Source organism: Anoplopoma fimbria, chromosome 16 (assembly GCF_027596085.1).
Source record: "Anoplopoma fimbria isolate UVic2021 breed Golden Eagle Sablefish chromosome 16, Afim_UVic_2022, whole genome shotgun sequence".
NCBI classification, from domain to species: Eukaryota; Metazoa; Chordata; class Actinopteri; order Perciformes; family Anoplopomatidae; genus Anoplopoma; species Anoplopoma fimbria.
This window is the reverse complement of record NC_072464.1, coordinates 22,498,792-22,570,880: the sequence shown is the minus strand read 5'-3', so window position 1 is coordinate 22,570,880 and position 72,089 is coordinate 22,498,792. Positions and strand designations below refer to the sequence as shown.

Sequence of the window (72,089 nt, the reverse complement as noted above, 5' to 3'; positions counted from 1 at the left end):
AGCAAAAGAGAAACAAAAGAATACAAAACAAAACTAATACGAATACAATAAGTGCAACAAACTAATATGAATACAATAAGTGCAACAAACTAATAAGAATACAATAAGTGCAACAAACTAATATGAATACAATAAGTGCTAAGTGAAGTAAACTGATGTATCATTTGGTTTTTGTAATCAAATACTTGTGTGATGTCACTATAATAATTCTTGTGAGTGTTTTAATTGTGATCATAGCCTCAGCTCTTACTCTTAATCTTTTCATATCTCCTTTAGGGTCCCAGGAGTACAACTACAGTAGCCATTAGTACTCCATCCATGCCTGGTGTATCTCTGTGTTTTCACCAGCAGATGGAAGTATTCCTTTATTTTAAAAAGGATCGTGTCACGGCTGATGTCAGTAAATGCCACACCTGTCTACTCATAAAACAATGTTTTTAATTTAACAGATATCGTGGTCTTCTGGCCCGTTTGGGACTTCTTTGCTGTCCTTTGCTAGTCGTAGTGCCTCTTATGGAACACCTTTACACCAGCTTACCCGCATCAGGACAGATCTTTGTGTTTATGTTTATTCTAACGATAACCTGCAGGATTTATTTGGTTTCTCCATGTTTTATATTTTTGTATTATTTGGTTGTGAACTGGTTCTCAGGCTTCTTCCTAATCAGCTGAAATCTGGTGAATCAGTATCACTTACTTTGCAGATTCAAAGTATTAATACAAAATATATAAATGAATTATGATTTTTTTGATTGAACTACACAAAAGTATCTAAAGTAGTTTAAATTAGCTCCGCCTTTACCATCTGCAACACTAATAATCTGCAATAATTGATCATTTGTAAACACATTAATGCATCAGAAATTATAATACAACTTTTAAAGACAGTCTTTCTGCAGAATGAGTAATCTTATTTTTGGAACTTTATGTATATTTTGATGCTGATATGCAGCATCAAATTAACAAACTTGTTCAATTTAAAATAACTTATAACTTGGCTGCCTTAAATGTTGAGTTAGGCAAGCTAAGAAACTTAAGTTCATTAGACTTAAAATAAATAGTTGAGTTGACAAATGAGAGCTGACAAAATAGGTAAATCAACTTTATAGTTTAAGTTTAATCAACAAGTTTTTTTGTGATATCAACAATACATTTCAAGTTGTACAAACCTTAATCCTAGTTGAGGCAACATAGAATAACTAGTTAAACTAACAAACTGATTTCTTGAGTTGTACAAACATGAGAATAAAAGTTGTTTAAACTAAGCATCTTGTTGAATCAATTTATACATTTTGGTTATGCAAACTATAATACAAATTGGATCAACTTAGCATCTTGTTGAATTAACTTAACTTTTTAAGGCGGTTCTGGAACCTTTTTTAGGAATAGTTCAACTAAGTTGCAATGTTAAGTCAATCTAAAAAATGTATTTGTGTAATTTGCCCACACAACTTAAGCTTCTATTTGTTAAGATTTCTACATGAAACGATTCATGGACATCAAAGAGCCTTTAGAATGCTACTTTATTCACTTTCAAAACATACATTGGACATTTTGTTATGGATCTACTTATAGTATATTTATTATATTTGTCTAGCTATTAACATAAAACTCTATGCATAATAAATATTTCTACATTGTGGTATCGCTACTTTTACTTTATTCAAAGAGTTCTTCTTCCACCACAGATGCAAATCGGCCCCTGTATTGGCCGGCCCTTCGGTTTTCATCCCCATGAAACAGCTTAATGTCAGATCTCTGTCTCTGACCAGGCTCATGAGACAGATGGGATAAATAACTTAGCCTGGTCTACTTTCCCACAAGAAATGTAAACGGTCGTAACGCTACACAGACCGGCTGAAAATGTATCTGAGGTTTTGTAATGCGATGGTGTGAACAGCAGGATTTAAACCATATTACCCTCCCAAAGAAACACAGAAACAGAAACTCATGACCCCCTTTGTGGAGCCTGAAGCAACATGAGCTCAGTTTTTATTTATTTTTAAAATCTTTTGTCACTTGAATTCACATGAAAAGGGAAGAAAAAAAAAACCCTGAGATGTCCAGTAAGAAATTATACAAATGTTTCTTGTTTGGCATGAACACATGTTTTTAATCATCATGATCCGGACTGGAATCGACATGATGTGGGTGTAAACCATCTTTCTTTGAAGTACGGTGGTGACTCAACAATGAGGCAGGTGTAGTGTGATGGTGATACTGTTGATTAACGTCTAACGATACTCCAACAAATGATCAGAACTAATTGTCTTTCTTTCACAGTGATAATAACTACACACATATAATCACTGTGTTATTTAGTTTGGCTCCTCTCTTCATGCAGGTTCCCTTCCTTGCAGCCATACCAGCTATGTACGTCCACACCTGAACCCTCCATGCTTTTACATAACACCTCCAGTCTGTCAGCATTCAAGTGTGACTCACTGGCTCTTTCCTCCGTCGGCTAGGAAACCACCAATGTAAACACGGCCTCATGTTTCATGAGCCAGTCAGTATTGGGATCTAGTGTTCCAGCTTTTCACAGTGAACTCTGCTCATATGAAAAAAAACCCTCTGGCAGATCTAAATGAAATGAATCTGGACACGACACCAACAACAGACATCCACTTTAAGCATCTCTTTCTGTTTCCTATCACTTTTTTTCTCTTCTTCTTCCTCCATAGATTTTGTCAAACAAACCCCTGAGATTAGAATCATGTTCTAGTTGCAAAAACATAGCATTATTTAGATAAAACATTCTCAAAATGAAGGCTAATTGTTTCTGACAACTAGAAGCTTAAAGTGCCCCCTAGAGGCTATTATGTATATTACTCCTCATAACATAACAGCATTATTTATTTATTCAGTGTTGATATAAGTTGAGTTTAACATTTGTTTGGAAGAAAGAGGAAGAGAAAAGGTCATGGGACAACCCTGTTTACTAAAATACAATTACAAGTTTGTTTTTTATAAAAAAATGATCTGCAAAAGTTGCATTGGGTTAATACTGATTTTATCAACAAAGCGTTTAGTTAACCCACAATATAGGCGACACTTGTGGGAACTAAAGCATGATGTATTTTTAATAAGGTAAGAAAACTCAAAGCATTGATGTTGAATTCAACATTCCGAGCAAAGGGAGAGTGACTTGATTCTCTGCAAATGTTTTGTTTGCTGCTGTATTAAAGCATTGAATTTCAAATCCAGCGCCTTTGAAGTTTTGGGAAAGTTTGTGGTCTTTGTTGGACACAAAACAGGACGTGTTTCTTTTTCAATATTTAACCAAAATCGTGATACTTCGCCAACGTTTAAGTGTCCTGTACTTTGTAACAACCGCCTCTCTCTGACTTATCTGTGGTAGAAGAAAATAGCAGGGTGTGTACTGGAAAAACTTTCCACAAAAGGAATTACACTTTCTCCCAAGCATAATCAATAAAACGACTTGGTGGTACATAGTCGTGAATCTAAGGAGACGGGGTTGCACTGGGTTACGTTATAAAGAAAATGATTTTTTAAGGAAGTAAAACATTTCATGGATTGAGATATATTTTGTGTCAGCAGAACTTGCAACCTGCTGTTGACATAACAGGAAAGGTCGGGGAGTTCACCATGAACTCTGGGCCTTTTTCCTCCAAAGAGGGTTTCCTAACCAAGTGAAAAGACCCGGATATAGCAGCCATGATTAGAGCTGGTCCAGTTCTCTAAATGCTGAGGAAATGTGCTTCAATGCTTCCTTTCTTATCTCCTTTCTGGACCATCTTTTAGGAAAAGAAAGGAAATAATAAAACAATTCTTGGCTGCAGCAACATTTAAAGAGGCCTATATCAATGGAATCCACTGTCGCTATGACGAACGAGCCTTAGTTACTTGCAGTCTGTTTCACTTAGCACTGCGGTCGTCATTATGAATCATCCTTCACATTGTTCCTAATAACGTTTAATATCGAGTTCTAGGGAAATGTTTTGTAAAGGACACATATTTTTGACTGTTTGACCACAGCCTGGGATGCTAAATGACTAATCCTTAAATGATTAAAAGGCCTGAGCCGCCCTACTAATACCTGAGTAAGAATATCAGAGTGAGTCAGTCGGAGGAGGAGTACGACATGTCCAGTCGAGGTTTATATTGTTTTGAACTGACGGATTGTTTGATTTTTATTTTAAATTTCACTGATGGAAAAAAAGAAAAGGTCACAAAAGAGTTTATTTTAATAGATGACTCAGCAAATGTGAGTAAGCAATATATGTTTGCAGCCAACGTTGAGAGGTGAACACAGTTGCGGTACAGTACATACCCCCCCCCCCCCCCACAAACACACAAACACACACACACACACACACACACACACACACACACACACACACACACACACACACACACACACACACACACACACAGCCAGGAACCAGCGTAATTAGTCAACAGTGAAACAACAATACTCCACATTCAGGTCTCACGGCTGGGAGGCCGGCTGAGGGGTTTTGGTAAATCCATCTCTGCCAGATTTCCGTTGGTTTTACTGCAGGTTTTATTTCACTCTTCTGCAGTTTGGACCGGCGTTAACGGTGCCAGCAGGGAGGAGGCTGGCCTGCATTGTTTATCACTAAAAACAACTCAAAGGCATGGCAACCAGAAAAAAAGTAGCTTACTTTTCTGCTCCACTCCACACCTGCCTTAAACCATACATGGAAACCTCGACTGCAGCAGTGTTGAGCTTCAACTTGACTATAAAAAAAAGACTAATTGACATAAAATTTGTGCTCGAAGTGGAAAGAAATAGGTATCAGTACCCCCCTTATTCATATGTTGGTTTGTTAGTCTCTTTCTTCTTATTCCGATTAATAGATTTATTCCTGAAGCATGCTAAACTGCATTGGTTGTGATCTTATTGTAAGATTAGTATACCTGAGATATGAATCTTCTATAGGAACCTATAATAAACCAGTAATATTCAAAATGACCAGACCAGTATCATGGTAAGACGTGAACTAATCAGGAAGTACAATCTGTTGGTTTTATGTACATGGATACAAACGGTCTGTTTTGTCCGGTCGCTAAGCACAAAACGATTAAAATAGAAACTAGATTATGATCCTTCTACACATTAAACGGAAGTATCAAATATCTACAACAATATTTAGTCTGAACGTTTAATTCTTCTGTAAAATCATATCCTGTAAAACAAGAGAGCGGATTCAGAAAACTTTTAAGTAAAAAAAAGAATGCTTTATTGATTATATATGAAGAACAGTTCACTTATAAGTACTCAAATCTGCTTTACAGCTTGACAGACACTTGCTCACACCTCGAATCGTTTCCTGTTGGAGTCATCTCTGATGAAGTAGTGAGCTGACAATGTCAGAACATGTGTTGTTACAAAAGGTCTTTGTGTGGAAGTTACGACACAGCAGGGTGCTCAATATGAAATCATTTTGCAGAGTTGTGAAATATACCTTCTACCTTGTTTTTTACAAAGGGGCCTTTGATTTGTGTTATTTCTGACAAGGGCTGAAACAACTGGGCGTGTAATCTATTAGTTCACCAAGAGATGATAATTCATACCTGTTTTATTCATTTATTGACTCATTTATGGAGCAAAAATGTTAAACAATCCTCCAGTTCAGATCTCCAATTTTACAGATTTTTCTTTGTTTTTCATTGTCTTTACAGAAAACTGAATATTTTCAGGTTTGACATCTTCTTGGGTGTTATAATTTGGTATTTAATAGACCAAAAAATCAGTTGATTAATCAAGAAAATAATCCACAGAATAATCAGTTATCAAAATAAGTTAACTGCAGTCCCAGTATTTACCCTAATGACCAAAATACGCATTTCATACATAAAATATACAACTAACTTCATAAAACTGTAATGCAGAATTGATCACAATGACACACCTATATGTCACTGTAATCACTGCCAATTCCAAAAAGTCATTGAAGATAACTGTGAATGTCTTTCAGTTGTTTTTCCCATCATATCCACTCCTGGCTGCTGACTCATGATGGTGTTTTTGGTGCACGATGGTATTTAAAAAGTGCTTTTTTCCAGCACTGACCCAGATCCATGAACTTCTCTTAACATAAACTTAGAGCAGAGTTTAAGTTGCCTGAGCTTAACCACAAACGGTTCACAGGATGAAAACTCACAACTACTGTGCTGTGTGTACTTCCTGTAAAGAATACACCCTCAGAGATGAAAAATCTACTCCAAAAAAATACTTTTCTGCTCTACTTCCAATCTGACAGTGAGGTCTCTGTAAGTCTGGGCTGCCAACCAGCAGAACAGCAGCGACTTCCATCCCCGAACTAATAACACCACACATGAAACTAATTGACAAGTGCAAATGAACAGAAATCATGACACCCACTGGATGCTTTATACGGCCTTCTGTTCAGCTTTAACGGCGCTGTGGTGGAGGGTGTAATGGATCTCAGTTGCATCTCGCTGTGTTAAAAACTGCCCTCCCGTCCTTCACACGCGATCCTTCCCTTCCCAGAGGGCAGCAGTCCTCCTGCTTCTTGTCAAGCCTCCGCCTGTTTGAAAGGAAGGATTCTGCAGTTCACGGAATCCAATGGTGGATGTTTCCATCCGTTACTGCAGCCACAGTCACCAAAATCTACTGGGAACACATTCCCACCATCCAAACCAATACTCACAGTAACGTTTGAAAAGGCGAGACACCTGGGTCGGTGTGCATAAAGTATAAAAGTAGGCCTTTGTTGGCAGATCTCCTCTCATCTGACAGATATGGAAGCGCGTTGTCGCATTGTGATGAAAAAATAAAGATACTGTAAGTTAAAATAATGAGAAAATATGACAAAATAATGACACAGTATAACAAAATAATGAGTTAGCATTAGAATATAATGACATATTATTTCAAAATAATAAGGTACTTTCTCAAAATAATGAATTAGTTTCTCAAAATAATGAATTAGTTTCTCAAGATAATGATTTACTATCTCAACATTTTGAGAAACTGATAGAAATTGACATAGTTTCTCATTATTTTGAGTTAATTAATCATTATTTTGAGACACTTCATAATTATTTTAAGATAGTTTATCATTATAACGACTTCCAGGATCACTATTCTATGAAATCATTTTGACTTTGATATTTGTTTTTGTGGGGGGAAAATGTATTTTTTTTATTGCGTGTATCTACCTGGTGGTAATGCGCTTCCATAAATCTTGCTCAGCGCAGAGGAACGAATTAATCCCAGAAAATTGCCTCAGCTTTAAATACTTTGTCTCTGAGCGAAACAGACCCCAGGACAAGACTGAACTGTTCAAATGGTGAAATCCCAAAAAAACAAAACGGTGTTGTAATAAGTTTGAGGGAAGTTATGCAGTGGGTGGAGAACAATAAAAGGCAGTGAGGTGGCTGGCCTTCCTGAATGGAAACCACTGCTGGGCTGATATAAAACCCTGCTCTAAAGTTAGTGTGAAATAAAGACATGGAGCACCGGTGTTGACGGCCGTGCACCGGTGGCCGTCACACAGGAATGCACCGGGGCCAAATAAACAAGCACGGAGCCGATTAAACGCATGGGAATGGTTGAGTGGGGCGAAACCGGCAACCACACGGCAGATTCTGTGGCACGGCAGCTGCCATGTTCACTTTTACCATTTCTTCCTCTGAGCTTCGATGCTGCTGAAAAAAAAACCCTCAGCTATTTAATTAGATTTAATGTCAGAAAATAGGATATTTCAGAAAATGCAACCATGTTATTTATTACTCCGTTACCGTTGTAAAGTCAACACTGTGTTGTTCAGAATTTTCTTAAAAGCTGATGAAGACATTTTCTGCAGAATCCTGCCCGACTTTTCTCATTTCTCCCAGTGTTACTGCTGCACAGCCCCTGAAATATTTCAGCTTCTTCAGTATTAATTATCAGCAGCTGGTTTCACAAACAAACATTTTGACTATGACATCAAACTAACAGTCACACTTTACATCTATGTCTAAAATCATCATTTGCACGAAGCTGTCTAGTCCTTAAAGATCTTTAGTAGGATTTATTTGCTATGAATTCTGGGTAAATTAAGACTTTTTTTCAAATACAATATTTTGTTTTATTCTTTTTTATTTGTATATTATAAATTCTGCACTATTTAATGTCTTGTGTCTTGGATTCTCATTTAAAGCGTGTGTTTAAATCGTGGTTTGCCTGTGGGGAGATCATGCGTCGTTTTGTGCGTGTGTGTGTCTGTATGTCCGTCCACGGCTAATCTCACCTACTATTTGACCCATCAGCCTAATATTTTGTATGCTTATTAATGACTGTATGCTCTTGGACATCTCCTGGTTGCGGCGGATGTTTTATACCGTCATTTACGGTTTACTCCTCCCTCCTCTTAACCGGCCGTGAGTGATAACCAATGCTTCGGGGGGAGAAAAAAAGCATTTCTGGCAATACAAGCCTTTCCTAGTCTGTTGCAAAACACATTTCGTCCTTTGACGTGGCTCAAAAACTGATATCCATAGAAAGGTTTTGTCTCATTTTGAACCTGAGCATCTGCAGATTAATTCCATACTCGTTATGTTATGATCCACTAAAGTAGAAGATATGAATAAATCCAAGCTTTTTTTATCTTCTCTGCCATCTTGACTGAAGGGAGCCTTGAGGCCCAACTGAGTGAGATTCAACTCTTCTTTGTTCAGGGTGGAGAGAGGAAGCTTCTCGTCTTTTTATACGTCTATACGTACTGGCGTGGTTGGAGGGAAGTCTGAGAACAAGAACGTCCTCGCCAAACGACAACAGAGACTTGAAACTTTAAACAAAAAAACGACCCACGTCGTCTTCACTGCTGCTGTATATTTCCAACAAGTTACTGCGGTCTCTAAAAAAACTCTCTCCCTTCCATTTGCTCGCAACCACAACATTGTTACTTAACCACAAATTATGAGCCATGTTTTACTGTTTGTCATTTGGTGCCACTGATCGTTACCATGGAAACATGGCCCTTAGTTCTGAGTAATCCTGTGGGTAGTATGGCAAACTTTCTTAAGGCTTAAAAAAGAAGCGAGTCTATATTTTTGTGAAACTTGCATTAGACTGATCTGAGAGCGACGTGTAGACCGGCCAAAGGTCTAGAATATCTTTGTGAACTGGCCTCGGGGGGATTTCGCCATTATACAAGCAGGAAGTGGTTGTTTTTACACCACCTTGTCGGTAGAATGGTTTCAGATCACAAGCTGATTGTTTGTGGATTTTGCAGCCATGAGCAGTGGTGTTTAATAATAATATATTAATTATTGTATGCTGGTATCTTTAAGTTAATTTAAATTCAATATAACGATTTTTACAACTGTTTTGTACTTAAATTATTACATTTTATTAAACCTTCTTTCTGTGGTGCAGAGGCTGTTGCACACTGTGGTCTAAGCAAGAAAAAAAAATAAAGTATTACATAGTAAAGGCAGTAAATTTAGCACCATTACATCACTGAGAGAAGGTGATATAATATAATATGAACAAGATATGTATTCAATTATGACATATGTATCAAATCAACCATGAAACATATGTTAAAAAGGAAAATGTGTTTTTCAGCTCGGGTTCTACTTTTACGTTTTGTTCTCAGTGGATTCACAAGTTTCAGTGCAGATGTGTTGGAGTTCAAAACTATTTGTTGAAAGAGTTTAACCAAACAAAAAACAATTCCTTCATATTTTCATTGTTTGCCCACTGTTTGTTAAAAATGTAATATTTAGTTTTGTCCAGACCTAAAAGTCAGGATGTTACTGTGACTCTGAACATGTCCTCCACCTGTTGCCGGGTAAAGAGTTATCCTTCCTCAGACATGGCAAAGGCTGACCCTCAGGCGTCTGTCTGTCATCCAGCTTTCAAAAACTGTCAAACTGGAAACAAGTTCCTAATGAAAGCCTGACATGTCTGCTCTCCTCTTCTTTCCTTTATTCTGTTGTTCTTTTTTTAGGATGTTTTGCTCTTTGATGTTTGTCGCTCTGTGTTTGTGTTACAGCTTTTTTTTTTTCTCAGTCAGATGCAGTTCAGGAAAAAACAGTGCATGTTTTGACAATAGTGACACAAACGATGAAAACTGCATCTGTAAAAACAGTAAACACTTAGACTCACTGCAGACAGAAACACATGAAACAACCCTCCCATCAAATCCGGCATTTAAAGGGCGACATCATTTAGTTGTGACACTAAGTGAAGCTAAAAATGCATGTTGTCATTGTGGAGAAAATTGTGTTTGTAGGGTTGTTGCAAAATACCGGAAATACTGGAAACTTTGCATGGGAATAAACGGGAATTTATGGGAAGTATGTGTTATTCGCTAAGGCTGTCATATGCAGATAGAAACTAACCTTTTACCAAATCATAAGCAGACATCATGCATGAATTTGCCAAATATATCCATTCATTTTAGACTTAAATGACCTCTGCTGGCCTCATCAAGACCTGGACCCCCACCCAGAGACTCTGAACGTCACATTAATGTCTTCACATCTGTTTATATGCGTTTCATTAAAGCACATCTGTGGGACAATATCTTTGTGCATTGCATATTCTTTGTGTACTTTGAGAAACTTGGAGCATTCCTTTGTCAGTTTTGCACGTTTCTGCACAAAACTACAATATCTAAAAACGGCACCGCTATTTCATTTTTAATTCATATATTGTATTTTTTAAAGTATATTTCCACATTTTTTATAGATATTTTTTATGCTATTCTAAATGTATGTTTCTTTGCCTTTATTTTATTTCACTGTACTATGTATATGTTAAGGGCTGGTGACTATTACTGTCACCTCACAACAAGAGGGGCTCGGGTTCAATTCCCGGGCTTGACAGGCATGTTCTCACCTTGTCAGCATGGGTTCTCTCTGGGTTCTCTCTGGGTTCTCTCTGGGTTCTCTCTGGGTTCTCCTGGTTCCTCAAACAGTCCAAACACATGCAGCTTTGAATTGATTAAAAGTGTTTAAAGATGATGGATGGATGTTTATGTTATGCGCCAAAACACCAAAGAAAATGTCTTATGTGAAAACCTACTGGGCAATAAACTGGATTCTGATTTGTCAAAACCATACAATGTGAAATGAGACATGTGGTGAGTTAACTAGCATGTCTAATGGGTAAAAGTACTTTATAAATCCGTGCTGACAATGTGGGCTGTGTGCAAACTCAGGGTTTTAAGTAAGCAACTAATTTGTAAAATATATGTTTTACTATGAAGAATGAATGAAAATAGATGAATTAAAACTCTCTATAAAGTTACATCCCACATGGTAACAGCTAGCTAGCAAAAAACTGCCAAAAGATGTTAACAAATTGTGAAATATGTACTTTGCTCCAGGCCACTATCTGCCGGTTAACTGATAAAATATATCCCTACCAGTAATACAATCAAAAGTTACATAAAAGCATGTAGTCTTTTGGCTCAGTGTGTGCTGCACAGTGATATAGGAACATGAACTTTGCATTCAGAGAGTTGATTCCTATCTACTAGGATGCTTGCCAGTGATCTGTACATGTGATGAGTGTGCTGCTGGATGCATCGCAAGGTTACAATTCAATCAAATGGGAATATTTTTAACCAAAACATGCCCTAGTACTGTTTTTTTAAGTGTATTTACCACCAAAATGAATGTAATACATATTGAAATTGTGCAAAAATGTCCTAGCTAAAAGCTGAACTTCTGTGTGTGTGTGTGTGTGTGTGTGTGTGTGTGTGTGTGTGTGTGTGTGTGTGTGTGTGTGTGTGTGTGTGTGTGTGTGTGTGTGTGTGTGTGTGTGTGTTTGTGAAAAGTCAGGATTTTCTACAATGTCTGCCAGTCAAAAGGTGCTTTCTTTTGTGCCATTACGGAAACAGAGCGTAGTATTTGAATCAGAGACAAACTTCCAACATGGAATGTGAACATGACAGACGGCTGTTATGAGGAAGTACAGTTTGCCCAAGATAAACACTGCTGTTTACAGAGGAACCACGGGGAGATGCCTGATTTATACAACTGTTCTGGACGTCGGGAGTATCTAGTTATGTGTGGTGTGTGATTTATTTTTGATATGGACCCGAATGTCCGGCGGCCTTTGATTTATTTGATAGTTGTGGGATTCAGTAGTTCGATATAAGTTTGGCCCAACACTAGTAACATACTCCATGGCTGGATAGAAATGATGGAAGAGTTGGACGATGAAATAAGAATTAATAACGTTGTTTTTCCTGTTGTTGTTCCACCTCCAGCTCAAATGTCCAATCAAACTTCTTGGCGGATTATGAGAAGATGGGCCCCTGAGCACAGACATGAAATAGGGCCAAACACGTCACAGTGTGAAGAGTGTAGACTATTTTTGTTGTTGTCATGTTTCCATTTTTTTTGTCGTTTCACATCGCTCAGTGTTTTAGATTTTTTAATCTTTGTGGTCATTTTGTGTCAGTTGGTAATTGTTTTGTTGTTGTTGTTGTTGTTGTTATTTTTGTCTGTGGCTGTTCTGACCCTCTTTGTAGTCATTTTGATTCTCTTTGTAGTTGTTTACTTTCTCTTTGTGGTTATTTTGTTTCCCACTGTTGTAATGTTGTGTCTCTTTGTAGTTGTTTTGGTCTCTTTGTCAGTTTTTTGTGTCTCCTCGTAGTCGTTCTATGTCTCTTTGTGGTCATTTTCTGTCTCTTTGTAGTTGTTTTGTGTCAGTTGGTTAATGGTTTGGTCTTTCTGTGGATATTTTGCCCCTTTTTGTAGTTGTTTGGTGTCTCTTTGAGGTCATTTTGTTGCCCCCTGTTGTAATATTGAGTCTCTTTATAGTTCTTTTGGTTTCTTTGTAGTTGTTTTATGTTTCTTTGTGGTCAATTTGTGTCTCTTTGTAGCTACTTTGTGTCTCTTTGTGGTCATTTTGTTTCCACCTGTTGTAATTTTGAATCCCTTTATAGTTATTTTGGTCTCTTTGTCTGCTTTTAGTGGATCTTTGTAGTTGTTTTATGTTTCTTTGTGGTCATTTTGTGTCTCTTTGTAGCTACTTTGTGACTCTTTACTGTCATTTTATGCCTCTCTGTGGTTGTTTTGCTACTTTTCATAGTCGTTGAGAGTCTCCTTTGTGTTTTGTGTCTCTTTGCAGCTGTTTTGCATGTATTTGTAGTTATTTTAGTCACTTTGTTATCTTTTTGTGTCTCTTTGTAGTCGTTTTATGTTACTGTGAGTTAATTTTGAGTCTCTTATTTGTTGGTACAGGGGCCCAGGGAGGCCCCTGTCCCTTTAGGCCCCTGGGCCTGTGCCCTGTAGTCCCATTCAGTAATACAGCCGTGTGCGTAGCTGCATTTTTCAGGAGGCGTGCGCTCTGTAAGCTTCCAGTTGTTTCGGAAGCTCTTTGCAAGCTTATCCGCAGAGGTGTAAATTAAGGTGTGAATGGTCTCCACGGCAACAGTCAACCTGTCATTAGCTGTCACTGACGTGTAGTGAGGTGAGGAGAAAGTTAAGGAATTCAAAACATCAAACATTTATACAGTGAGGCATATCTGTATTTAGTCTGCCCTCAGAGATAGAAATGGGGTGGACAGAATAGTAGAAACACCTGTCGATATACAATACATTTAAACTGCAGCCTCGAAAATGATCATGAAGTTGAATCAACACATCTCTAAAAACTTATATAATAAGAATTATATATATATATTTATTTTTTTACAGCTGTCCCCCGAATTATCATGTATAAGCAGCATAAACAGTCAATAAATGCTTTTATAACACACCATGATGTAGTTGTAAGCAGATGTTTATGAATATTAATGTGTTTGTTAACAACTATAACTCCTGCAGACAGCCCTAAGTGGAGGCTGCTGTACAAACAGATCATAAATTATGAATTAAAGTAAAAAAAACAGTTGTACAAAATATGTCTGATTAAATTAAATATTGAAATACTGCTTAAAAATGACAAATAGGAGGACTTAAAGTAGAGGATTCATCCATAAACAGCACATTAATGAATCAGAATGTTTTATATGCATACTGCCTTTTTTTTTTACCACTTTGCCAGTGTGAATACATGACATACTGTACTCAAAACCTACTTTGAAAAAGCATGACATGGCCAAATGTTTGTGGACACATCTGTGAGTACTTTTGGTTTGGGGCTCTTTAGTGTCAAGAAATTTGAGAAGGAAGTCTTAATGCTTCAGCATACACTGATAGCTTCCAATGTTGTGGCAGCAGTTTGGGGAAGGCCCTTTCCTGTTTCAACATGACAATGCCCCTGTGCACAAAGCCAGGTCCATAAAGAACGGTTTTTATTTGTTCTAGTTTGGCATGGAAGTGCTTTAAACCCATTGGGGGAGGAAGCATCGCCCAACATCAGTGGTGAATCCCTCTATGACTAATGATCGTGCCTCTGAATGGGGTCCAAAATCATCTGGAAGGCCTTTACAGAAGAGTGGAGGCTGATATGAGCATATTAATGCCCTTTGTTTTGGAATGGCATGCTAAATCACATATGGGTGTATGTGTTTGGGTGTACACATAGTTTGTTTGGGTGTTAACATTGATGGCCATGTAATAAAGTTTGTAGAATAGAATAAGGATATAGTTAACACAATAAAAGCCCCTATTTACATGTAGCAACAAACTAATATGAATACAATAAGTGCAACAAACTAATACGAATACAATAAATGCAACAAACTAATACGAATACAATAAGTGTAACAAACTAATATGAATACAATAAGTGTAACAAACTAATATAATACAATAAGTGCAACAGACTAATATGAATACAATAAGTGCAACAGACTAATATGAATACAATAAATGTTTAAACAATATAATGGAATACAATAAAGTGTAACAAACTTATATGAATACAATAAGTGCAACAAACTAATATGGAAAAACAATAAGTGTCAAAAACTAAAAGAAAACAATAATTTTATCAAAAACTAATAAATACAATAAATATAACAAACTAACTAATATGAATACAATAAGTGCAACAAACTAATACTAATACAATAAGTGCAACAGACTAATATGAATACAATATGCATCAGATATCTTGCAACAAACTAATATGAATACAATAAATGCAACAAACTAATATGAATACAATAAGTATAACAAACTTAATACGAATACAATAAGTGCAACAAACTAATACAAATACAATAAGTGCAATGTAAGACTAATATGAATACAATAAGTGCAATAAACTAATATATAATGGAAAACCAGGCTACAATATGAAGTGCAACAAATAAGTGCATACAATATATAATATGAATACAATAATATATATATATGAATATATTATGGAAAACATTTCCTACTGTGGTCAAAAAACTCAAAAGCAAAGAACATATTTTATCAAAACTAAGAAATCACAGCACTCTGAATATAACAAACTAACTAATAGTGAATACAATAAGTGCAACAAACTAATATGAATACAATAAGTGCAACAAACTAATATGAATACAATAAGTGCAATGTAAAGATTAAATCATATAATGGGTTTAATCAGTGATATAATACAATAATAACAAACTAATATGAATACAATAAGTGCAATAAACTAATACAATAATACAATAAGTGCAAAAACTAATACAATAAGTGCAACAAACCAATACAATATGAAGTGCAATAAATAAGTGCAACAAACTATGAATACAATAAGTGCAACAAACTAATATGAATAAGTGCAACAAACAATAAGTGCAATAAACTAATATAATGCAAAGTGCAACAAACTAATATATATATATATATATATATATATTATGGAAAACATTTCCTGCTGTGGTCAGAAAAACTCAAAAGCAAAGAACATATTTTATCAAAACTAAGAAATCACAGCACTCTGAATATAACAAAAGCAAAACAAACCCAAAACAACAGAGACTCCAGTCCACCTTAAAAACTCAGCTCTGACACACATTTCCTGAAAACGCCCCATGGAGAGAGAGAGAGACATAGAGACACACAGAGAGAGAGAGAGAGAGAAAGGAAACTCTTGAATACTAATAATAATAATCATCATAAGGCTGTTGTTTATCCAAAGAAAGGAGGGGTTGGACTTCTGGTTGACTTCTGCAGCCAAAGTTTTTCTAAACTTCCCCTTTTACTTATTCAAAACTTCACCAGTTTAGATTTCAACCACTGGCTCAGTGTCACCTCAAACGCACCACCGACAAGGTCATTGTCGGTGTCCGCCCTCGGGTACTGGCGACGCGGCTGCAGAGCTCCACGGACCCCCGGTACCTTTGCTCCTGGAGCCTGAACGCACCACGGGAGTCAAACTGGATGGAGAGGAAAAACCAAGTAAAGTAGAGTAATTACACACAGAGTGACACCATGTTGGGAAACCCGGGGTCATATGCCAACAAGAAGAGGAAGAAGCCTGTCCTAAAACAGTAAGAGAAGTCTGCCAAATGCTTTGTGTGTTTATGAGTTTATTTGTTTAGTTTTAGGGTATTTTTTTTGACGCTCTGCAGCGAGTTTGCGAAATTAGGAGGGGGAAGTTCGGTACCTGAACGCACCACGTGATTGGCTTTAAAGTGCTTTTTAAGTGTTTAAAATACTTTATTTTATATTTTTTATATGATATGCATATACTGTGTGATGCTATAATGAAATACAGAGTGTTAAATGGGGTTATGCATTGTTTAAAAGCTATAATAAAACACTTTTAACTCCCCATTCAGCGAGTTATGAAATCAGACATGTTTGCAGGAATCAGGATGCACCGATTTAAGGTGGACTTCCTCCTCCTGTTAACTTTTATCTTTGTGAAATAAATTATATTCTCATAACTTTGAAGCAGCAGTGCGTCAACAAAGCTCCTAAGAACACATCAGTGTAGTTTCGTGGTTTTTAGTCCGTGATAATGATGTTTTTTTGGGGGGGGTTTGTTTGGAGACTCCCTCGGACGACCTTAAGAATGCGGAGTTCTGGATCTGGCATGGATCTCTGGGCCCTCGCGCATTAATCACAATCAAGCTGGAGCCGCGCTGCTCTCACGCGAGGCTCGGGGGGGAGGGGCGTGTTGTTGTAACCTGATACGTGTGTGTGTGTGTGTGTGTGTGTGTGTGTGTGTGTGTGTGTGTGTGTGTGTGTGTGTGTGTGTGTGTGTGTGTGTGTGTGTGTGCGTGTGTGCGTGCGTGTGTGTGCGTGTTTCTTAAAGGTGTATTACACAGCAAATCAAGACAGTACACTTAGTTAAGTACACAAATACTGTATTTATAGATTAATGTTAACAATCACTTAGTTAGAAGTACACAAATACTGTATTTATAGATTAATGTTAACAATCACTGAGTTAGAAGTACACAAATACTGTATTTAAAAGTACTTAAAGTATAAATAAATGCAGTTATAAAAGAGAAGTAAAAGTGTTCTGTATTTAAAAGTATAAATACAGTTATAGAGAAGTACTCGTTACAAGTAAAATTGTCTATTGTAACTCTCCTTTTAGCTTTATTTTGGTCTCCACCTACTCCTAAGATAAATAAAAGCTTTTTTTGATGGATTTATCATAATTTGACATAATTTGACTTAACAATCAGTTAGTTAGAAGTACACAAATACTGTATTTAAAGTATAAATGTTAACAATCACTTAGTTAGAAGTACACAAATACTGTATTTAAAGCATAAATGTTAACAATCAGTTAGTTAAAAGTACACAAATACTGTATTTAAAGTATAAATACAGTTATTAAAGTTATAAATGTTAACAATCACTTAGTTAGTAACTCTCACTTTTACTTTATTTATAGATTAATAAGTAAATAAATAGCTTTTTGTATGATGGATTTATCATAATTTGACATAATTTGACTTAATCAGTTAGTTAGAAGTACACAAATACTGTATTTATAGATTAATGTTAACAATCAGTTAGTTAAAAGTACACAAATACTGTATTTAAAGTATAAATGTTAACAATCACTTAGTTAAAAGTACACAAATACTGTATTTAAAGTATAAATGTTAACAATCATTTAGTTAGAAGTACACAAATACTGTATTTAAAGTATAAATGTTATCAATCAGTTAGTTAGAAGTACACAAATACTGTATTTAAAAGTACTTAAAGTATAAATGCAGTTTTAGCTTTATTTTGGTCTCCACCTACTCCTAAGAGAAATAAATAGCTTTTTGTATGATGGATTTATCATAATTTGACTTAATCAGTTAGTTAGAAGTACACAAATACTGTATTTATAGATTAATGTTAACAATCACTTAGTTAGAAGTACACAAATACTGTATTTAAAAGTATAAATGCAGTTATAGAGAAGTATTGCTTTACAAGTAAAAGTGTTCTAGGTCGTCCTATTGTCACTCTCCTTTTAGCTTTATTTTGGTCTCCACCTACTCCTAAGAGAAATAAATAGCTTTTTGTATGATGGATTTATCATAATTTGACTTCATCAGTTAGTTAGAAGTACACAAATACTGTATTTATAGATTAATGTTAACAATCACTTAGTTAGAAGTACACAAATACTGTATTTATAGATTAATGTTAACAATCAGTTAGTTAGAAGTACACAAATACTGTATTTAAAGATAAATGTTAACAATCACTTAGTTAGAAGTACACAATACTGTATAAAGTATTTAAAGTATAAATGTTAACAATCACTTAGTTAGAAGTACACAAATACTGTATTTAAAGTATAAATGTTAACAATGACTTAGTTAAAAGTACACAACTACTGTATTTAAAAGTACTTAAAGTATAAATGTTAACAATCACTTAGTTAGAAGTACACAAATACTGTATTTAAAAGTACTTAAAGTATAAATGTTAACAATCAGTTAGTTAAAAGTACACAAATACTGTATTTAAAAGTACTTAAAGTATAAATGTTAACAATCACTTAGTTAAAAGTACACAAATACTGTATTTAAAGTATAAATGTTAACAATCACTTAGTTAAAAGTACACAAATACTGTATTTATAGATTAATGTTAACAATCAGTTAGTTAAAAGTACACAAATACTGTATTTAAAGTATAAATGTTAACAATCACTTAGTTAAAAGTACACAAATACTGTATTTAAAAGTACTTAAAGTATGAATGTTAACAATCAGTTAGTTAAAATCACTTAGTTACACACACAAATACTGTATTTATAGATTAATGTTAACAATCACTTAGTTAGAAGTACACAAATACTGTATTTATAGATTAATGTTAACAATCACTTAGTTAGAAGTACACAAATACTGTATTTAAAAGTACTTAAAGTATAAATGTTAACAATCAGTTAGTTAAAAGTACACAAATACTGTATTTAAAAGTACTTAAAGTATAAATGTTAACAATCACTTAGTTAAAAGTACACAAATACTGTAAAGTATAAATGTTAACAATCACTTAGTTAAAAGTACACAAATACTGTATTTATAGATTAATGTTAACAATCACTTAGTTAGAAGTACACAAATACTGTATTTAAAGTATAAATGTTAACAATCATTTAGTTAGAAGTACACAAATACTGTATTTTACAAATTCTGTATTTATAGATTAATGTTAACAATCAGTTAGTTAGAAGTACACAAATACTGTATTTAAAAGTACTTAAAGTATAAATGCAGTTATAGAGAAGTACACGTTACAAGTAGGTCGTCCTATTGTCACTCTCCTTTTAGCTTTATTTTGGTCTCCACCTACTCCTAAGAGAAATAAATAGCTTTTTGTATGATGGATTTATCATAATTTGACATAATTTGACTTAATCAGTTAGTTAGAAGTACACAAATACTGTATTTAAAGTATAAATGTTAACAATCACTTAGTTAAAAGTACACAAATACTGTATTTAAAGTATAAATGTTAACAATCACTTAGTTAAAAGTACACAAATACTGTATTTAAAGTATAAATGTTAACAATCACTTAGTTAAAAGTACACAAATACTGTATTTAAAAGTACTTAAAGTATAAATGTTAACAATCACTTAGTTAGAAGTACACAAATACTGTATTTAAAAGTACTTAAAGTATAAATACAGTTATAGAGAAGTACAGCGTTACAAGTAGGTCGTCCTATTGTCACTCTCCTTTTAGCTTTATTTTGGTCTCCACCTACTCCTAAGAGAAATAAATAGCTTTTTGTATGATGGATTTATCATAATTTGACATAATTTGACTTAATCACTTAGTTAGAAGAACACAAATACTGTATTCAAAAGTACTTAAAGTATAAATACAGTTATAGAGAAGTACTGCGTTACAAGTAGGTCGTCCTATTGTCACTCTCCTTTTAGCTTTATTTTGGTCTCCACCTACTCCTAAGAGAAATAAATAGCTTTTTGTACGATGGATTTATCATAATTTGACATTTTTCCTCTATTTTTGGACTTTTTATACGCCACAAAGTAACCTGTAGATTAATGTTAACAATCACTTAGTTAGAAGAACACAAATACTATATTTAAAGGTACTAAAAGTATAAATACAGTTATAGAGAAGAAAATAGAAAAAGTTGTTTTTTTTCTAAGATAAAATAAGATAATCCTTTATTAGTCCCGCAGCGGGGAAATTTACAGGATTACAGCAGCATAGAGGATAGAATGATCAACAGGTTACCTATGTGGCTTATGAAATGTCCAAAAATAGAGGAAAAATGTCAAATAATGATAAATCCACCGTACAAAAAGCTGTGTTTTTCTCTTAGGAGTGGGTGGAGACCAAAATAAAGCTAAAAGGAGAGTGAATATTGGACGTCAGTTGATTCAAAGTTTCAAACGTTAAAATGAACCATACTTCTTTTCATCAAAGGCGTGTTTTTGGGGGTCTAAATGTAAACTAAAGGCCTTTTGCCCTCCATCACTATTTAAATATTAATTAAACTGATAGGCAGCTCTCATAACAAAGGGATCAACAATAGACAACAAACTAAATCCAAGTACAAGGTTGTTTACATAAGTAATGTTTGTAAAAAAAATGCAGCGGAGCTTTTGAAATGTAATCGCAGTACCTTCTGTTATTTTTTATTATTATTATTATTATTATTATCATTAATAATTGTCTATCTGGGCCATTCACTTTTTTTTATTGGTGAAGCAATGTGACAAAAACAAATACATAAAGTGACATAAACATGGATGACAGACGTAAAAACAGACAAAGAAACAATAACTTAAAGCAGTTATGATGACGTAAATAATGAAATGATAAGAGATGCACAATTAGATATGATTATATTGTTAAACCCAGACTAAGTATAGTTTAGATATGTGATGATGTGACTCGGTTTTAGGCCGTTCCCAGTGTAAAAGATCCCAAAATACAAAGGTGGGCCCGTGTGCAGACGCCTGTGTTTATCTGAAGACGTGGGGCTGTGCAGTGAGGACTGAGGTTTCCTGGACAGCCAGCTGGGCTCGGCTGCACAAAGGCACCATTGAGCCTGCCCGTAAAACAACCCGTCTGTGGTCACTACACAGGGGCATTCCACGGCACATCGGCCCGTCCAAAAATTCTCCCTTTTATTACCGATCCGCCTTTTTCGCATATGTTGCCAGTCTCCTTTCGCCATGCATCCTGTTGCATTATTAAGTAAATACACCCATGTCGTTTATTCTACCTACCACCAGAGGAAAAAAAAAAAATACAGCTGCCATTTTTAGTCAGTTTGCACGCAACATTGTTCTCGTGCATTTGACTATTTAAACACTCCGTCGTGTGCTTAATTTCCTATGTGAAATATGCAAACTCACACTTCCATATTGTCGTCATAAATGCCCACTTTTCTCCCTTAATTCTCCTAAATAAACAAGTTGAGGACGACTGTTGACGATGATTTATTGCATTGCTTTTGCTGCATTGTCTTTATGTAGATGAAGTGCAGCACTGCCAGGGATCAAAGCTATCTTTTAAAAGTGGTTGCCAGGTTGGCAAGTCGGCATCAGTTTTCGGTTGCCTAAACAGAAATATGGTGCCATTTTTTAGTTGCCTTATACTTTGAATAGTGAAGAAATTAAGCAGTTACATGTCGCCTTAATAATGAAAACATGTTTACATGTCGCGTGCATGTTGCTTTGCGGTATCGTTTCCCATCCAGACTTCACAAATGTCTCTTTATGTTTTTTCCTTTATCAAGTTATTTTCCAGTCGAAGCCATTTGCACATTTGCTGGTGATGTTGGCGTGTTGCTTGAACTTTCCCCCCCAAAGTCAAACAACTTAATTTGTTATTGTCTCTAAAACAGATGCACACAAGTAAACGCAGCAACCCACGTGTGGCCAGCGTTCTTTCTGGTTCTCGTTCTGACTAGAACAGCAGTATTTCTATTCATCACTAATGCAACACATGCTCATTGTGCTGTTTGCTGCCACTGATAGCAACCAAAGGCTAATAATTGGTCACCAATTTCTCAAGTTGGTTGCCAATTGCCACCTGGCAGCCCTCGATGTTGAAGCCCTGAATCCACACTGACATCTCATAAAGTCCATTCTGAATCTGCCTCGTCATTCTCTCAGCCCTGTGCAGTTTTGTTTTTCAGCAGTCGCAGCACTCCGACTGGTTGCCGTGGAAATATGAGTTAATTATAGAGTATAGAGCTCATTAAAGCTCTATACCCCCCCCCCCCTCAGAGAGCACAGCAGTAAAGTGTACTTAACACTTAGTGAGCGGATTATGAGTTATATGCTTTATAGCGACTAAGCATTTATTTTAGCAAACAATGGTATCCTTAATAAGACGGGATAATGTCCTTCATCAGTGCAAATGTGATTTACACAGTAATCTTAAGGGATTGTGTGAGAAACACACACACACACACACACACACACACACACACACATATACACACTCTCACAAAGGCAGACATGCTGATAAGAGGTTTGGCGTAATGCCAAAACACTCCCGGTGAAAAGCAACAAAGTTGCTCTTTGTTCTTTGCCCTTTGTGTTGGATTTCAAAGAGGAGTCTTCACAAACAGCGGTTGCATACTTCTGCTTTTATCAACATGCTTACCGGACAAAATGTCTCAGTTTATGAGTATTAAACACAAGCTGTGTGAGCGATAACAATAGAATCATATCGTTTAGTGTGTATGTTTAAGCTTGTTTAGAGTACAAAACCTCATCATGATAATATGTGATATTATTGATATGAATCTATGTGTGGCCGGCCATTAACAGCAGTGCAGGTGGTTCGATCCCTGGCTATTGTTGTCCACATGTTGACGTTCCCCCAAAGGAACACACAGAACCCGTAATAGTAGTCCTGATGTGTGTCAGCGTAAGGAAGAAAAAAAACCTGTTCAAGAGAGTCTGACAAATGAGCGTAATCTAAACAATGGCTCATGCTGGGAACGTGATCGGATTTTTCCAGACACGAGTGCTATCCCAGCAGCATCCCTAAAAAGTCAAAAAACAAACCCAAAAAAACAACGTTGCATGCGTGACAGTAAAGAGCACGCCTCCCTCCATTCCCCATTGGACAAAAAGAAACCCGGCTCCTTCCCAGAGTGCTTTACTCCGGCCAGAAAGTTCCGCCCAAACCAGTTCCAGCCCAAGAGCTTTAAAAAAAAAAAAAACGTTTGGTGCAAAACCTGACCTGCAGCCAGTGTTTTTGAAAGTTGTTTCTGAAGAGATTGTGGCTTTCTCGCTCCCTCCCAGAGGATGGTAGTTTTTCAAAGGACTTCCAACAATCCCCCCCAGAGTCACGACAAAACAACAAACATGTGAAACATCTATAGAAACTTCTGCATCCAATTTCTCCATTGTCTCACTTCAAACACTCCCACATTCATAACTGAATACGTTGCGCTGGACGCATTGAATTTAGTGACTTAAGTGGTCTTTGATTTTTATATGCTGCTTCTTAAATTTGTTTTGTGTTGTATAATGCAACTGGATTGTAGCATTTACCACTTTTTTTCTGGGCAGTTAACAAGAGTTTTATTTTTTTTGTTTGCAGAAAACCTAAAGTTTGATTGATTGCAGGACATTGTTAGATATAACTGCTTTTATTCTAACCCCTTAATCATCTTCATTCTTGTACAGCATATGTCATTTTTTTTTTTTTGGGTGAGCTCACGTTTCTATTTTTTCCACCCCTCCGTCTGGAAAGCTCTTTGTAGGCCGACGTCCTGCTATTGTAAACTATCCTTCTCCCAGATTTGGAGTCTGTGTTTTCCAGCAGCCAAACGTGTACAGAAAGCAAAGTATGCTTCTTCTTTTTTTCCTTTTTTCTTTCTGAGCCGCTGAGTCACCCCTCTGGATCGGGCAGACGCTCCGCCTCGCTTTTGTGCAGACGAATGTGTGTCAGTGTCATTACAGCAACACTGGCTGCCTTGACTCTGAGACGGAGGTGACCGGGTTCAGACCTCGACTCTCCTGCTCTTAAGATAAGCAAAGCAAATAGACGAGCTGAGTGACGAGGTAAAACGTCGGCCTCTTCCTCTTACAATGGACGTCTTGATGTCTGCTGCTCAACCCCGTGATCCATAGCAAATCAAGGTGGAGAAAGAAGAAGAAGAAAAAAAAAAAGAAGAAAGAATTTGGTTCTGAATGCTGGCTTTTGTCTCCGTTAGGCATTTCTTGAGCGTGAGATCAGCCCTGCTCCATTTCTTAGGAGAAAGGTAGAGGCTCAGGTCTGAAGCCAGCAATCAAGTTTCAGGCTGCATTTCCTGCAGACTGTTTCGGTGGCAGAGGAGGACATTTTATAGCCTATCATTAAACCAAAGTTTCGGTAAAGAGAGGGAAATTTAGGGAGGAATTCTGGTAGTTAGCTCACATGCTGAGACTGCAGATATGCTTCGGTAGAAAAAGACTGAGGTTGAAGTTGATGACGAGGATGCTTTAAAGAGCAGAAACCAACTGATTTAAACTTGATTAGATTGGGCCCGTCTGATACAGATCACTAATTGGTTCCTATTGATACGTCTTCACAGAGAGAACTCCTGCTTATTAAGGACGTCTGAAAGAGCCTCATGTCTGAAAGTTACCCATAAAGCCTCGGTTATACTCCCAAACAGACACGTACACCATGGACGCGTTTGTAGTTCTGTTTATAGAGGGTTGCCAGGTTGCCATTGGCCACCAATTTGAGAAATTAGCAACCAATTTGGTGCATTGTGGTTGTCGTCAGTGGCAACAACATTTAACATGCATAACAAATAAGGACAGCAAAACGTGCACCCCAAAATAAATACATTTAGATATGCATATTGGTTAAATGTAATTGCTGTCACAGTTAGAACAGGAAACAGACAACTGCATGCAAGCATGATAGCAATCATATCTCATCCTAAAATGTAATGACAGCATGGATATCTTTTTGTATTTTTTTTATTTCTATGCAGCCCAGTAAGGACACTTACTTACAAGTTTACAACCAGCTGCATAAATCCAATACCATCAATAATAATATTACAGCTCAAGCATCTTTTAATGTAAACATAGCAAATCAAAAATGATACAGATTAATTCTTGCTGGGTCTTGATCCCTTATTGTTGCTGCTTTTAGGGCAGCCAGGTTGGCATTGATTGGCGGTCTGTGCCATGAACATGTATGTGATCAGACAGCAACAGTCTTCCGTCAGCCTGCTGCTGTCAGTTTAAACAGCTGTAGACTCAGGATGTGAACTGTGGCCTCGTAAATGTTTAGTCCGACCATAAAATGACAACAACAGTTTCCAATTATGTCAATTAACCTTGATAATTTATCAACGGCGCACACAGAGAAGCTTTTGTGCATTTAAGACACGTTTATGGCCGAGGGGTTTGGCTCTCGTCGGGATTTGTTCATTAAACGTGGTTAAAAACCAAGCAACAGATTGGCTCTTGCTTATTAACATCACATTCGTCTCATTTGGTAAATAACCTCGTTACCCCGTCTGACTCCTCTCTCCTTCTGCTAAGTGCCACTGCTCTCTCTATAAAAGCTGGTCTGGCAGAGGAGAGTAGACTGCAACCCAGTTTTGCAGAGAAGTTTGAATTTTCCCACCAGTTTGAGGATATAAGCATTTTGACATCCAGCCACTGAACTTGGCTACCAAATGAATGCATAAAAAAGTTAAAAAAAAACGATACGAATTTGACTTGTAGGCCGTAAATGTCCGTTGCTACTCATCAGACTTATCACATCTTTACCTTTTTCTTTTCCCGGCGGGATTTGAGCTTCCATGTCCATAAGCTTTAAGTGTTTTTCTCAGCAGGTGTGTGTGTGGTGGAGGAATGGCGTCCCCATTGCACCCTTTCACTCACACTTGGTTTCACTCCCGGTGCAGCATGTGTGTCTGATTTGAGAGTAATGACATGTATCTCCAGCCAGCATTGGGTGGTCTCACAAAAGTGAAAGTGAAGCAGAGCAAAAAAATAAAGCTGCTGACAACGGTGAAAGAAGTTTTTTTTAGTTGGTTTTTTTTTTGTCCAAAGGACCAACGCAGACAACAGGATGGCTTGTGGTAACGTTTCTCTATTTTGCATGTTTGTGTCTGTTTTATTTATTCTGAGCTGCAGATTGTTTCCTGTTGTTTTGTGTGGAGTGGATGTGTTCGCTGGTGGCATTATTTCATTTTCAGACAGCTGGCGAGTAGACAAGCAGCAGATAATCCACCAGTTGAACATTTAAGCGGCAGGTTTCATTGTTTTATGCTTAAAGGGCACTTAGTTGAGACTTAAAGGATTCAGGCTGTCAGGAGAGGTTTAAAAAATGATTAATTGAGTGTAGACGAAAACAATATTATGCTTTGTGATACTGTATTGATTCTCAAAACCACTGTCAATTTTAATTAGTAGTTAAGACATCTCTCATATAGCTTAGGTTGCACAAAAAGTATTGCTATGATGTTTGATGTTACCTGGACTGTGATTAATGCAAATGCAGGTTTTTATTGTTCTTATCGATTGCATAGATAACTCACCTTAGCGGGTAAAGCCTGTCGTCCTTTAACGATAAGGTCAGGGTTTGATCCTACAATCTGCATGTCTGGGTGACCTTTAACAAGGCACTGAACCCAAAGTTGCTTCTTCGTATGCTGAGGTAAAATGTCATCTATGTATATGACTATTGAAAGATAGTTTAAGTTAAAAAAGTTAACTATTTTTTTAACTCAGATTTAATGCATATGGTGGTGTGTTCTTAAAACAGTCTTAAAATAGACAAAGTTAACATGAAGTTAACTTTTCTGGTGTAAAAAAAGGAACCCTCTTAGGACTTTGTCAACATCAAGTTTTCTTTTTTTTTTTAATATAACTTATCATATTAATAAGATAAGTTTGGGATGTTCGGTTCAGTTTTCTGTTGCTCAATGTCCAAAGACTAAAGGCCTGAACAAAAAAAGGTATTTTTTGTTTTCTTGCGATTCATCGATTTTTAAAAAACCCCAGACTTTTCTGAGCTTTCACACCGTGCTTAAAGCCGTCAACCAATCAAATTGTGTGGAACAGAAAGGCCTGAAATCAAATTGAACCTTTTTATTGCCTTAAGTGTCACAACAGTCTCAATTTTCACATCGCTGCCGGTAGGAATAGTTATGAAATATACACAGGCTAGTATTTTTAATTTTCGTATTGTTTATTTGTCATGCCCACGGCGTTGTGTAAACTCCTAAATAGTAAGGGTGTGCTGCACGGTGCTGTTCTTCCAGCTTGGTGGTGCATTCAGTGGCCCTGGGGAAAAGAAGAAAAAGCTTCAGCTTCCCATAAAGTTGATCCCGTCAAAACCTTTTCTTTCAGCAGAGTTCTTTATGATCTGTCAATCCAACACTTAGCAATTTCCTGTTCCCAGACGGGTTTCCACCTGTTCTTGTAAAGAGAGCCAAGCTAATTTGAAAAGACGAAACATGATACTGTTGTATTCCAAGCTAAATTAGGATATAATTAAATAACGCTGATTTTGTTCTGTTTTGATCTACAACTAAAGCTCTAATGAGGCTTTGACAGCATTGCTGTGTCCGACGCTCATCATGGCAGCCGCTGTCCCGTTGACTCACCTGGTCAGCAGTGTGTGTTAGTCACAATCATGGCTGCCTTTTTATAGTGGGTTCAAAGCTGACTGCTCAACGTTCAAATGGCTCATGTCTGATTGTGCATGTGTCACAACAGATGGCGTGCTCTGGCAGAGCCGGTTAGCCAACCCTGAGCCGAATCACTCCTGTTTCACAGTCTTAATCACGGGCTTTTCTGATTCATCATATGTCGCACTTCAATAACCAACTATGTTGTTTTTCTTCCCACTTTACAGAAAGAAGGCCTCTGATGGCAATGAGGTCGTCAAATCGAACCCTTCAAAGCGCCACCGGGATCGGCTGAATGGCGAGCTGGACCGGCTCACCGACCTCCTGCCCTTCTCCGGGGAGGTCCGCTCTCGGCTGGACAAACTGTCGGTGCTTCGCCTCAGCGTGGGTTACCTGAGGGTCAAGAGCTACTTCAAAGGTGAGGATGGGTTGAAACTGGAAGTGACTCTCTGCAAACACACCGGCGCTGCATTTTGACAGCCAAGGCAGGAATGTGAAGCATGCTGGAATCTGGTTTTAGGAAACAACACATCCTCGATACTTGTAACCTTACTCCACCCTCTCTGTTAGCAACGACTCTTACAATAGCCACTATTAAAACAAATATTTCTTTTGTTTGCCTTTTAGGATTCAAGTCTACACTGTAGGTTCATTAAACTTGCATGCATCCGGGCTTTGAATGAGGAGTCAATTATGTGTGAGTCACGCATATAATATTTCCGACACCCGCAGATGATAGTTTTCTTTGGTTTTAAACAGACACACGTTGGCCGAGGTGTTGGCAGACGGGCTACTGAGTTAGTTGCCTAGTTGCCTCGGGGCTCCGCTGATGTTGTGGTTTATCTCGGTTGCTTTTCTGGTCCATTTCCTGTGTGTTGTTTGGCCTGTGCTATCTTGTAGTTGAACATGTCTGAATCTGTGCGTGCAACCAAAACCCTACTGAATCTTGGATGGATACGTTTCTAGCTTGTTGGCCAGTGAAGTAGTGGTAGGGCCGGGTGTCGTTTAAAACATTACGGTATTCGTCATTCAATACCCAGGATGTGAAAAGAAGCTGTATGTCCCAATGGATAGCTAATTGGTACAGTACTCAGTGGTCAAAGTGTTTACCGCCGGGTTCCCCAAAAGTAATTTAGCACGGTTGTCGCTGTTAGCGCTTTTAGCACCGTTAGCTGCCGGCTCAGACATCTCAGAGTTCATAGGCCTGAGCAGGCAGGTAATCGTGGTTGCATAGGTTGAAGCTGCTGAGGCAGTGGGCCAATCACACGCCGCATTAAATCGAAGAACGCTTGCTGTGATTGGCTGCAACCAAAACAGTCTTTTTTTTGTAAATGTAGGCACAAAATCGATGGAGTTATGGCACTGCTGGGTTAATGTATCAGACCTAGAAGGGGACTACATGTGCTCAGAATGTTTTTCGTCTCCATGATATTATCAGGATTAGACATCTTATCTCTCTCTTTACATCTTTGGCGTCTTATTCGTTTTCCTTTTTCATAAACTTGCTCTTATTTTTGTGCTTGTACATTCTAGCAGTCATCTTCTTATGGTGTATTTTGTGTAACCTGATATAACAAGTGTTGTTGAACCAGTGAAATGATGAACGTAACATAAAGAAAACCTAAAACAGCCTAAATACATGTAAAACGCTGTAATTAAGTCGTTTGCCGTGTGAACATCCAGTATGAATGGACGTGCAGTCTGAGGAGTTGTGACATTCCAGCTCTGCTTGTTCTCACAACCTCTTGCCTACATTTTTCTTTTTGCTATGCGGGCTAGATGAGCTGAAGTGCTGTAGTTGCGTAATCACGTAGTCATTTCAGACAGTAGGTTCAACTGACAGCTTGACATTTCCAACCAATGATAAACTCTCCCTCTGCTTTGATCACCTGCTTTAAGTCATTTTGCATATCTGATTTTCTGTTTGATAGACAGTTCATTTTAATTAACATCCAGCTGACTGAAACCAAGGAACATTACTCGAACATAGTTGGGATTTCTACAGTTTTATTGATCCAAGTGCAGTATGTGTTGATCCAAGTCAGTCAGCATTCAAATAAATGTTTTCCACGCAGGGCAGGTTCTACATGGTTTCCCTCGCCTGTATTAAAAAATAGAAAGACGGCACATGTGGAGTCGTGTCAAACCCCCATCAAACACCTGGGCCAGATGTTCTGTTGATGAGTAAACGCTCAAACTATGCACATGCAATTTCTCACACCTAACTTTGTGTTGATAAATGAGGAACTTTGCAAGAGACTGTGTGCACCTCATGCATATTTCAGAACATTCAAAACACGTTTTTTTTTACAGTGCCAGACAGTAAAAAGAAGTGAAAATTTAAATGAGAGATTTTAGATGTGACTCTTATATCTACAGTTGAGTCCAGTGCATGTGGCAGTTTGCACCCTTTATCAATTTAAATGATGCCAGTGTAAAAGAGAAAAATGTGGCCATGCATTTTTCTGGTTTTATGAATCATATCCTGTTTTAAAGGAAAGTTTGACAGCTTCCTCCTCTCCTGAGCTCCTCTTGGCAATTTTGCAGTCGTCAACCAATCACAGCATGCTGCCCTCCTCATTTAACCACCACAACCATTCTTCTCCAACTGTCTTCATTTTCACCCGCCACGCTCTTGGCAAATGTCAACCAAAAACTTCCCTACACTAGGGTGGAATTAGCCGCCACACACAGAAAAGAGAAATGAAACTGTTCCCCTTTTGCAGCGCTGGGTGAACAAACTTTCCATTATTAGGCAGCCTTTCCAGGATGTTTCTTTGCAATTTGCAATGGAAAAACATGAACTATTGAATGTGTGTGTGTGTGTGTGCTGATTTAAAAGTCTGCAGTAATGGTGCATTCATGTGCATGTTCAGAAAGTACAGCTGATTTGAGTTTGACCACAAATCAATGAGTGTTTTTGTACATTGAACGTTTCAAATTCAAACTTTAAAAAACGTAGCTGTCCTCATTTCCTTCAGACAGTCATGAATGAAATTGATAGTCTGTCACTTTTTGTAGTTCTTCTTTTCTGCAGCTATCTGCATTGCAATCATCTTCCTGCAGTTTGTTGGTTTATGCCTCTGCTCGTGTCCCTGATGCTGCTTTACTCTTCACCCGTCTCCTTCACTTCATTTTGACATAAGATAAGATAAGATAAGATAATCCTTTATTAGTCCTGCAGCGGGGAAATTTGCTGTATGATGTGACATGGGATCAGAATCACATGTCACATCATACAGCCCATGTGCTACCCATCACCCCCTATAAATACTGCTGCTTTGTCACCATAGACAGGAACTCACTGTCTTCCGTTTCACAAGATTTGCAGGTAAAAATAAATCATCTTCCAACGAAGATTGATTAAATAGTATGTTACTCACTGGTTTGTGTAAATAAACATGAACTAATCCAGTTATTGGTAATAACCAGACAGCATAACTGTTGGTAAAATACGTTGCTTACAGGAATGGTTCATCAGCATTATGTCTCAGTGCTTTATCGGCCTCTTCTTCAAGATGTTCATTGTTCTCTGAGAGGAGAGATACGAGTAAATAGCTGGTAGCTGGTAGAACAGGAAAGTGTGTCGTCGCCTCGAGAGTGTTTTTAAAAACTGAGAAAACAACAGATGAGACGAGTTTGAAGCATGTCAGAAACAGAACATCCATGGTATGTGTACATTACCTGTGTGAAAGCTTAAAGACAGACCTCACAAGAACGTCTGAGTTCTGCACATTATGCAGTTTGTCAGGTTTAATAAAATGATCTCGGCTTTAACAGGACGTTGCAGTTACCTCCAGGAACATGGAGTTAAAAAAAGCTGTTGCAGTTTTAGCTTAAATTTTGAACCACACACGTCGCCAGAATGGCAGGATACACCAGCTTCTGCTGCTTTAGTTTTTACCATTCTGTCTTCAATCTGTGTCATGTGACCCCCGTAACTTCAAGGAAATCAATGGACCACATCTTTAGTTGCATTATGATTGATGTGGAGGTAAAGGTTGCTACTGATCACTGATGTGTTTAAAGCCTCAAGTTTGGCTGAAACCGAGAACCAATCTTTAATTCATAAGCTGTGTGTGTGTCACTGTGTGAAGCCACTGGGATCATTCTTTACATGTGAGGCAACATTAGGCTTGACTTAAACGTTGCTCTTCTAATTTTGTAAAACAAAATGTAACAAATAAATGAATTCATATAAATTTAAAGAAGTGTAATTTATTATTAAAATAATTAAAATAATAAATCGGACACCAGCAACATGGCAAAACAAATGTGTGCAAACCTTTTTTTAATGCAAAACTTAAATAGCATTTCAAATAACAGTATACAATGTATAAAGTAAAACATAAAATCAGTAAACGTAGCATTAAATTGAAGTCACGCTCTTCCCGGTGGACCGCGGTGAGACCTTTTTTATATACAATGGTTTCCATGGAGACACTGGAAGGGGAGGGACTTTGCCTCTCTATACATCGGCCCCCATTGGCACAGATATTTGATCCAGCCTTCAAGAAAATCAGAGAGAGAAGCAGAGTCCATGTGTGGTGGAGAAAGGAGAATGAAAACTTACCTTGTAATTGTGCATAATTCTATGGTTTAGCAGTAAATTGCAGTTGGCTAACTCCACTGCAGACTGGAGTCTCTACTGACAGCAACAACCACAGATTAACCCGCAATAGTCGTCCCGTATGAAAAGGTCCAACACAGGTGAGACGCCTGGGTGTGGATTTAAACCAGAACAGCCCCTGAACTCTTAAACAGGCGTCAAACGTGTTCTTATGGCCGGCCTGTCTCACCCTCTACCTGTCGGCACCGGCGCATAGATGTGACATGTGATACGTCTCCAGCAGGTATGCGGAGACGTATCACATGTCACTGTCTCCTTGTGTGTTTGTGCGTGACACGGCTGTTTGACAAGCGCACAGTGGAAGCCAAAAAAGAAAAGGTGTTGTTCATTATCAGTGGGGATATTGGGTTACAGCGTCATGTATGTCAGAGTTTTGTTTGTCTGCTCTCAATGAAGTCATCAAACAGCTTTGATATCATGTTTAGTAAACCAGGTCACAGACTGTTTATTCCAACCAGGGTGTCGATTCTTTTAGATACTCGATCAGAGTTAGTTTGTAAATCAAGTCTGTGACGTCAGATTATTAACATAGAGGTCATTTGATGCTATTAGTGTTGTGCAAATAAGCTTAAAAGTCCTTATATGTTTAAAAAAATGTTTTTTTTGGACTTCATTTGTCCCTATGTTGGTAAAAAAAATAGGAAGTCTGTTGCAGAAATGATTAATTAGAGCTCTAAAACAAGTTAGGCACAAACCGCTCCTTCGTATGGAGACCCATTGTAACAGGTTTAAATGAATCCAAAGAGTGCAATGAATGAATGGTGGCATGTGGTGTGTAAAATGTTATCTGCTGGTGGTGCAGATGGCCCAATACATACATGTGTGCTATGACATGGGATATATACCATTTGTTCCATAATAGAGTGGATTTTAATTGTACATAACAGAAAGTGCACTGTAAGCTGGAGTAACAGCTCACGGCATGTTTACCTGCCAGGGAGTCCGTCCCTTTTACGGGGAAACTAACCAACGCTCAACCGGAGACTGAAGACCATCTCCCCTGGTTCCATTGCAAAAAAACAGGGTGAAAACAATTATAGAAAATAAAAAGAATATATATATATCCCTGCAAAGCAGAAGCAATCAATAGTCTGCGGGTGGCCCTTCATGAGGCGTGTGCCTGTAAACACTGTCGTAGCAGAAACACGTGCTAACAGGGACAACACACACTGCTGCTGGTAAAAGTTTAAAGAACAAAATGATCTTGTTAGCTCTCCTCCCGCCAGTAAACAGCTCCAGAATGTGAGTGGAGGACAGCTGTATTTAATTCAAGTTTCCCACCCAGAACTTAACTCTACAAGAAAACATTTGATACACATGATAGCGTTATTATTTACCTTGGTCCGATAATGTGATCGATGCATAGATTTGCGTAGTTGCAGATACCCGATCCATCATTTTAGGCTGTATCTGAAGCATTTTCCAACGGGTATCGCTATAGGAACGACTCTAATTAAAGCATGTCAACATGTTCTTGTAGGAACCCAAAATACCAGTTGTGTTCCCTTTTTTAAACTCTGCTCTAGTTTCAGTTGTATCAAGTTGGACAAGATGAATTTGCATAACATTTCGACAGATGACAGCTGTATTCCCAAACACAGACTCTATACGTCTGCTATACGTGTAAACAAGATCGCCGAGGGTTTGCCTCTTTGGGGTTATCCCAGTCGAAACCAAAGCCTGTGATGGGCGTTCAAGTGTGGACATGCCTAAACGTTAAGATAAGGATCTCATAAATCGCTAAGGTAGAAAGAAAAGGCTTAAGATAAAAAGAATACGAGTGAGATTTAAAGACCTGATAATGAAACAAGCTATTTATGGCTTGTCTTGAAATGGCAGATCTTTTTCTTTTTTTTCAGTTTCTTTTCGAGAAAGCTGGACCGTTCGGCCTCATAGCGTGACTTTATGAGGCAGCGCTGGATATTTTGAACGGCTTGTGGCTCGCTGCTGCCGAAAAATGTGGATCTGCTCTCCACGTTCCATTGAAAACATCCAGGGCCTGTTAGCAATCAGAGTTGATGTGGTCACCCCCGTATCATGTGCTATAATTTGATGTAATTCGGTATTTGGGATATCTGAACCATGTACGCACAAACCCCTGTCCGCATGACAAGTGTAACGGAAGGAATAAAGGACGTTTGCAGCTCGTAGGAGAGAGTATCTGAACGGGGGGAAGGCCGGTCTCGTTGGTTGTTGAATCCCAGCGGGCTCAAAGACGTGTGCTTTACTTGTACATACGATTTAAAAACCTCGACACGCTTCACCTGTCAGCGCAGGGTCTTAATATGTGAGGAGGAGGACGTCTCGCTGGGGTGACTGAGTCGCCTGTTGGCTCTTGATTCATGACTCGCCTTTCAGTATATCGTGAGAATGCAAGCAACCGCCGGGAGACAGATTTAATCATGTTTTCATTTTTATCCCCAATTTCCATTCTCTGGAAGGTTTGTTCTCCCGTCTCTCCAGCTTTTTAAAAACCACAGCGCTACATCTCTCTTCCTATCCAAACTCTTTTTTTTCTTCTTCTCCTAGTTTCGCTGTCGGTCGGAGCCAAGTTCGCCCACCAAGGCTTTCTTTGACATTTAGAGTCTTCCAAAAATGCTTGTGTTTGTTTATGTGCCGAAACAGAATCAGCTGTCTTCCGCACTCAAAGTTTGGTCGGGGGGGATCAGAAACACAGAAGATGTATTATTTCATTTCAGGCTCTTGATTACAATCTGTCAGGGTTTGGGAAGTAATTTGAAAATATGCTTTTATCCAGGATTGTAAATAAACTTTTAGTTATTGTTGTAATTTGCTTATATTTCCAACAGCCTCCAACATCCAAGATCTCTGTATCTGTTGGCTAAATTTAGACATCTTGTCGTAGGTACACTTGGTATTTCTACCTCAAACTGTTGCCCTTAATGCCTCCTCCCCTCAGAGAGCTTTGATGACCGCCTGCACACTGATACAAATCATTTTAGCGTTGTGATACGCGAGGCACGCCTATCGCAGCAACCTGAATTTTTCTTTGTTTTTCTTTTCTGCGTCTGTGCCCAGTGCAAAAACCCCCAAAAAACCATGACATTACTTTTTCAAGCCGAGAACATTGAGCCCAGACAGCCCTGAAATGGCGTAGTGTGTGTTGATTTAAAAAAACAGATGCCCTCAGAGTCCCCCACCGCCACCAGCAAAACACACTGTGTCCTGAATGGTTTCTAATCAGTTTGTTTTTATCGTCAATCTCCACTTGTGGGCTCTGCGCTGCAGCAAACAAACCTTTTCAAAGGCAGAGTTTGGAGGCCCAAAACAACACCAATCAAAAGGGGCAATGTGTAAGATGTGGCCACCTGCTCCAAACAAATAGGGGGCAGCATTTCACCTCGACAAGTGGGTCCATACGGCCTAAACTCAGCGCCAAAATACAAACTAACAGCGGGGCAAGAAGACACAAAAGTCAACCAAACTGCTGAAACCTGAGCCGGTCAAAATAACACTCCTATCTCATCATCATGAGTGGCGTCGGCCTGACTGTACCATCCGTGAACGTTTTACTAGTTTGGTTTATTGGATTAAATCCAAAATGGCCGAAACAAGGCGGACCTTCGGTTAGCGGTTAGCTGTATAGCATCTTGAATTCAGCCAGCGCGCCAAACTTTCTGTTGCCGTCGTTGCGCAGGTTTGATCCATCGCTAGCCCGGGATTCGCTGGCAGAATGCTAGTTGCTACAGCTAACGGCTAACGGCTAAACCGTAAGTCCGTCTCCCTGAGCGGCTACATGCTCCACTCTTGGCGAAGTAGTCTCCTGGTGGCTTTAAACTTTATTTGATCTAATGGACAAACTTATCAAAATGCTGCCGCTGGTCAGCATGCTAATTTCAGTCGATATCTCTGCAACACAATACATAACGTCAACACTATAACCACACCTTCTGATGACAATGTAAGCTCATTATGACAGTAAGTTTGAATGTTTTAAACCAAAACCTTTTTTAAAATACATCCCACAATTTAGTCATAACCATTTGCTATTTAAATTCCAGTTTTTTTTTAATTACAACCATTATCCATAGCTATAATAAGCTTGTGCAAAACTCTGTTTTCCACCCAAAGCTGCTCTTTCCTTCTTTTCCTTGACATGCCTAGATGACACTCTTGTCTGATCATGAAAAAAGTGGAGCCGGTTTCCTTCCCTTAAAGTCATTGTTGTAAACAGGGACATTAATCAAAAGGCTAATGGGGGGGGGGCTGAACCTACGGACTGTGACCCGGCTCATTGGCTCTTATTTGTTGCGAGCGCCGCCCTTTCCTGCACATCCGCGTGAGAACAGCGATCTCTGTACAGGATCTGCTGGAACTAAATGTTTTCAAATCAAGATAATATTCCCCTATGCATTGCCGGCATGCTTTATACTCTCTCTGGATCTGGCAGACTTCCAACCCGTGACAACATTTCCCCTTTTCTCTCCACGGTTTCAACAGTGGCCCGACTCGACAACACATGCTAACACTTTACAGTAGACCCTGTCTGTGTACGTTGTTGTTTTCTTTTTTTAAGTTCAATTTAGAGCATTTCAGTTTTATTATTTATAGTTTACTGCTGATTACTGTCCAAAATATATGAATAAATCCAGTTATGTCTGTGTTTTATCCTCACTATTCAGTGTTCCAGGCCTCACTGTCACTACTTTATACTCTGACTTGTTTTCCTCTGCTTTAACTTGTTTCCCAGAGTATTTAGACTAGATCACATCTAGAAAAAAAAAAAAAAAAAAACTCCTCCTCCTCGGCTCCTCACAGTTCTTTGCATTTCACTTAATTACCCCCATGATGAAAGAGGACGTCAAATCCTTTTTAAAGGCCGCCTCGCTCCCTGAGTGACAGGGATGTTTGCCTGGAGTGAATCCGGGCATCAAAGGCATGCTCTGCACTTCACCAATCCTATAATGGCTGGCTCTCTGAAACAGGAAGCTACAGTTTGATGCTGAAAGGTGACCTCTCATGGTGTCAAATTACACTATTTGAAAGTATTGGAAGAAGCTTTTAGGGCATCTGTGAAATGTTTGGCATGAGAGTGTGTCATTACTGTTTAATATGGCATAGGGGCTTTTTTAGCCAAGAGCTATAAATTGTGCATTTCGCAATGTGAAGTTGTTTTTTTTTTTTACTGGTTTTATTTTTAGTTAGCAGATATCAAAGACTTACTGCTGTCAAGGTTGTTTGTGGGTGTTGCAGGATTAAATCCCACCACAGAGACCTGGAAAGGAAAGAGAATGTTTTGACATTTTTTAATCATAAATAACTTTAAAACGATTTATGCATATCGAAAATTGTTGTCAATGTTCTGTTGATCTACTTATCCTTTTTAATTAGCACTACAATTATCTTTTTAGTGTTGCAGAAGTGCAGGAAATCCCAGTCCGAACTGTAAATCAGCTCTTAAGCCGTCAACAGCGAGACCACTGCAGCAGCTCAGTGAAGAAGAATACATCTGGCTTTGGTGTCTTTTCACATGTAAATACCATCAGATATATAAAAAATGATCTAAATCAACACTATCGAATAGATTATGTGAACACCCCACTGTGAAGGGAAGTTTTTTCTTTTCCTTAACTGCCTCCCAGAAACTTCCAGGAATGTCTTTCCAACTTCTGACACTACAGGCAGAAACATTTTGAGATTTTGTCTTCCATAACATGTCATAATTCAGTCTAGTGCAAGAAAAACATCCATAATACACATTCAGATGTTTATTTTACTAATTTGTCTATTTGCCTCTGAAGATTTCTCTTAAATTCACTAAAACGTACCATTAGATATGCCTCATTTGCATATTTAAACATACTCATTTCCAGAAAACATGTATTACAAAAAAATATTGTGTTAATGTCAGTAATCAACTGGTGAAGTTTCATGGTGATATCTATTAGTTAAATTGTTTACCCTATTCACCAAAATGTATTTTTACATCACGTTCTTTTCCTCCTTACTTACTCCAACCTTTCCATTTCATTCCTCTCTATATTCTGAATGTTTTAACAGAGGGCTTTGCTTCATATGTATTATTCATAGCCTGATTTATACAACATTCTATTACTAAAAACAGGGCAAAAGGGATTATTTATGGCTGTTGACAGCATTTTCTGATTTATGGTGTGATTCAAAGAGCTATCAAAAATTCCCTCTGTGAAAACTTTTGACTCTAATATATCAACAGAATGAAACAAGAATTTTTGAACCTGGCTTTTTTCCCAATGTTCAGATTACTTTATCATTTACGTATATCACCTGTAGTGTCTCCCCTTAAACATGCCTCCCCTGTAGCTGCATTGAGAGAACTGTAAGTGCACTTGAACAACTCTGCAGCTCCCCCAAAAAAAGAAAGTGTTGAGTTGTTAGCAGTGGAAAAAAGGGCGATGCGGAGTCCACCACTGGGGAAAAAAACAACTGGAATGAAAACAAGCAGACGGCCATAAAGAGGCCCACTTACTCACGCAATCATTGAACAGAGAAAAAAGGTGGCATGGTCTGCTTTTGACTGAGTGTTTGGCCGAAGCTCTAATAATTTACTGTATGTGTGTGTGTGTGTGTGTGTGTGTGTGTGTGTGTGTGTGTGTGTGTGTGATGGAGTTATTCCTATGATTTCTGCACATGTAACTCTCATTTCATGCCGACAGTGGTGGTATGCGTGCACGGCATTGTGTTTCAGACCTGCAGCTCTGTGTGTTGTGTGATTGTCGGGGCTTGTGCAGGTCTGGGTGTTTGTGCAAAAAAAAAAAAAAAAAACGCTGTAAGGTGTGTGAGTGTTTGTGTGTTTTGTGTGTGAGCGTTCAGAGACCCCGTTCCTCCTTAAAAGAAGTTTGCGTGAGAGGACTGGACGGACGGGTTGGGAGAGGCCATATCCTTAGATTTTTTTGATTTTTTTGTTTTTTTCCCTGTAGTGGCGGTCCTGATAAGGGGGGAAGCGCTCTTGTCGGCTATCGCTTACAAACCCCCCCCCCAAGAGGGCCCGAGTGTGTTTGTTTGTGTGTGTGTGTGCAGATATGCAGGCTGCCAGATCAGTTCTCCAGCAATGAGAAAACCTGTCTTCTGGCTCTTTCTTTCTTTCTTTCTTTCTTTTTTTTTTTTTGCTGCTGCTGCTGCTGCACACTCTTGATCTTACATTCTGATTATTTATCGATCCAATCAACAAAATAATCTTAATCACAGTGCCGCCACGTGGATGTTAAAGCGAAAGGCATCACATGAGAAAAACGGAAGAGCATTTTGTGTGGATTTACCCTTTTTTAAAATCATAATAACTCAGGATAAATATGTTTTTCAGGCTTTTTATAACCAGTTTCAGAGTGCGACTAAGACCAGTTCTTGGAGATTTTCTTAATTCAATTTTTATTGTTTTTTACATATATTTTTGTTACTACTGTGCCGGATCACATGGAAGGTCTTTTTTATATTACGGAGGCAGACTCCAGTACCCATAAAAAATAAACAAATCAATGAATAAATGAATTCAATTTACCTTTTAAAAATCATAATAACTTAGGATAAATATGTTTTTCAGGCTCATGATAACTGGTTTCAGAGTGTGACTAAGTGCAGTAACAGCTAACATACTTTTACTTTAGTTTTCAGTGTTTTTTTAAAGGCTTTGTACATATATTTTTGTTTCCAAGGTGCCAGATCACAAAGGTTTTTTTTTATATATGATGGAGGCAGACTCCAGTACCCATAAAAATTAAACAAATGAATGAATAAATGACTCACACCATGCCTAAATCAAGCGTCCTACTACAGGATCCCATTCACACAGCTAACTTTTTATTTGTGTATTATTTGCATCGTATTGTGTATTATTTGCATCGCAGAAGCACGCTCCACAATTAACATGGCAAAAAAAATGCCATCCCATGCCCATCTCCTCCGAACAATAGCATGACTCTTCTGAATTTTTTAGCATTTCAAACATGACTCGACACGGTGAGGCCGCCACGGAGAACAAAGATGAGCAGTGAGAAGGCTCCACCGAGATGCCGGGACAAAGCCAAGTCAAACAGAGGAGCGGAGGAGCTGTTACAGGCTGCTCTAGTTCCAAAGTGATGCAACTTTCTGCATGATCTCTTGTTTGCAGCAAAAGGCACTTCACTCATCTCCCTAATATAGAAACAAAACGGAGACGATGCCAACGTTCTCATAATCCCTTACCAGGAAACGGCTGTTTAAACTGGCTCACATAAATGCCAATCAAGTCCTGTTACTTCAGGTTCTTTCAGTCACATGAACTCTAAAAATGGCTCAGGTGAAGACCGGGTTTTCAGGACTGGTGGTGTGATTGGTGGACGGACCTCTCTAGTGGCTTTATCGTGTGTGTGTGTGTGTGTGTGTGTGTGTGTGTGTGTTTAGCCTTAAAGTACTTTTTCATTAATCGAGCATGCTCCATGCGGTGAATCTTGAGACTACGTACGGTGTCCTCAGGCAAGATGCAAGGTTTGTTGTAGCTTCCATGTGATAATGTTTTTTAAGTAAACCGTATAAAAGAAGCATTATCTGTTCCTCTGCACTACATATACATATACATATACATATACAGTGACGTTTAAAACCCAGACTCCTGCAGTTTATTACAACCAGCTAAACTTGCTTGTATACTTGGTTTGTATCCGTCTACTAGAACATCCATTACTTTGCAGCAGTAGTTTACAACAGTCTCTTAAACTTTTAACTTTATTTTTTTCTCGTCTCAAATCTTTCTCGTTTGTATTTAAATTTTTCTATCTTAGTTCATTTTAACTTTATTAATTAACTGTACTCTTATTGTGTTTTAGTTTGCAATGATGTTGGTATTATTTATTTTACACTTAATAATAGTTATTCTATTGTTTTTTCCTATTTTTCTGTTGTAATCTTTAATGAAACTCTGGCACCAGAATTTCCTTTTGGATTAATAAAGTTCTATATTATCTTATCTTGTCGGACATAACATGTAATTTATTTCCGTGAAACTGCTATAAAGCCACATTTGAGACATTAATGTTTATCTTTAACAACGTCTGAATGTTTCTATAGCTCTCTACTTTATTTGAGTCTGTGATTAAATGATGAGAAGCAGCTCTAAGAACACTGATAAAGAGTAATTATTTAAAGTATTTATTTAAACTGAACAGTCTCTTTTAAATCAGCAGTTTTTAATAGTGTTGTAGAAAATATCTGTAGTGACCTGCCATCCATCTGATTTTTTTCTTTATTATTATTAATAATAATAAAGACTAAACTGCAGGTTTGTGAACTGACCCTTTTTCAACCTGTCAACGTTCACATGTCTCCCTTTCCTTCGGGATCATTTAAAGGTCAGGATGTAGTGTAGGATTGTTAAGAAGTAGGCCGGCGGGACAAGGAGACAGACAGACGAACCAGTGTAACTCTCTAAATCACATTATTTAAACCAAGTGAAAGGGAATCTGAAGCTGTCTGTTGTAATTGTCAATTAGATTTGGCACAGCTGATCCATTTATTGTTGAAATTTGGATTTGTGAACAAGCCGTCTCAGTTCGGGGTGACGTTGATTAATGCAACTTGGTGGGAAAAAAAAAATATGTATAACTAAAGCGTTACTGATTAAAAAAAATGGCCAAAATATACAAATTAAAAATGTTCTTTTAGCTTTCATCACTTTAAAACCTTAAAAGATGTTTTTTTTTATCACCTCTGCTGACCTCTCCTTTCCGTTTTTGTCACCTCTCTGTGCAGCGACTATGAATAACAGCAACAGTCTGATGTTCTCCGGCGTGAACGGGCAGAACGGGAACAAACTGGACACCTGTGGGTATTCCGAGGGGGATCTACTGCTCCAGGTAAGGGCCAAGAAAAAACCCATTCAGACACTACTTATGAATGAATATTAAAAGGTCACATTTGTAACATCTATCATTCGTTTTTTAATTATCATATTGTTTGTTACTTTTGGCTTTTGTTTGAACAGCAACCAGCAACTACTGCAACTTTTCGATGCTCATGAAAACACGATTGTTCTTCGACACGTATCCTAGATAGCATGTTTGGTGTTAAACCCTTCTAACAATTTGCCAGCGCCACCCAAAACCACAAAGAGACAATCCCACGAGTGTAGTCAGATGAAGCCAGCTGCAATCCTTTCATGCAGGAGAATCAGGTTTCTGTTTCGGCACACATTTACAAACCACCATATTACACAGGGTTGCATCCAAAAAAATTGTGCTCAATGAGTTTAAATAGTTAGTTTTGGTTTGGTTTCTATCTCCGTTAAGCTTGACCTACATGTGCTCTCTGTCTGTCTGTCCTCCTGTAGTAGATACATTGACTTGATGACAATTCAAATGCAGAAAAGCAAAAGAGGAATTCCCCATCCCCTAAATAAAGGCCTACTCTTCATAGCTAACCAGGAGGAGCAGGGGTCATGAAGCCATGTCAGATGACGTGCATTTACCCACAACTCCCTTCACAACTATGTCAGTCTGTAAAAGCAGCACTGGACCTCTCACACAAAGATCTCAACAGGCAGAGAGCACACACACACACACACACACACAATAGATGAAGAACAGTATAAACACACCTTTAAACCGTTGCATTGAATGTTACAACAAAAATAAAAAGTCCCACGGCCTGATTGATAAGTGAATGTCCCTGAGGCTAGCAGGTGCACAAATGCCCAACTCAGTCTTTGTTGATTTGGGCGCTAGCTGCGTTGTGTGGAGCTAATCCCGGTCTTTCCACAGAGGGAGGACGTTTTGACAGGTGAGGCTGCTCGTCTTGGTGCCTCTTGCCAAAGCCGGGCCACGCTCTGTGGCTTTTAACAAAACCAGCACTTTGTCAAGGGCCCTGCTCCTTTATTTTTATTATTTGACGCTCACCTGTCAGCTACATTGTCACAGTTTGTTCTCCCTCATGAACACAACGGGCAGTGATTGTGAAATACAAAAGGGCCTTTTTGAGAATCAGCAGCTGTTGGTGGTGTTATTTTGGGGATTATGAACAGGCAGCAGGATTTCAGATTTAGATTTTAAAGATTTTGTTTTTATTTTGACAGAGTGAGATTTAATCTGTAATTATTTTGACTGTTTAGAAACAGGTGGAAGATGAATCAGATCTGTAGTTTCTGTTGGTTTTTTTTTCTGTGGGACCCTTCATTGCCACCAGAAGACCCTTTTGACTGTAAACTTGCTCAAAAGTTTAATGATGCATGAAAAAAATAATATTGCTCCAGGAGACACTTGCACCTTCAAAGACTGCTAGTTTTATGAAAATGTACAATGTACAATCACTATATATGTATCAAGAGATTAGAATTCCATACATTTTTTCAACTAGTGTTGTCATTTTCATAAAAGCACAAAACCTAGAAATCAAAATTCCAATGAATCGAAAGAAAAAAACAAAGATGAGGTGCCGTTCTTGCTCCATACGTTTGTGCCCTTTAGCATGTACGTATATCATTTTGCACCTGTTGCAGTTGCCATGGTTCCCTGATATGCATACGTGTGTTTGTGTGTCAGTATCATACCAGACAGTAAGCGTGTACTTTAAGAAAACCTCCGTGAGTGCTGACTGACTGTTCCATGTGCAGGCGTTGAACGGGTTTGTGATCGTGGTGACGTCGGACGGATCCGTGTTTTACATCTCCTCCACAGTCAAGGACTACCTGGGCTTTCATCAGGTGAGACGGAGTCATATAAGATACGACATTTGTATTATTAAAAGCAGACCTTTCATACGAGGTGTCTCCTGAATTTGTGTCTGAATGAGAGTCGTGTTCTCTCCTCTGCCGACAGTCGGATGTGGTTCATCAGAGTGTGTTTGACCTCATCCACACTGATGACCGAGAACTGTTCAGACAGCAGCTTCACTTTGCTCTAAACCCCCCGACTGCTGCCGCGACCGGAGACGGTAAGAAGAACTGTGAAAGAACAATAAAACGTTTTTTGTTTTTTTTAATTCAAGTTGATCGTAAACGGTAATGTTTCATCTCTACCTGTTGTTCTCAGTCTTGCAGAGCGGCGGCGGCGGCGGCGGCAGCAGCACAGTGATGTACAACCCCGAGCAGCTTCCCCCGGAGAACTCGTCCTTCCTGGAGAGGAACTTCGTGTGTCGCTTCCGCTGCCTCCTGGACAACTCCTCCGGCTTTCTAGTTCGTACAATTATTCTAGTTCTATTGTCAAAAGATTTAGTCTAATGTGGCTCAAAACGTTTTGGTTAAAAATCTCATAAACATCTTTCAGGAACACAATAAGCTTCTTTCTGTCAACCTGTTACCATCCTCAGCCCCCTAAGTCACTCATCAACTGTTTTAAATGAGTTATTTGGTTGTATAAATTATAAATTAAAATGCAGTTTTATGCATTTTAACAAAATCCCATCCCACAAGTAACCCTTACCTATTGCATTTATTATGTCCATCTTTTCTACCTGATCCAGAACTTATTGCCAAATGGTGTAAAAGTTGCAGACGTAGCCTCATGTAGCATATACATTTTTGATGCATAAGATCTAATACATAGATTTAAAGTTGAAGGACATTTTAGTGAAAGAATGCTTTTATGGAAAAAGGTTTTATGAAGATTTTTAGCGTGTCAGAAAATAATTTGAATATAGATATCCGTATAGAACAGAAAACTCCTGCATCAGGTTATCAGGTAAATAACCGGATGAAGGTCTACGTACCGAATCGTTGTTACTAAAATATATTTATACGCAAGTGAAGAAGACATTGTGCAGGAGTTTTTGTTCTATATTGTCTACCTAAGGTATTCTTCTACGCACCTGTCGTCCTACTGGAGTGCAAAAGTTTTGCTCTTTTTAATATAGATTTCCGTAAAACATGTCTTCATTTTGGGCAGAGCCAAAACATATGCGATAAAGTAGCTGGTGTTTTGTTCCACAGTGCTCACAGTATTTGGTGTAACTTCTCATGTTCTTTCACCCAAACCAGGCTCTGAAGTTCCAGGGGCGACTGAAGTACCTGCACGGTCAGAAGGTTTCCAACGGGAACGGAAGCAAACCTCAGCTGGCTCTCTTCACCATCGCTGTACCCGTCCAGCCTCCGACCATTGTGGAGATCAGAGCCAAAATGCTCCTCTTTCAAACCAAGCACAAGCTGGACTTCACACCCATGGGCGTCGACAGCAGGTGCTTCAAATTCTGTGAAATACTATTTTAAATAGATTTTAGATATTCAACCATTTTTATTCCAGTTTAACAATCTTAATGTTACTTTTCTTTTGTCTTTCTTCAGGGGGAAGATTGTTCTGGGCTATTCGGAGATTGAACTGTGTATGAAAGGCTCCGGCTACCAGTTCATCCACGCGGCCGACATGATGTACTGCGCCGACAGCCACATCCGCAGTACGTTGGCCATTTTTTACTTGGCTTTATCATTAAATATGAATATCATTTGGTGTTTGATGGAGATGCACATTCACATTGTTTGTCTGATAATCAGGCAGCGAAGTGAAGCTCTATGCATCTAGAATTGTTTCTCATGAGAAAGGTAAAAAAACAAAGTAAGAATCAAAGCTTCTTTTAGGGGCATTTTATTTTTTTATAATATGAACACATTTGTGGTCCAGTTCTTTACTTTTCGATTGTATATTTCATAACTCTTAAGCAATTTTGAGCTTGAAAACAGGACGTAAATTATATTTCATACTTATGTTGACATTATCCTGCAATTTGAATTACAGGCTAATATAATTCTGCGTTCATGTCGCCCAACAATGTCACCAATGATTTAAATTGTCTTTTCATGCTTTTGAATAACACTACATAAGAGGATGCTGAGCCTTATATGGTTGTTGAAGCGTGAATTATGTTAACGTACCATCCTGGTGAACACATGCTCGTTGTTGAATCTGTTTTGGTCAACTCGTCCAAGCCCACTGAACGAAAAAAAGTAAGAAAGATTCAAGAAAAGAAAACAAAAATGTTGTTGCATGAGGTCCAATCATTTTAAGTTCAGGGAAATAATGAATTAAAGGGTAAAGAATCATTATATTTTCAAATAAATATTAATTAGTATTTACAAATTATCACTATTTGTAAGTTTATTCTTGTTACGACCTACTTTGTTATGCTGCCCTCTACATAAAATGTTCAATTATGAACAATATGGATCAAAGACTTATGGTTGTGTTTTTGTTATTTAAAAACAATCACCTGCCTTTTGGTGAAATTCCTGCCCTGGTTGCACATTTATTGCTACTTTACTAACAAAACCCTCTGGTTGTGTGTTGTTCTTGTCTCTACATCACAGTGATTAAAACAGGAGAGACGGGTCTGACTGTGTTCAGGCTGCTGAGAAAGTCGGGTGGCTGGGTGTGGGTGAAGTCCAACGCCAAGCTGATCTACAAAGGAGGACGACCCGAGTTCATCATCGCATATCAGAGGGCTCTGGTGTGAGTGTTTCATCCCTAATTATTATAATTATTAGTTTTATTATACTCTGTATTTAAGATATCAGTGAAATACATAATTAAAGCTGTTTGTTTTACAAAATAAATAATTGGTATTTACAAATTATCACAATTTGTTAGTTTTTTATTCTTATTTTCTACTTTGTTATACCACGTCCTCCAAAAACAATGTTAATATGGTTAAATGTTCGGTTATGAACTTTAGTGTTCCATCGTGGATTTATTACTTTTGTACTTATTTAATATTCTTTACTGTGTTATTACTTATTGACTTATTTGTAATACTTGTTTTGATCTCTCTCTTATTTTATCTTATTTTAATAACTTAACTGTAAGTGGCTTGATTGGTTGCTAATCCAGGACAGCATGGGCTAAAAGAGACGCCTCATCCACCCGGTTACTTACTAATAAGACTCTGATTTAGTCAGTAATGTAACGTTTGTTGGTCTATCTGTTTCAGCAACGCCGAGGGCGAGGAGTATCTCCGTCAGAGGAGGTTGCAGCTTCCCTTCAGCTTCACCACAGGAGAAGGCGTCCTCTACAACACCGGCCCCACGGTGGACGTCACACAGTTTCAGTTCAACAAAATGTTCAACAACGTAGAGGAAATCAAAAAGGACGTGACGCCCCGCTCCTTGCTGGACTGCTTCCTGAGTCAGGATCAGACGGTCTACATGCAGCCAGAGGAAGCCCCTTTGCCCGTGGATCAGGTGTTCATGGACAGCCAGGCGCTGGTCAGCATGGGCAGCGACCCGTGGCAGGAGGGCGGCGCATTGGCGGAGTCCGTCGTCGTGAAAGAGGAGGCCAAACAGTCGGTGATGGCCGTGATCGAAGACCTGGAAAAGATGGCTCAGGACGGCGAATTTTGCGATGCGCTGAAGAACCTGGACGTCAGCGACGCCGAGCTGATGGAGTGGGAAAACGCCCTCAAGAGATTAAGCCAGGACGGGGTGCAGCAGAGCAACGTCAAGTCTGAGCTGGACGGCGTCCTCACCAACGACATCTTTGATTACATCGATACCGTTTTGTTCAAGGAGAATGGCGACGATTGTGTCAACGCCGGCCCTCCCAGCTGCCTCACCGCGGCCAACAACAACCAGCAGAGCCCCTTCACCGTGGCCGGACTCGGAGAGCCACGGCTGTTTAAGACGCCGAGCCCCGATCACTCTTACTCTCCGATGAACGGGCTCTACGCTCGACCGCAAGAGACAATGAACGGCCCGGCGATCCCAGAGTCTGCTCAGATATTCACCCAGAAACTCTCCCACCTCGGGCCCCTGATCCCTCAGGCTGACCCCGGCCTGCACGCCGTTCAGCAGCTGCAGCTCCAGGACATTTTCAGCCCGTCTATCGAGCTCCCTGAGCTCACTGTCCCCGGTGCCGCGGCCCCGTTCCCGTCCTGTGTGCGGGCACCTGTAGACCACATGGGCCGCCCTCTGGGGATCCCTGCTCAGACGCAGTCCAGCCAGCTTCTGCGGTGTCCTCAAAACAATGTGCAAGCTCCCGCAATCGCACCAAACGCACAGATGCTGCAGAGCTCTGCTCGGCAACCAAACATTGTTCCCGGCGTGATGGACATTTTGCCCCCGCTGATTCCTTGCAAAGCCTTCAACTCTGTCGGCACGCCTAATATTCCCGCTCCCTTTGCCCCAACGTGTCTACAAGGCGGCGCCTCGTTTGAAACTCACAGCCAACAGGTTCAGCCGTGGCAGCAGAGCCGGCAGCAGAAGCCGCCTCACGCTGGCATGGTGCAGAACGGACACGGGCTGATGCCGGCACGCCACGGCCAAACTCCAGAGAGCCAAACCCTCCACCGCGCTGGCCTCTGGCCAAACGGTGTCAACGGACTGAACCACGCCCAGCAGGGGGCGCTGACGTGCGGACAGGCGGCCTCTCACAGCAGCTGCATGTTCGACCAGCACTTCTCTTCCGGTCCAGTAGGAGGCGACGTCCTGGCTCTCTCCGGGCCTTCAGGCCTGAGGGGAGCCGACGTGTCCCTGGATCAGAGTCCCCCTCAAGGGTCCTGCTACTTCCAGTGGGGCCACGGTGAGTCCGTGGTGGGAACGTCAGCCATCAACCAGGAGCAGAGCAACATCAGTCCGCCCAACATGGCCTCGTCAGAGCACACGCTCAACATCCAGCACCACCTGGAATGCCACAGACACACTCAGGTAAACAGATCAGTCCACCGATAAGGAAATTAAAAGAGAAGAAATGAATGATACATTATTATTTTCTCACAATAAATCAAAAGTAGAGCCTCGACTAATGATTCATTTTATTGGCAATTCTGTCATTTTTGCATTTTTTGGATTTAATGATTTAATTAATTGCTACATCTGTACAATATCAGAATACATAAAAAAAAAATGCCTTTTAAAGTTTCTAAGAATTCAGTGTGACAAATTCAAATTGTTTTGTCAAAGATATAACAATTAATCATGAAATCAAAACAAAACAAAGCGGCACATTCCCTACCTTTAAGACGCTGGAAAAACAAAATATTTGGTTCTGTAAACAGAGACTTGAATAATTGTTTCAGCACTAATTTAACATAATAAAGTAGAGGAAATTTGAAAAGAGATAGAAATGAGAATTGTTTTTATTTTTATACATTTCTTTTAAGGTAAAAATGCAATATTCTTGGGTTAAAATCTAAAAGGGTCTGTTAATCCAAATTACTACAAAACAGTGGAGGCAAATGTAATTATTGTGTGCTGCATAAAGAACTGATAACTCTTTATTACATTGAATTTTATGTCTTAATTTTTCCCAGTTGTAAACAATATTTTCGATTTTTCTTTTTTTTTATGATACAATCTTTTTAGTTTTTTTTGTATATTTTGCAACAAAAACAACAACAACAAAAACCCTCCTTTAACCTTGGTTCCTCTCCACTCTTTTCAGCAGGACACCAGAGTCTCCGCTGAACTCAATGGGATTTTTGCCACTCCTGTTGGGGACGTAGCCATGTACCTGACGGAGTAAAGCGTCAAGCCACGTCGTTTGTTTCTGCCGCGACAAGGACAAAACTCAGTATAGTTGGCCTGTATCAGCGCTTATCCACAGACTCTCATGCTTATTACCCTTAATGTCATAATGTTTTATATCCCTCTGTATCATTTATACTCTGTCCAGTCTGTGGTATGTTTAAAAGCTGTGCTCGTCGAAGATACACTATAGTAATAATGAAGTATGAAGCCACAAGTGCGTTTACCAGGATGGAGCTTGAGCCAGCTAGGAGGATCGGTCAAGGAAATCCAAATAGCCAAAGAAATAGGTTTTTATAAGGGAAACCAGGTGTTTTCACATCGCTGTATTCAGCCAGGGACACTCAATTATAAATACCTAAAATACTGTAAGAAAGAAAACTGAACATGCTGTTTTTAAAAATATATATATATATAATCATTATTAACTTTCTAAAAGACGTCTGTAAAAAAAACAGTAAAAATAAATCACTTAAAGTGATGACTACCTGAAAGCATAGCTGTAACATCAACCTAATTACAGATCAAATAATCTGTATGTTTTAAACGTGGTTGATGTAAACACAATCTGTAATTGAACTAGTAGTCTTTGTTTCACCAACAGGCGTCTGCTCTCAAATGTACAGAATTTATCGATGTGCTTTTTTGTGGAGGAAGCTTTCCAGTCAGGGAATGCAGAGATTTGTCAAACCCCAGAATGCAACAGCAACAGTAAACACATCAGAAATAAGAAATTGCCTCCTGCAATTTTCTGCCAACCATGCAAGCGTTTTGTTTTGTTGCATAAAATAAGCACAGCTTCAGTTGAGTTCATTTGAATGCACTGCTGCTAATATAGACCTGTAGCTGTGGGTCGTTCTGAGATGCATCTAACTCTATTCAGCAACTGGAAATCCTGAGCCAATTAATCTTAAGAAATCAGTTCATCAAAAGATCATCTCCCCGAACTATAACCATGCACTCATCCCAACAAAACAGTGATTGCAATAAAAACAAAAGTCTTAAACCTGCATGGGTTGCAGTAAACGCCTGTATGATCTCCCATTCTTCTCCGTCAAACAAAACACTGAGGTATTTTTTTAGGGAAAGCTTATTTATTCTCAAATATTGCTCTACCACACTGTCCAAAGTGTTGAGAATGATTCATTGGCCTCCACTCTAAACTCTTCAACGGCTACAAAAACTAGTGGTGCCTTCAGGTGTTCCTCCGCCACAAAAAACATCCCATATATCGCCCTCAAACGGACACCAAAATGCTAAAAACCCAGTCAGTAAATGAAACATATGATGGACAACTGGTAAAACAAGGAAGCAGGGTAAAAATAATATAAATACTTTAACTTATTCCCCTTCTCCCGTTTATTTACACCCTTCATGTGCACTTCATGCAACGTATTTTTCTAAATCAAAAGCACGACTTTAAAGGATGCAATCCCAAATGGACTTTCTGTTCCACTCTGCCATATTCTTCGTGGTCCTACATAGGAACACCCTAAAACATACATTACAAACATTAATGTGTATGATAGCATCATGACCATATACAATTTTTCTTCTGCCTTCATTCCTAGTCGGCAGCTTCAAAAAAAACAAAAAAAACATATCGTCATATAAATGTATCTGTGCCTTCTTGTATATTATTATAATATTTTTCTAAGGTAATCCTTTCGAGCTGCACTTGTGTGAGGGGAAGCCGTGTCCATAGGAGATGCAGTATGTTTGCTGTAAAGTAAAGGTTTTATCCTGAAGTGCATTTCAAGGCTCTGAGGAATCTCTTTAAGTCCTTTTTTTCCATCACACAAACACGTCCTTTACAATGGAAACAAGGGAAAATACTCAACCTGACCTATCTCTATAGAGATGGTAAGACTTCTTGCATTGATGAGTGAGCAGATCCAACAATGCATTCTGATCATAATAATCTATACGTTTCCTGTTTCTGCTTTTCATTGTGGCTCCGTTTTATCTGCTTTTCTACCAGGTGTTTGTATTTTCCACATTATAAAAAAAAAAGAATGGTTTGGATTAACCTGAGAAAGAAAACATGGCAGCTTTATCGTGTTTTTTGCTGCACTGTGGGAAAACACTCAGTATTTTACCTTTTTCCTTAAAAACATTTTTTTTTTTTTTTTTTTTAGAAATACCTTTTTAGTACAATGCATAAAACTGGTAAAATATTAAAGAAGAAATCCTAAAAGTCTTAGTGCACAGATGTAATCTGGCCTCCTCTCCTGTGTCCTTTGCTTATTTTTGCTTATTTTTCATTTCTTCCCAGTTCTCAGAGGCTAAAAGGACAGCCTATAAAAAATTGGCCTTTTATTTTGAAATTGAATATGGACATGTTATGACTGTAGCCACTTTGAAAACTAAAAAACAGGAGCCAAATGTTTTATTCACAGCTGTGTGGATGTTTTTTTGCTAACATGTGCCTTGCCATATTGCTGTTTGTTTATTTTCGTAAAAGAAAAAAAACACAGTGTCATTGTAATTTACTTATATTTAGCCAAGTAGTTATAGTATCTATATCATAATATATGTTGAACAAATAACCAGCCTTTGTCTACTGTTAAACGCTTTTTCATAAATACGTGTGCAATGATTAAAACTGTTTGACTCATTTGTTTAGAAACAATTATGTTAAAGGAAACTTTTTTTTTTTTTTTTTTTGAATGAGTTTTGAACAATATAACCATGTGCACACATATACAAACATACACATTGTACCCACTCCAACTTCACTGGGACCAAGAGCACACTCACAGAGAAAGAACAACGACATTAGGCAAATTACCAAAGAATAAAGTGTAAACGTATAATATAGATATAAAAGTAAATAGATAAATAAAACAAAATACAGTAAGTGACAGCTTTGTCCACCAGGGGGCTCACTCTCCCCTCCTTTTTTGTGTGTTAACAAACAATAATAATTTAAACAGGCATTTAATTTAAATTGGAAAAACATAATCAACTTCTTCTCTGTATTGAGTGACAGCAGGTTGAATTCAGCAGGGATTCCATTTAAAAATCTATATTTTATAAGTTTGAAGTTAATTTCATTCGAATTTAGCTGAGAATATTGTTTATAATTGCATAGAAAATACATAGTTTGAGATTTTTGACATCTTTTTAATATTTCTTTTCAGTTTTTTATTTACATTATTTAAATTACTTTCATGAATTTGTCTATTTTTTTTATGCAATGTCTTCTATTGAAGCTGTTTCATTTGACTCTACGTTTAGCACAACAAAGTGAAAGAAAAGTGCAGAAAATCAAAATAATTATGCTTTTTCTTCAGGCTAAGTATCAGAAAATGCCCCCAACATCATTCTGTTAAAGGTACCTAATGTGAAGGATCCTTCATTGGCTTTTATTTCCTTGAAGAACTGAAAACGTATGTATTTAAAACGACTTTATGGCTGAGATATATCAGCCGTTCAATCCGAAGTGAGAGAACAGAAAGATAAATATTTGTGGCTTTTGTACTAATTGATTCTACATGTAGTTTTTATTTTGTTACTGAGTAAGATGTAAAAATGCTCTTATCTACTGCCAAAAACAACTTGCCAAAGTTATTAGTTTGTATTTTCTTTAAAGCTGTAAAATAACCGGCCCTGTTTTTCTTCCTCGGGGGCCAAAAGCCACATTTCAACTGATGACTTACAAAGCCACAAACCACATTCATGTTTCAGTCATTTATATTGTTTTCCACTGCAAAGGCACATTCTAATGTTTGAGGACAAAGAGCCAAGAGGCTAATGTAATATAATATACAATATTATTGGGGAATATTGGTTTCATTTGAATTGTTCCAGTGTCTTAAACGTACGATAATGAGGAACTGAGCAGCCGGACGGCCACGTTTTAATATCGCTAAACATATTCTAAAGCATTGCTTCTCCAGAGAGAAGACACACAGTACCCTACCTGTACATTGTTTGGGTCCCATGCTATTATTGATATTAACTAGAACCTTTTTTAGTACAATGCTGGATTGGTCGGGTGGAACGGCCCGTCTGCCTAAGTCACTGCGTCTCTGGAGAAGGAGAAGCTACCGACCAGTCAGACCTGCTGGACCAAACGCCACCAAACTGCCCCAGGGAGGAGAGGGAGGAGACTCGAGATGGAAGCTAAGCTAACCCAGCCAGGACCTGAGGCTACTCCACTGCCCAGCCTCCTGAGAGCAGGACTCCAGTGGGGAGAGAGGAGATGGACTCTGTGTTTACATCATGATGCTTGGTGTTCAAACACAGTCAAAGTCGATGGACAATGTTTTTCCTCATGTTGAATCTTTTATGCAAACATGCCGGCCATGTTATCTTCCAAGATGATTGATTTTGTTGCTGCTGTTTACACATCTTATGATGCAAATTCAAAAATGGACAACAGGAATAGTAGTTTTGTTTTGTTTGTTTTCCGTGTTACAAATGGGCTAAAACTAAATTGCGTTGTGCATCCTAGTGTTGCATAATGACAATAAATGATCCTTCAATCCCTTAAAAAAATAAAAAAATAGCCACCGCCCCATTGATGTTTGTTGTCCCCATGGCAACTAACAACAATCTTTATTAATAGTCAAATGAAAACAAGTCAATGTCTGTTCTATTCCTATTCTATTTCTGTGTTCTAAGAGCCATCTTGGAGCGTTACATTGAATAATGCCTGGAAAAGACAGCTGTGTTGTTGGCTAAATATGTTCCCAAGTGGAATGGGTACAACATGGAAGAAATACTGTCTAACCTCTCCATCCCCACAAGCTGGACGAGCTCCCTGCAGTCTGAATGGACTGGACGGCTCCCCTGCAGGCCGACAGCACGACCTTGACTGGCAGACGGACTGAAAAAGAACCACAGCTCTCTTTCTTCCTCGCTCTCTTGGGCTCGGAGCATGAAAAACACATTTACAGCTGTGGTGGCGTCGGTCCCTTGGGACACACAAGTGTCTAAACAAACACACAACCCCCCCCCACACACACACACACACTTCAGCTCCTGGAGGCCTGAAGGGCAAGTGCCTACAGATTTCTGCAGTGGTGTGCACATACGCATAAACCTAAGATATACACACAGTCAATTCAAAGTCAAAGGAAACGTATGTATGACAGCTTACCATAAATAAGTGCTTTACTGAATGTCTTTGTGTGCAGTAGGGTTGGAGCCTCACATCAGTAACTTACATGCAGTGATGTCATTGTCGCAAATAATCGTTTGGATTTGCTGAAAAAAGGAAACCATATTTTGCCCCTTTTTTTCTGGAGAGCTGTAGAGATGTTTGTGATGCTTCTTGTGCAAAGAAATCCCAAACAGTATTTCATTTGAATGAGCATAATATGTGTTATGCGTTTATAATTTTGCTACTTAAACGTGTAAGTCATCTGCATAGTCATAGTGTTTTCATAGTGGTGTCATTCACGTTGATGGGAGGTGGACTCTGTGTTTACATCATGATGCTTAGTGCTCAAACACAGTCAGAGTTGTTTGACAATGTTTTTCCTCATGTTGAATTTTTAATGTTATGATGTCGGCCATGTTATCTGCCAAGAAAATAGTTTTTGTTGCTGCTGTTTACGTTCCTTATAGATTAGGAATGCACTACTGTTTCTGTTTTGGTCATGTGTTATGTTAGAGGTGGGCTACAACTGCATTTCGTTGTGCATCCCTGTGTTGCTTTATGATAATAAAACACAAACAAACTACAGGCACGGGAGAAATTAAAGGAAAATGTGAATAAAAAGGGTGGAGAAACATAACAAATACAGATGCTTTTGTTCACCAGGGCTCACTGGTTTTACAGATAAGGGCTTATCCTCTGGGGAACATGAACGTGCTGAGAACATTTTACAATTTAAATTATAGGTATCAAATTTACCTCTAATCTAAAGTTGACATTTTATTTAAAGGATGCAACAGAACAAAAGGCATTTAGTGTCTTAAATGAAAGAGTTAATCCTCTGGGAACCTTGAATATCTTAAACCAAATTTCATTTAAGACATAGAATCAATATATCTTGCTCTGGACAAAGGTCTTTGAGGGACTAAATACCGGACCAACATGACAATCACTGGACCAGAAGTCATTGTCCTTTATCTACAAAATAGAAAAGTACAAATCATCCTGAAGAGGAGGATACGTCTGCTGCTTTACAAATGAAATATAAAAGAGTCTGCTGTAATGCAACCCGTCAGCATGCTGGCCTAGTTTTCTTTCTCCATGATCTGTGGGGGTTTCGAGCGCCCTGAGGGGGTCTGATGTGGTCATGTGACTAAATGTATGGGCCTACATGTATTTCCATAGAATGAACAACTCGACATATATGTTTTTGTCTGCTGTCAAAACACAATTGTGTTCAACCTCCGCAGCTGTTTTCACACAATCTGACAAGATAAGACTGGAGTCCAAGTCTCCCCGAGGCAAATTATCTCAATTATTCATATTTCATTTATTCTGTAAAGTGTTCAATTATATATCCTGTAAAATTATCTCCAATGGATCAGGTTTGAATGCTGTTTTCAGTGCCTTCTCCTCAATGCTAGAGATTTCTTTGATTGATATGGTTGGCCATATTAAATCACAATACAATCTATACTGACTGAAATATGTCTGTAACATGAGTATGTTTGTATCAAACGTTGGTATTAATCACATTCTTTATTCGTTTCTTATCAAATAAATGATATATTTAATATGTCCTGGTTTAAATCATTAAACATTTTAACTTTAGACAACATTCTACTTTTATATCAAACAGAAATCCTCGTTTTGCAGTCAAAAATTATTGTTTTTAAAGGAAGAAAAAAAGAGTATTTGATATAAGAAATTATCCTTTTTTATCTCAAGCATGATTTGGTGTTTGTGTTTGATTGACAGCAGGCTGAGCCAACGAAAAAGGAAACAAACGATTGCTGCAATTTACAAACCTCAAAAACATATTCCCAGTTTTGTACATCCTCGATTCCTTTCCTCGCCTCCTCTCCTCGTGTCTTTGTCCCGCCCTCAGGAGAGAGGAGTCGAGGCAACGAGCATTCACCAATGAGACGTCCTCAGAGCCGTCACTTTAAAGCGACTTAAATTAAATATGACCTTTGGAACAGTTCCATCAGCTGTCCATTGCTTCGTTTGTGATCACTGTTGGACGACCATGAGGGTTTTCATAATAACTCATTAAATTAATATACGCAGCGTCTCTACGTCACTCCTCCACATTCCAAATATGGTAACTTCTGTTTATTGGCTGCCAATAAACTTCTGTTGTCTGGCAAAAGAAAACACATGGCGATGACTGTATTCCAAGATGGCGACGGCTAAATCACTGCTTCAAAACATCAGTCCATAAACCAACGGGTGACGCCACAAAGACTACATCCACTTCTCCATCCAGTCTATGGTCACGCCTCTTCCGTACGTCACAGGTGCTGAAAAAGGCTTCTACAAAGGTAGCACCTGTGGTTCCTCGCTTACAGCTCCTCTCGCACCTCCTCACTCCTTGAGATGCGTTTTAGGGATTTGGACGTCGTTCATGATGGAGCGCTGAGATCAGTTTTCCGGGTCACAAACCGGAGGAGGATCGAGGAACGAGGTGACAAAGAGGCACGCAATCAAGAAATGAGAAAGGCAGTGTGTTGTTAGAAAAACAAACACAATACTGACTCACCTAAATGGAATGGTGCCATAATTGAATTGTGTTATTAATTACACTTGTGTTTACCCTGCAGTTGATGTCCAAATAGCTGCTTGGAAAATGGCAAACTGTTGAGTCAGGCCCAACATCTAAACAGAGCAGAAGGACACGAGCAGCTACGCTAACATGCTGGTTAATGAGCTGCAGCTGAGCAGCTCATTAACACTGACGATGACTCTGTTCCATCATGTGATAGCCACGGCAGCGAGCACAATGAGACCAATAAAACGTCTTTAACGTTTTCCTGTGATGTTAAAATGACTTTGACATCAAATCAATGGTATCCTTTTTTAATTTACATGATTAACGGGATCTTGTCAAGAAGAAATGAAGTATTTCCTGAAGACGTGGTGGCCACCTGGAGCATGCAAGTCTGATATTCTCTCTCTTTTAGCTCTGTTTTTGGTCTCCACCACCTCCATGAGGGGAAACATCTGTCTCTTCAGCTGCTAGATGCTTCACCATGTCCACCAGCTAGCTGCTTACAGTGTCTCTGAGCCTTCCTCGTAGCACTTATTGCATTCGTATTAGTTGTTGCACTTACTGTATTCGTATCAGTTGTTGCACTTATTGTATTTGTATTTGTTTACTGCACTTATCCTATTCGTAGTAGTTTGTAGCACTTATTGTATTCGTATTAGTCTGTTGCAATTATTGTTTTCGTAGTAATTTGCCTCTGCACTATACTTTTGCTCTGGTTTATGCTTTAAGATGCTTGTTTAAGAAAGGAGATGCACTTATGACTTCTGGTGACTAGTAGTTCTCTTGAATACCTATGTTGAATACACTTCCTGTAAGTCGCTTTGGATAAAAGCGTCTGCTAAATGCCTGTAATGTAATGTAATGTAATGTATTTAGTGTTGAGCAGTTGGTGTAAAGTGATGATTTGGAGTTTTGTTTTTTTAATCTGAAAACTGCTGACGGCTGAAGAGCGATGATAGAGAACCAAAACAGTAAAGTCATGTGACACAAAGCTAGGAAGAGCTGCTGATTCAGGCCACACTGCTGCAGAATGTTTGCATTATTATTATAAAATAAATATCAATCCCAGTCCCTTGTTATGACATCTTCTATTGCAGATCAATGCTCCTGTGTTGGGGGGGTTTCTTCTTCCTGCAGGTAAACACCAGAAGAAGTGAATCAGCTCCATTATTTAAAGTCTAACCCCTGACCCACATTCAGCATAAACCTCCATCTCCTCAATCTGAGCTCTGATTGGACGCTGGGACCCTTTCGTGAACGCGCCTTCGTGGACGCGCTTAGGCCGTGTTTCCAGGAGACTCTCCCTCGTGCCCGCGCCTCGCCTCCTGTACACTCTCACAGAAAAGCTTCAAAGCTCGTCCCCGCCTCAGAAATCGGGCGTGCCCGCCAGTGGAATGCGCGTACTTGCTGCCCCCCCCTCATCCTTTGCAGCTCATGCACTAATTGGAGTGCAGCACTGATAGATTATCACAAAAATGGAAATACTTGAAGGTTTCTGCGCGTTTCTTTGAAGATATCTGTGTTTATATGAATATGATGAGGATGAGGATGAGGAGGACTCTCACATGATTTCATCCTTTTCTTTCATTTCTTCATGAGGAGGAAAACTCAACAACTTCATCATCTCAGAGCCGACGGGAGAGCAACTCTTTCCTTATTTTTGATTCTATTCTTCTCTGTTTTTTCTTTTATTTCTGCATAAATAATGCATAAATAATACCCTTAAATAAGACGAGGTCCTATTCTATCCAACTTATTTCGTTTGGCTTTCTTTTTTAATTGTTTTATCTGATATATATATATATATATATATGCATTTTTATTGTTTTTAAAGCATGTGTTGGGGGTCTTGATCTGGAGGATTACAGCAGGGTTTTGTGAAGGATCCATCGGAGGCTTATTTATATAAGAAGAGGAGAAGAGTCATGTATGCAGGACGCAAGAGGAGAAAACCAGTCCAGAGAGCGTGAGTTCCCTTATTCATCTTATTGTTTTATTATATTTAAATTAAATTCACTGCAAAATATTGGATGTAAAAGTATATGAACCCGACCCCAGAGAACCTGGATGGGTTCTGCTGTTCTAAATGCATTTACAGAACATTTAAAGAAAACTTCATCTTTAATTCAACATATTCAAGATTTCGTTTTCTCCTGAACACAAATACATGTTGAATGCATCTGCTAGGTGATTATATGTGTTTGTCTTCTATTAAGAGTGTAAATAATAAGCTGGAGGTTTTCTTTCTTTTCTTTAATGCGGATTATTATTACAGGCCTGAGACTGACTGCGGCCTGCTTTTAACCTTCAACACTTCTCTCTGAGGTTTTATTTTATTTATAGAGTTATTGCAAATATACTCCTGCAAATAACTTAAAGAACATATTTTTTGTTCTATTGCATTATTATGTTTTAGTCACTGGGCCATTTTGCTGTCAAAACGCCCTTCAGGTTGTTTTCATCGGTTTAGGATGTGTAATGATTGGTCGTTTCTTAATAAAAACATTTATTTGTTAAGCCTAATATGTTAGAAATCATAATATGGAAAAAAACAGTATTTATTTTGACATTTTCTAAGGCTTTGACTGTAAATCCCAAACGTCTTCGTAAACATTGACATAAACATTTGATTAAATCCTCAGCAGGGATGATGAGATCATCCACATTAATAATAAACAACTTGACTTTATTATAAAGTCTGAGCAGCTGCTGGAAAAGCTTCAAACTGGAGGACAAGATTGACCTGCTGTTTAAAATGAATCCAATAAACTCCATTCTGGTTTTGATCTTCTGATGAAGTCTTTTTTTTTTTTTTTTTACCATAAATAAATCATATCCTGCCAGTGAAACATGTAACAGGCAGTGAGACTGTTTACATTTAATATGCTTTAATCTGGGAGAAATTTGATGTCAGAAACTCATGACAAGGCCTTACACACACACACACACACACACACACACACACACACACACACACACACACACACACACACACACTGGTTGATGTTTTCCCAAATCTGAAGAATTATTGCTTTTCTGCACTTATTATGTTTTACATCAGGGTTTATGTTATTGTTCCATAACACATTAAAATAACAATGATCCCTTATTAATAGACTATAGTGAAAATTCGTCATCTCAACTTTTGAGATCTTCATACTATGAAAACAAATTGACCAAGGTTTGACTTTTCTGAATTTTGAATGGATGAAATAAGAATAACTTTGTACCCTGGCTTATTATGATATAATTGGTATGATTTCATGACATCTTATAGACTGGATGCAATGAAAATGTATAAAATCAGTGGATTGATTATGATAAATAACAGTATACATGCACAAACATGCAGGTCAAACACTGACATCATCCCTGACGTACAGTATAAACAGATGTCCATGTGTCAGTGTGCATGAGTTAAAGGAACACATGACCTGCACACTACTGTCAACTCACATTGCTGCCATATTGCTGATGTTTGCGAACAAAAGACAGCAACTACATATAACTTGTTAATATTTTCCGATTCTGTTAAATGCTTTCTTACATTAGTAATGTTTGTGAACAGCAAACAAAATAAAATGCATTTTATTCAATAGAGAAACAGAACATGCTTAAATTATGTGTGAATGTATTTGTTTTTAATATGGCCAAAATTGTGATTTGGCCCTTATTGTCTTTATTAAATGAAGCTATCAACACATTAAGTATCATCCTTTAATAACATTTTATTTATTCTGGTGCATTGTTAATATTTAGGCTGCTGTTATTAACGCCTTTTACACTTTTACGTTGCAACTTGTCATTTATTACTTTTTTATAATAGTCTTTGTGTTGCTGCAAAACCTGATTTTTAAATAACGACTTATCTTATCTTTTAACACAAATTGACTGGGAAGCATCTGCGTGTTCCCATGACGATGAGTAAAAAAAGAGTGTGTTGACTGTGTGAACCAGTGGAGGCCAACCTCTTTGGCTTGTGACCCATTAAAACCATCCATGATTACAAGCTCCCCTCTGTTTATACAGTATGTGAACATTATGTATGAGCTGTTCCACTGAGGAACGTGTTGAAACACTTCGTACAGGCCCGAGGAGGGAAAGCTGTTTACTATTAAAGACAGACAGAAAACGGTAAATCTAAATTTGTGCAGCAGAAATGTGTTTTTTCTTATTATTTTTAATCTTGTCAATTGAAATCCCTGTTAGCACTTATGGCTCCAGTCTCACTTTTTTAACATCGTCCAAAAAATAATTTAAACCATCATGGAGTCAGTGTAAAATGTAGGAAATACATTTTTCCTTTTACTTTGTTATTGTCATATCGTAGTTTCTACATAAAAATACACAATTCAAACGAAATAAATAAAAGACTGTTTTTCTATTGATTGAAAAAATGTGGCATTAGTAGTTTTAATAATATAATATAAGTTGAATATGGATAGCGTTAAGAAGTTAAACAGGTCAGAATCCCTTCTATAATATTTATTTAATAATGGTTTGAAAACCATTTGTTTTCTTCAAACAACTGTATTAATTCAAGTTTTCTCACCAAAAACAGTGATGCTTACTTTCTGTTTGGCCTACAAAAATACAACATCCTTGTAGAACTCTATATGAATTAAGATTCTTCTTCTGCGGTGCCTGTTCCTCCCCATTAAAAAAAATATATTATATTTGTAACTGCACCCCCAAAAATTCAGTATAGTCTACTTAAAATGACGTTCCCATATACAACAAAACTGTACGGTCAATAACGTTTCAAGGGAAATGTATTTTCTCAAGCAACCTTTTTGCTTATGACGCAGGCCTATCACAAATAGCTTTCTAGTCGGAGTAGTGAACTGAGTTTTTTGTGAAGATGGGAGTTTATTTTGAAAATACCCTATGCACGAGCAAGAAATTGACACGTTTGTAGCAAAACACACAAAAAAATGAAGTGTAACTTTTCATTAGATATCATTCAAACCACTGCATGGTTGTTCTAATCATAGTCTGCAGACGTTCACATAGGGAGATATCAGGGTTGGAGTAATGGGTTGTCACAGGACTTTCACTCAGGAGGCCGCTGTTCATGTCCTCTGCAAAACAGTACGTCACTTAAATATCATAACACACATATAGTTACTTAAAGCCAAACCATGATGTTTAAACTTAACCAAATAGTTTTATAGCCTTAACCAAAAATGTGTTTTGTTTTGTTTTGGTTAACAACGTTGACCATGTGTTTAAAACTAAAACCGTAACCATAGAGACAATATTTTTGCCTCTAAACGTATCTGAGAATGCATTTAGCTGTGTGGGAACCAACAAAGAATTATTGCTTTTCTGCACTTATTATGCTTTACATCAGGGTTTATGTTATTGTTCCATAAAACATGAAAATAACAATGATCCCTTATTAATAGACTATAGTGAAAATTCGTCATCTCAACTTTTGAGATCTTCATACTATGAAAACAAATTGACGTTGAAGGTTTGATTTTTCTGAATTTTGAATGGATGAAATAAGAATTTTCAAAGAAATGACTTTTGCGGGAGAAATTGTTGCAAAATTTGTTGTTTTGAAACCAAAATCTTCCTAAAATGAAAGCAAGGAACCCAAAGAGAAACAACAGTTGGTTTGGGGTTCTCTGGGCGAGTTTATTGTGACCTCCTTCTCCATTTTTTTTAAAAAATGTCTGTCAGGGTGAAGCAGGCACCGACTGAAGGGGCCAAGTCCAACCCGTCCAAACGGCATCGAGACCGGTTGAACGGGGAGCTGGAGCGTTTGGCCAGCCTGCTGCCGTTCCCCGAGGAGGTCACCGCCAGTCTGGACAAACTCTCCATCCTCCGCCTGAGTGTCAGCTACCTGCGGGCCAAGAACTTCTTCTCTGGTAAACATACTAAGTCTTTATTGCTCTGCGTATAACAGGAGGTGTTGTTCTGTGTGGTGACGGACCTGGAGTGCTGCTCTTCCATCACATCTAACATCATGCAGTTGAGTCCTTTTACATAAGAGCAGTCACATGGATGCATTGATCGAGTCTGCCTCATAAACCTGTTTCCAATTAGTGGGACAGTTTTGGGAAATCGCCATGAAACTCTGAGAAGATCAATATCAAATTAATGAGCTACTGTATGTGTCCAGCACACAGAGAGAGGTCTGCAATGTGTTTAGCCTAGCTTAGCACAAAGACTGAGAGCAGGGGGAAACTGCTAGCCGCATTTTCTGGTGATCCCACAGTTGTCTTATTTCATCTTAATGAACGTTGTCACAGTTTATGGTTAACAGCAGTGGGAGCTCTTTCTAGAACATAGGACAGATTTGAAGTCCAGTCCCGATGGAGAAAGTCAGTTTAGCCAGAGGTTATGGGTTTTGTTCCAGAAGTAAAAAAACATCTCAAATAAAGCAATGCATGGACATTTAGCCTATAACAGTCAGACTGTAATCAACATTTTGCACAAGCCCAAGATTAATTATTGAGGGTTAAATACAGGCAGTAGCATTTGGTTCTGAAAAGTAAAGACAATGCTGAAGTGCCTTCAACTTGCATTCTCTCCTCTGTCCATCAGGGGGCGACTCCTCTGGTTGTATAGAAGTCTATGAGAAAATGACTCTACTTCTCTCTTGATTTATTCCCTCAGTAAACATTGTAAACATGAGTTTATGGTCTCAATCTCTAGTTTCAAGTCTTCTTCAATACAGCATGATGTTCATTTAGTAAATGATGCTCCATTTAGAGTCAAACAGACCATAAAGCAGGGGATGCTTTAGGGCGGGGCTACACACTGATTGACAGGTTGTTGTCCAGTCTGGGAGTTGTCCGTGTTTTTGACTTACAACTTTAACCCTTTCACAATGTGTTTTCACATCATTTAAGTATAGTCAGTGTCGTACATAGCTCCACCCTCTGTGTCATTTCTGGTTGCAAAAAAACAAGATGGCTTCAATACCGTAGTCCACAAACCAATGGTGATGTAACAGGAAGGGCTGGACACACAAAGACTAACAATGCCAATAGCAAGAGCTGCAATACACCTGGAACACCTTTTGCTTTTTCAGAAAGACAAGTGAAAGAACCTTTTAATGAGAGAATGCATTGAGTCAAATACTGTTTTAACCCTGAATTAAACACCAGCTGACTCTTGGATGGATTGGTGGATAAAACAATGTGCAAATAAGACAGTTTCCCCTTTTCTTTGCCTTCAAAACAGCCCAAACCCGAACCAATCTCCAAACTGAACTTTGTACTGAAGATCTCCCCCCAAACAACTGCTCTTTTTAAGCAACATTGATGCTATAAATCCCAGCAGCTCTTTAGCATCTCTGGCAGAGTTGTATGTTTTGAATGAAGCTGCTGCTCGTAAATGCCCACAGTTAGTGTTTTGGTCCCTCCGACCATTATGAGAATGTCACAACAGCCGAGCTGCTCGCTCCGTATTTGCGCTGGATGCGTTTCCCCCACATCTCACGGCTCATCTCATCAAACCAGAGATGTGGCGACCACCACGGCAACAGAAAGAGCAACCAGCCACCGCCTTATGGAGATGATTTCATCCGCGAGAAGGGCCCTCAATATTTCATCGAGACCCATGTCTGTGCATGTGTGTGTGTGTGTGTGTGCAGCATCACATATTCCAGGATGAGGAGATGGCGCTCTGCATGGCGTCCATTAAAAACCGGACGCGGTAGCATGGAGAAGAGAGAGTTGCACGTGTACGGCCGTCTCGGCTATGCAGAGTGAAGACATTGTTATTTTAGGCGGTGATCTTTCATGGAGAATGCTGCATTGCGGCCGTCGGATGCTCTTGGAGCATGAATAATTGAGAGAAACCCCGGAGTTTAAAAAATGTATGAAATGGAGGCAGAGCAGTGTTTGTTTAAGGCAGCAGCTTATTTCGAGATGGCAGTTTGGGGTGAGACGGACAGGATACAGCGCCGGTGAGACCGGGGCGGGTTTAGCAAACGCATTTCATATTTCTATTTGTGTGTGTGTGGTTGTTTGGTTCATATATTGTGTTTATGTAAAGGCTTTTGATGCCCTAAAGAAATAAAAAATGAAGCCCACTTTCCATTTATTTACCATATTTTTTGAGCTTTCAGTAAAAAGTTATGAATCGCTCTCCCATTCAATAAAGAATCGTTCTCCGGCTCCTCGTCCTGTCAGAGTAAATTATTGATAACGTATTTCACCACCAATAGGTCAAAGTTTAGCCGATAGACAGGCCCTCTTCTCTAACTGCATTAGCCTACTTCCTGGACGGTCTCTAAGTAATTAACGAGCTCAGGGCTCCTTACATTAAGGAAGCAGCTCCACCGAGGGGAAAAGCTCTGCGGACCCCTGGGGGGGCCCTGATGCTCCGGAGGGCCGTGTCTGCGGTCGGCCATTGTTGCTGCATGTAAACGGCGCATAACATATTGGGTGGTCTGCAGAGCGATGACTTGTAGCTCCAGTACGCTCTGGGAACGCGGCCATTGCTTCAACTCTCGGCTCCGATTGGACGGTTAGAAGAACAGTGACATTAAAGGAGGCTCTTATGAATGCAGCAGTAAAATGCATTAGAATCTCTTATGGTTTATTTGTTTGTGTTGTTATTTGTTGGGCCCTAATGCTCATGGCTGTGCGTGTGGCCGAACTGGTCGTAGGAGTCGAACAAAAGCCCCGGTTAATCTGGCTGACGCGTATTATCCAGCCCAGCTGCCATCTTTGTTATTGTCAGGAGCTCCAAAGGGCTCGTCCCCCTCAGCCAGTCTGAGGAGAGGGGCGTTAACTCTCTTAAAACCGATCACGCTGGGATATCACCCCACTCTGTGGTGTGAGGCGGCCTCTCTCAGCCGTAAGAACCATCTTCACAGCTGCTGTCTGCCTTTTGGATCACTGGAGTGGACGAGTGGATGTGGAAATTATGTTCAGGGCTCAACACCAAGTTTTAAAGGTGGTTGCTATAGGCCCGCAACAACAGCTTGTAGTTGCTGAAACTTAAAATACAGTTGCCAACTTTTTCGATTTTGAATAATTGAACACAATGCAGTTATTCGACAGCTTAATATAGAACATTTAACATGAAAGAACAAAGCTTTATTGCAGTAACTTAATTAACATTTTTTGCAGCATTCCTTGATCTGATACTTTACATAATTTGTATCCTTAGTTGATAGTTTGGGTCTTTTGAAGTGGGGATGTATGAGGTGCTCCTCCACAGTTAGTGTACCTAAAGATGATGAAACACTTGGAGAAACAGACGAGTTACTGTATGCTGTTGACCGGTTTGTAAGCAAAACAAACGGCAATATTGGATTAAGTGGACGCTAAATTTAGATTATTGTTTTCAAATTGACTTTGCCATGAAACATTCCTTTGCTACAGGGAACTGAGGCCGATATATCCATCTATGCCCTCGTCAAAGCCACCAGACTCCACTGGAAAAAATGTTTATTTAACGAGAGATCTAAAAGAGCATCGAGCGCCTTTTATTCCCCCGTCATGCTACATTATAGCATCAGAATGGGGGCAATAAATATTTAAAATGTATATTAATGTTGGCGTGAACATTTCGTGGCTTTCCCTTTTTTTTAAATGTTAAACCTTGATGCCAAATTAAATGAATTATTTTGTGTCCTTGGAGGTGCTGGGATCCACTGTTGATGCGTTTTCTTCTACTGTGTCATGTGCGAACTGTCAACATCCTGCAAGATTTACACTTTGTCTGAAAGCTTTACACCACCCGGCTGGTGTTCTGCCCTGAAAGGCCACATGCAGCGTTTCCAGCCCTGTCAGTGTTGTCACAGTTAATTTGGTGTGGAGAATCACTGATATGCTTGTTAGTACATGTTTGCTCTCTGCTCTTTATCCAGTGTGGGCTGAATTTTCCACTCACTTTGTTAAACACTGCTCTACTCCAGAGAGACTAACTAGTGTTCAGATTGAAGTAGATTTCCTACTTACTTCCCTCTAGTGCCACATTTGAGCTCCGGTTTTCTACTTAGCATTATTTAGTTCCATGAAGAAACTTAAAAACTAAACATATAGATTTGTACATTCATGTCCTGCAGAGGCTAAACTTTTTATGTCTTCTAGTTGCATTTGCAGGTTGATTGCTGGTAAGGTCCAATACACATGATATACCTAGACGTCTGATACTGAATCACAAAGGCACCTTTTTAGTGTCTGTATGAGACGCATCCCAACTCAATGTAAACCCATCAGCGTCCATATTAGACGGTTAGAGCAACTGACGTAGTATAAAAAGCAAGAAAGTCCATAAAGAACTGGGGGAGTGGCTTATTTTACCTTAGTTTTGTTACGTAAGTTAATTGATAGTTACAGCAGATGAGTTGGTTAATCTCCACAGTGAGGATGGTTACGTGTTTACGGAGGAGAAAACCCTGACAGCTTCCTGGATGACACAACTAGGGTTTCCTGGAAGAGTCACCATTACAGCAGTCAAACCTCTTGGTTGTCCCTTTTCCTTTTCCTTCTTCTTCTTCTTCTTCTTCTTCTTCTTCTTCTTCTTCTTCTTCTTCTACTTCTTCTTCTTCTTCTTTCTTTGAAGGCAGGCTGCAAGAAACAAACCTACCATCACGTTTGCTGTTAAATTCATGTCAGATGGTCCTGATGGTGCTCAGAGCTTTAGATGACACTGTAGTAGGAACATCTCTGTTTAAACCTGACATGGTACACGATGTGAAATTATGATTAATCCTTTGTTTTTCTCATAGTCTGTTGTTAAAGAGAACTCAGATACACTCTATATTGTAAATATAGGAGGAGATTAGAATAAATAATCCCTGTGACTGCAAAGAGATTCACTGTGCTGTGGTTCGTGGTTGGCTGTCTGTAACACTGCAGGTTAGAGTGGGAATGCTTGAAAAGTGTAAAAAATATTCTGGTTCTCAGGTGTACAACTTTTTTAATGATTTCCACGAGTGTTTGATGTCAACATACAGCACAATGTTGTATTGTTTAGCTGCTTTGTCTATTTACGTCTGTAGTTTTCTCCAAAATTCACCAAAAGTTACCATTAGATAATGCCTCATTTGCATATCTAAACACAACATTTCAGAAACCTTGTAATGCAAAAAAAAATTGTCTTAATGTCAGTAATCAACTGTTGAAGTTTCATGTTGATATCTATTAGTTTATTTTTTTACCCTATTCACCTGTAGTGTCTTCAACATGTATGTAATTTAACTAAACATATCTTTAAAGGACGTTTTCTCTAAATTAGTTTTTTCTCAGACTCTGATCCATAAATCTCCACTTCAGTAGCTCTTACATACACCAAACTTTACAGCTTCATTCCTCTCTATATTCTGAAGGTTTCTACAGAGGGCTTTGTTCATATATAGCCTGATTAATACAACATTGTGTGACTAAAAACATGGTGGAAATAGAGTGGTAAAAAGAGATTCACCCCTTAAGGTTGCACTAATATTTGTATATGGTTCAAATATGTGTTTGTTTAAGATGTGAATAATATAGAGATCCTCTATCGACAGTGAGGCTCTTCTCATTCTTTTGTTTTGCCCTTTCAGTAGCACTAGAGGGGATATTAATTTTTCACAGGTTTCCAGAAGGTAGACCTTTTATCTCTCTTCCACTAATAGAGTTGGCAAACATGGAACCGTACACATCACACGCATCTCCCGCTGGATCAGGACATGAATATAGAAAAATGAATTATGTAAAACACTATTCTGATCCTGGTAGACTGTGGCTTTGTTGCGTACGCTCAGCGTGCACACTGCAGATTGATTTAATATAAACTATATTAGAGTAGAATGCTGCATCTTTTGTCACATGTAAGATGTTTTATTGGCAAAGAAAGTGATCAACTCGAAACATTTCTTCTGCAGAACGTGTTGCCTCAGAGAAAACGAGGCCAAATATCTGTTTTAATGAAGTTAATGTGCATACATCGCTGCCTGTGACACGGCACGCACAGAGTTGGCACACAGCTGGAAATATCTGCAGTCTGACAGCGTTTCTATAGCACGCCGCCGCCGCCGCCAACGCTGCTGCTCCACCATTGGTTATGTAAGCTGCTGTAAAAGTCTTGTGACATGTCATGAAACCTCCAACTCTGTTTGGGTCTGAACGAGGGCGATGATTTGTTATTCGAAAAAAAAAAAAAAAAGAGCCGTTTCCCCCCTCCCCCTCCTTCCTGTAGGTCATCTATGTGCACACAAACGAAAGGCAGAGCTATGTGGGTTAGATGAGCAGCAGCGGGTCATCGCTTCATGACAACCCTTCCTCCTCCCTCCTCCCTCCCTCCGCCCATCCTTTCCTCCGCCCTTCCCCTACAGGGCTTAACCCCCATCCCCCATCCCCGCTGATCACGATACGGCACAGCGAGGAATGCAGGCCACCAAAAGGGGAAAATAAATCTGGTAATCAGTAGTGACCCCGCCCCCAAATCCCATCACTCCTCACCTCCTCCTCCTCCTCCTCACCTCCTCCCACCTATCCGGATTCGCCTCCCATAAGCAAATATGCAACCATGTGATGGAGAAACCTCGGGAGACACGAACGCAGCACAGGGTGCGTGCTTTCCCCTCCTGCATTAGTGACCGCGTGTTCATTTTCAGCCTCTATGTGTGTGTGTGTGTGTGTGTGTGTGTGTGTGTGATTGTATGTGTGTGTGTTGCGTGCATCCATGTGTACGTTAGTGGATGTGGGGGCGGTTTGTGTGCATCGCGTGTTCATTTACTGCAGTGTTTGGGGGGGTGAAGGAGTTGAAACGTTCTATATTTACTCCCTGCCATTCACACTCTGGTAGAATAATTAACACACAAACACACACAGGCTCGCACACAAAGCGCACGGTGTGTACATGCTGACACACACACACACACACACACACACACACACACACACACACACACACACACACACACACACACACACACACACACACACACACACACACACTCATTGGGCTGCCCTCTGTCCTGCACAGCGAGGAAATTGATTTGCTGATTATTTTTAATTATTAGTGTCAATCTGCAAAATAACTAAGTTATCAGGTAAGTACAGTGGAGTAGAAGTATATATACTCAAGTACACTACAAATACTTCAAAATTGTAGTAAAGCACAGTACTTTAGTGAATGTACTTACTGAACAAACAAAGGCAGCAGCTCAAAGTGTTCTCCAATGTTCTGCAAACAACACCTCAAAACATATTTTGACATAACAACCTGGTAAATACGGTTCTATTCTGGTTGTGTGAAACAACAACACACAAACACACAAACCGATGCCCGTTGTCACAGCTGATCTTCACCCGGAGTTCTTCCTCTACGGCGTCACCATCCTGACCTGCACTTCCTGTTTAGCTGCCAACATGTTCCAGATTAACACCTGAGCTGAGCAGACAGTTTAAAAAGTGTGTTACAGTGACTTTAGACTTTGTTGTGACAGAGTGAAGCTGAAAGAAGCCCGTGGAAAAACAAACACCATTGCATGATGTACTGTCACGTGTCGGTTTTTGTTTTTTTATCAGTCCAACTCACTCCAAAAGATGATAATGAAATGCAAATAATAAAAAAATTAAAAGGCAAAAAATGCCAATGTTCATGGTCAGGATACAACGTTTCCCGTGCAGCAAACAAAAGCGACACTTTTTCCTTCACATTTTTTTCTTTCACTTTCTTTTCACCAACGACAGACCTGCAGATAGCAGTGTTCATCCAACCAGGTCAAGAGTTTGTCGTTTTATTTTAGTAGAGAGAATAACCGTTGATGTTTTTATTTTTTATTGTACAGCCTACTTGATTTGTTTGATGTGTTAATGCATTTTGAGAAAGTTAAATAAACCTACAGTACATCCTAGAAAGTAAAGCATTCAAACTCTGCAAGTGCATTTCAGGATCGAGTCATATCGAAGTAGGAGAAACCTAAAAAGTGAGGCTATAAACATGACCTACTGTACATGTGAAAGTCAGCAGTAATGTGGAGGAGAACCCAAACCCACTAGACAGAGCAGTAAACATACTCTGTAGGAGAGATGAAGTGTGATGTTTTTTGCCACAAATAACTGACGGCGTTCTGGACCGTGAAAGTAAAAGTAATTCTGGCACGGGTCCAAAATAAACTGCAGCTCCACCACTACATAACCAGTATATAATGGGCCATGTGGGAGGGGGCGTGTCCTCTTATCGTCAGCATTAACAGTGGCTGAGGATGTCCAACGCCATGGGTCGTCCCCCCCGGCCCCCCTACAGTTTTAATACGCGGGATTAATGCCGTCCAAATATAGCTCTGATTCAGACTCCTGCTATTGTTGTCCCATGTGACCAGAAACACAATATGTGATATAAACAAATGAGTTCATTCTGATACGTTAGTGACTGATCAGTAAGCAGAGGGTTAAATCTATATAATGTATTCTTTTTGTTTTGAATTTGATAAGGTGTATAAAGAAAGATATTCCATACTAGCTTAACTGTGAAGCT

At 38.8% G+C, this 72,089-nt stretch overlaps 2 protein-coding genes across 3 annotated transcripts in view; both read left to right on the top strand.

The window, feature by feature from the left end:
* Nucleotides 1-15,943: 15,943 nt before the first annotated feature.
* On the top strand, nucleotides 15,944-52,125 carry LOC129104174 (aryl hydrocarbon receptor-like). Of its 2 annotated transcripts, none has more exons than XM_054614722.1 (11): nucleotides 15,944-16,376; nucleotides 28,180-28,370; nucleotides 42,306-42,409; nucleotides 44,161-44,250; nucleotides 44,366-44,480; nucleotides 44,579-44,721; nucleotides 45,523-45,719; nucleotides 45,826-45,935; nucleotides 46,843-46,984; nucleotides 47,463-49,173; nucleotides 49,913-52,125. In XM_054614722.1, exons 1-11 carry the CDS (start codon nucleotides 16,318-16,320, stop codon nucleotides 49,988-49,990), a joined length of 2,940 nt encoding a protein of 979 aa, XP_054470697.1. In that variant the 5' UTR covers nucleotides 15,944-16,317; the 3' UTR covers nucleotides 49,991-52,125. The 2 variants fall into 2 exon arrangements, with proteins under 2 accessions (XP_054470697.1, XP_054470696.1); XM_054614721.1 differs by having other exon boundaries at nucleotides 49,910-52,125.
* A 7,450-nt stretch (nucleotides 52,126-59,575) lies between these two features.
* LOC129104247 (aryl hydrocarbon receptor-like) overlaps nucleotides 59,576-72,089 on the top strand; it is a 35,399-nt gene continuing 22,885 nt past the window's right edge. The window contains exons 1-2 of the mRNA XM_054614824.1: nucleotides 59,576-59,616; nucleotides 63,339-63,526. Of these exons, the coding sequence (XP_054470799.1) occupies nucleotides 59,576-59,616; nucleotides 63,339-63,526 (229 nt within the window). The remainder of the gene's footprint in view (nucleotides 59,617-63,338; nucleotides 63,527-72,089) is intronic.

What these genes read in the sequence shown, in the direction of transcription:
- LOC129104174 (XM_054614721.1), top strand. Translation starts at nt 16,318, where the DNA reads ATGTTGGGAAACCCGGGGTCATATGCCAACAAGAAGAGGAAGAAGCCT. An exon ending in GGTCAAGAGCTACTTCAAAG is followed by an intron (nt 28,371 to 42,305) that starts GTGAGGATGGGT and finishes CTCTCTGTGCAG; the next exon opens with CGACTATGAATAACAGCAAC. An exon ending in TGCTGCCGCGACCGGAGACG is followed by an intron (nt 44,481 to 44,578) that starts GTAAGAAGAACT and finishes TGTTGTTCTCAG; the next exon opens with TCTTGCAGAGCGGCGGCGGC.